We start from the raw sequence: 72,089 nt of genomic DNA, 5'->3' as shown, positions 1-72,089 counted from the left end.
AGTATTAGTTGCAATTAAAGGCTTCTTAAAATTTAGCGGTGGCCAGTTGGCTGAATTTTTTAATAATTCACAATTCATGCAATGATTAATTAAAGAAAATTGATTAATTTGACAATAAAATAATTCTAAAGAAGGCTATGGGATACTGATTAAAACTGAAGTAATTTAATCTACTCATCACTTACAAGCAAAAGTGATATTACTGTGAGCTGCAGCCATAGGCTGTGAATCATTTCAATTATTCACAACAGAGATAACAAAGCTGTCACCTCACAAGTGACTATTTTATGACTTCATAAGAATTATGGTCAACTCATCGACGGTTCAACTCACTAATGCTAACTCGTCGATGTATAAAATTGAGTAGAAACGTCAGCGAGTTGGTCTTCAATCCAGTACAACTTATTAGAAGTTAAACATATAGAAAAGTAAAAGATCTTTAGTAAAAGAAAAAATTTTTCTTCCAACAAAGTTTATAAGAACCTCATGGTGAACAAAGAAGGTGAACATCACCAATGACTATAACAGCTTCAGACACGAACAAGTTATGTGTGACAACATCACCGGAAAGACTCATCATGTCAATCAGTCTTATTTATTAAAGAAAACTTGGCTTTTTAGACAATATCTCTAGTAAAATGCAATTATTTTTATTTGCAACAGGCTGTACCTAATAACATACGAGTCTTCTCTTGATTCTCATGGCAACTTCCTAGGTTGTTAGGATGTCAATCACTTAAGACTGTTTTCCCTGGTGATGGAGTCACCAATCATAGGTGGAGTTGTAAGAGTGCTTCTTATCCAGCATAAATATAAAATTGGAGTCAGGAGTTTGATGGAATCAGGGTTGGAAGAATCAGAATGTTATGATTTAATTTTTTTCCATTTCCACTTATGAATCCAAAGTTAACTAGATTGTTAGAGTTGCAAGCAGAAGTAGGCCTGGCCATCAGATGGCTCTGATAATCCAGTTCTCCCTGTATATCATAGCTGAAAGAGTCATAAGCTGCATTAATATTTTTCTCCCAAATCTGTCAGTTTGATTTTCACTGGATCGTATTGCTCTGCACTTCTGATTATGACTGGAACTCTATTGCAAATGAAAATCAGCCGTAAGAGATGAATGACACAGTAGTGAAACTCTTCCAGTGTATGGTTTTTAAATGCATGTTTCACTGTCAAAATGATTTATCTGTAGGTGTCCTTCAAAACTCAGTTGTGATATCACTTGTCTATGTATGCAACATTAGAGTCTCTTTGTGATGTCAAGTCTAGCAGAGGTATGTACTGTTACATTTATGCTACCTTTCTTTAAATGTAACTTCAGAAGTTAATATCTACATCAGATTTACTCTTTTGATAGTCATTTTTATGTCTTTCTCAAATGTAGTAAAGCTGTGATATGTTTAAAGAGTATGTACCTCTCTATGAGTTTACCTATAATAATTACAATTGGAAAAAATGGGGGTGGAGAATATTAACATTTTCTCTGGTAGAACGTGTGATTATCTATAGAATCATAATAGTCAAAGGTGGGACAGAAAAATCTGATTTGTTGATGGGTTTTTAATCCTCATAGAAAGAATGAAAAGGGGAAGGAGTTGTGACAGACATTTTCTGTAATTACACAAACTTTTTAACAAATGTCAATTGAAACCTCATAGCTTATGACATGACTGCAAAAAACAGGTTACCAAATTAGGAACTTTCAATGCGAAGTTATTTGACACAGTTTTCTGAAACAGTCCTAGATTGGAGTGTTGTCTTAAAGTTAGAGTGGGAGAGTGGGTAAAATTTTGAGCCCTGTTGTCAATTCACCAATAATATTTTGTCACATATCACTTTATATGAGGTTTAGAAACTGTTAACTCAGCTACTGCAATAATAACTTGCTAGAGCTGCTTCTGCAGATTGAGGTTAAGTCTCTCACCCTTAATCCTTTAACTGTCAGAAGTGATTAACAAGTAACTTATCTGTATAATATCCATACATTATCCATCAAACAGGTCACAAGAACACTCAAACTTTTGACATAAGAGTTATTCCAATACCAAATTCTAGAGGGAGAATTACATGTAGTAATCAGATCTTGGGAGTCAAAGGGTTAAATGTTTCATTCATTTTAGGAGTCATCTTCTTGTAATGAAGCCCCTGTGGTGCAGAGTTACCCAGATGACCAAACCAAATCATCCTCCAACCCGTTGAGAGTCACTATACTTAGTGATAAATGGGGTTCATCAAAAGGGGGTCTCTCAATCATCAGCAAAGAGCTGGCAATACAATTAGCCAAACATCCCAACATGGTCATCAGTGTGTATCTTCCCCAGTGCAGTGAGGAGGACAAGGGTGATGCAAGTGATCATAACATTCAGCTGCTTGAAGCAGAAGAAATTCCAGGACTTGATCCAATTGATTGGCTGTCTGTTATACCAAAAAATCATGTCATTGATTTTATCATAGGTCATGGAGTATGTCTTGGTAGACAAGTATCTATCATAAAGAAACAGCATGCCTGTGGTTGGATACAAATGGTCCACACAACCCCAGAAGAGCTTGGCAAGTATAAAACCTATGCCGATGCAATTTCAAAAGGTGAGAAGAAGCATCAAAGGGAATTAAGACTGTGTGAGAGGGCTAATCAAGTTCTCGCAGTTGGGCCAAAGTTGGCAGAAGCCTACAGGTGTTACTTGCATGCTAGCCATAAAGATCAAGCTGTTATGGCTCTCACGCCTAGTACTTTCTCTCAATTCTCCCAAGTCAAACAAACCAGTAAAGGTGGGGATACATTTGGTGTTCTAGTTTTTGGGTGCAGAGACAGTGAAGATTTTTGTCTGAAAGGCTGTGACATTGCAGTTCAAGCAGTTACAAGGTTGGAGGAATTGTCATACCATCTCACATTTGTTGGTGCTCCTGCTGGAAAAGAGGATGAAGTTAAAGAAAAGTTAGAGAGATGGGGAATTTCCTGCAGGCAACTAACTGTTCGGTGCTTTAATGAAAGTAGAGAATTCCTTGCCAATTTATTTCGTGAGATCGATTTGGTCCTAATGCCTTCGAGAACAGAGGGATTTGGATTGACCTCCCTAGAGGCCATGTCTGGTGGTCTGCCAGTACTTGTAAGTGGGAACTCTGGATTTGGGGAAGCACTCAAGCAAGTACCATTTGGTAACCAATTCGTTGTGGATTCAGAGGATCCTTATGAGTGGGCAGAGGCAATCAGTGCTGTTCAAGGGAAGACTAGGAACTTAAGAGTGAAAGAGGTCAGATACCTTCAGAAAATGTATGCCTGCAAGTTTAGCTGGAAGGAACAGTGTGATTCACTTTACGAAGCAATGTGTACTATCATGTCAAGTAAGATTTATGTATTTCTCTCTTAACTTTGTTTCTGTCTAATTGTACATTTCCTAATTTCAAGGTGTGGAAACTATTCTGTCAGTAATATCAAGATTTTACTTGTCCAGATATATTTCCACCCACCAATTCCCATATGTAGGGTAGGACAAGTACACTACAAGTTTGCTTACATCTTCATCATACAATGCATCAATCAATTTGAAGCTTCAACACCACCATTTTTACTTTTGAAGAATGGTCCATTCAAATGCCCCACCTAAATGCCACTTTGGATCTTCCATGCACTTGCAAGTGAACATTTTACATGTATCTTTAAATAACCCTGTATTAAAAGATAAAACACATTTATTCCACTCCTTAGACTTGACAGGTCTGGTTCAAATTACCTATCCCACCCAGGCCTAGTTCAAATTCCCCATCCCCTGTACATAGATGACAGTTAATGCTGGGGAGAGGGGATGTTGAAGCTTCAATTGATAGTTGCATAATGGAATTGTAACAAATTACTCCTCTCTTTCCCTGGGGATAAGGTTTCACTTGCCAGACTGTGGGAATGATTCAGAATAATTCTATTAAGTTTTCCCAACTGGGCTGGTGTAAAGGAGAAGGCAAGTGCTAATTTTGAAGTCTGGGTTTGTAGTACATGTACTGTCAGTAAATGTAGTTTTTGTTACTGTAATGACTGGTTAGTTTGTATATTTTTTCAGTGGAATAAATTTCTGTGCCTGTTCTTCATTGATTCCTTTCTAACCTTTTTATATTTCTTTCCGACATTAATAGAGTATATTTTTTTGGCAGGTTCCACTGCTGATTTAGATTCTATCACAATCCCAAGGAGTCAGTTAACATTGGTAAACCCTAATCAGGCTGATCAGAGTGCTAGACTTGTGGCTAGTGGTCCTGAAAGTATGCACTTCTTAAAATGTGTCAACTGTAGCTATGAAGCATAGTTCTTCAATCAGAACTAACTAACAATTTAATTGGCGACTTCTGAATTCTTGTGGTTCAGTGACCTGGTTCTGAAATTAGGGTATAAGGACAAGGCTAAGTGCAAAGTTGCTCTCATCGGTTAAAGAATAAACAGATGTGGTAGAGAAAATTAGTGAAAATTTCTCCAAATTCAATGTGGGAGAGTGAAAAACTGTTTCAGGGAGACATAAAGTGAAGTGATGGCAGCAAAGGAAAAACAAAGTACAGGACTGTTTGATTATTGCAAGAAGGCTGTAGTAATGAAGCAGATAAAAATTGTCTCTAGCCAAAGACTGCCAAAAAAAAACTGTTGAAGGAGAAATTACAAACAAGTGAGAGAAAATTTCTAGAAACATTCTCTAATTCAGTGTCCGCATACAGCCTTGTCTTACTTGTTTTGATGTTAACATTCAGTGGTTGTTTCACTTCTTGTAGAAGTGAAGGGAGGGATTACTGTAGTTTGCGAAAGGAAAGGAAATGAAATTGAAAATTGTTAATTGTGGAATGAACCCAAAATCTGTTATTCTTGAGATGGAAATCTGTAATTTGGGAAGTGGAAAATCTGTTGTTTGGGAAATGCAAACACCATATGTGCAGAAAACGTATGGCCACCAGCTGGAAGGATGAATCGGTTAGTTCACCACTAGCATGGAAAACAGCACATAGGTAACCTTGTAAATAATAACAACTAGGGAAAGTGTGAAAGGAAAATCTTTGTGGTGTACTTTGCAAAATATTCACTAGAACATTTACAATGAATAATTTGAATGTATGACATGACACTTTCTTGAACTAGAAGTGTCACCTATTCCTCCTCAGCAGGAAAACATAGTAGTTATCTGGGGTCATTGCCCTTTGTTATGACAACATATTCAAAGATGGAACAAAATCTGAAAAAAGTTTTGCTTGGGGTTCAAATGTTATTCATAGTCAATATTATATGCAAAATTATATTTGCAGTCTATGCCAGTGATGAACTCATCCTTCCAGCTGGTGGAGTTTACCGCATGGATTCTCATTTCGAAAATTACAGATGTTCACTTTGTAATTAGCAGCTCTCCATTTTGCTAATAACAGATTTTGAGTACATTTCACAAGTTAAAGACTTCTAATTCATTTTCTTTAGATCATTTCACAAATTATAGTAAGGCTCGGCTACAAATCAGCAAGGAAAAAAAAACTATTTTAATTTGGAACTCTGGAAAGTTACAGAAGTTTTGCATCAAAATTTTAGGTATTAGAAATTTGCCCTAACTTAGGTCACTTCAACAGCTTTTGCAGTCTTCAGCAGAGGTGGCTAGTTGGATCTGATTCAATGCTGCAGCTTTCTTGCAGAAATTGAACAGTTCTGCTTTTTTTCTTTCCTTTGGTGCCATCACTTAGCTGGATGCCTCTTTCTTACAAATAATTTTTCACTCTCCTTCAGTGAATTTAAAGAAATTTTCTCTCATTTTCACCACCATGGCACTTCATTCTTTATGCCAGTGAGAATGACTTTGCATGTAGCCTTGATCTTGCATAAAAAGCCTTTAGTGCCAATGTATCAGTTGCTATCCCATATTTTCCCATATATGTTCTCAAAAGTAACTGATAAAATGAAGAGATTTTAATAAGTAAACTATTGAGTATTTCCATTAGGAATGCAATTTATCTTTTGATTGAAACATCAAATCATGATCTGAAGAAATAACTTTTGGTAACTGAGTCACATAAACCAGAGTTGTTTGGTTGTAAGGTGCACCATTTTTACGAGAAAAATCTCTTATCTCATGGAAAATAAATGCCAAACTTGAGGTGCATCTTGTATTTGAGTATTTTCAATTCTGTTCCAAAAGCATGAAAATGCATCCCTGTAACTGAAGAATTTGAAACTTTTTGTGAGAAGCACATTTGAATGATACAGTAGATCTGCCTTTTCCTACTTGTTTCCAACTATCCAAATGCTTATACTTATTCAATCTCAAAATTGCAGATTCATCAATGAAGCAGCCTTCTAAAAGGCGCAAACAATCCATTTCTCCTGGTGTTCAAGCTCCTAAGCAATGTAGATTGGTAGAAGGTGACAAAGAAGGTAAGATTTGAAATAAAGATATATTTTTGTTCTTGATGTTGTTTTGAGAATAAAAGCATTTTCCATCCATCTCCTCTTGTCACTTTTTATTGTGAATTTACTCTTTTTTTTTTTCTTTTTCGGGGAGGGAGGTTGTCCTCAGAAACTTGTGTTTGGTAATATCTGTTACATACAAAAACTTCTAAACCACAGTACCACTCAGATATATGCTAATGAAAAAACATATGAAATTGCACATGAGTGTAGATAAATAAAAATAGGCATGAATAAATTTTATGCATGGGTATAAGCTTGATTTGTCTGCCTCAGTATGTCTAAGCTTGGCCTTTTGTTTTCCATTGTTGATGGTTAATTGTTTGGGGTGAGGGTTAATTTAACTGAGAAAACTGGCTCTTACAATGATTTCCAGAATTTTGAAAGTTCGTACTTTGTCTAAAAGTTTTACATTTTTTTGACACAGATCAGTTTACCTTGGTGGTTAAAGCACTCCAAGCTGAATACAAAAGGAGGTCTTTGGTGAAGCCACTACCCTGGACCGATTCCCTTCGACTGTCGCTTGATGACACCTACACTAGATTGAAACTTCTCTCTCAAAGAAAATGTGACTTCATATTGGAAACACTTCCCAGCAACACACATGACATTTTTATGTTCAACAAAGGGGAGGATAGCATGGTTTTAATTGAGGGCAGTCCAGGAATCGGGAAAACAACATTTTGTCTTAAACTTGCAAACGACTGGGCCAGTAAAAGATATGCAGAAAACAGTCAATTGAATTTCAACTTTGAGTTAGTTCTTCTTTTAAATTGCCAGGATTTTGAAGGAGATGTCATGGAAGCCATCTGTAATCAACTTCTTCCTGAAGATTGTGATGAAAAAATTAGAAATGATCTTGTGGATTTCCTGAAAGACGTCCACAACCAAGAAAAAGTTCTGCTGATTTTGGATGGTTTGGATGAGTTGCCCACAAGGTCTAAATGCCACGTAGATAAATTACTTAACAGAAGGATTCTCCCGTTTTGTTTTCTGTTGGTGACATGCCGACAAGAAAGAGGAATTTCAGCTCGAAATGAGTTTGAATTTGGAAATCACTTGCAAATTGAAGGGTTCACAGACAGAGATGCCTCTGAGTTTGTCATGAGGTATTTTGGAAACATTTCCCCTACAAGTGGCCAGAAACTTACATCAGAAATTGAGGAAAATACTCTCCTCCAAGCCCTTTTAAATAACCCTTTAAATTTGCTTCTTTTGTGTGTTGTGTTTGAGGACTTTGAAGGTGAACTTCCTTCTTCCGGGACTGAACTTTATCAGATGATAGTCCATTGTCTCTTAAGGAGATATTGTGCTAAGCACAAGTTGAGGTTTCAGCCTGATGACAAAATACTGCAGAAGCAGTTTGAAGAGAGCCTGCTTGCTTTGGGAGAGCTAGCATGGAACTGCCTTCGCCTAGATCGCCACAGTTTCTCAGAAGAAGAGTTAGCAACCCTGGAAAAAAGAACTGATGGTCTAGTTGCCCGTTACATCGGTCTTGTATTCAAGGATGCAAGTCTGAAGAAGATTGATTCCAGTCATGAATATTGTTTTCTTCATAAAACTTTTCAAGAGTATTTAGCAGCATTATATCTTGCACATAGGGTCCAGAAAGATGACATTAACATCTTCAGAGACTTTGCATTGGGGTTCCATGACATTGTAACAAAGTACCGGCAGGTGTTTTTGTTTGCAGTTGGGATAATAGAGCAAAATGATGTTTTGTTCAGACAAGTTGGTGAAGAACTTTTACAAGACTATGGTGAGTGGAACTGGCTTCAGTGCTCAGAAGAAGAAGCAGCATTCTTCACTGCATGCTTTAAGGAAAGTGGAAACTCCAAGGACATGGCATATACTCTCTTTTCTTTAATTCCACTCCCACAAGATATAGAGATCATTCACAATGTTCATCATCATCCAGAGAACTTTGTGCCTATTTTGAAAGTTTGCCAAGCATTTCCCCAACTAAAACATCCAGTTAACCTTTTCATAACCAATGCCAATTTTCTTGAGGATTGTGAAGTGAAGACTATTACAGATGTCCTTGAATCTTCTTGTCACCTTGAGAACCTTGATTTTTCTGCTGGTGAAATGACAAAGGCATTAGCAGATGCTTTATTAAAAGGACTGTCCTCCAGCCCATCCCTAAAGCATCTTTCTCTCACTGTATTGCGTAGCATGGCTTCAGATCAAGCTTACATTATTGGCAAGGCATTGGCTGCCAGCAAGAATTTGAGAACAGTAGCGATGGTAATTGGCAATGATTGGGATGAGACTTGGGCGAATGCTCTTGAACAAGGATTAACAGCAGAAACACAGTTAAGAGGTGTCATCCTCACCATCTGTGGAACAATGAGTCAAACCACCTTAAGAGCTCTAACACACCTGTTTGCCAACAAATCTTTGATCTCTCTCTCCATTATCGTAGCAGGAGATATGGATGATTCTGTAGATTCTGCTATTAATGAAGGTCTGACTACAGCCAACTGTTTGGAATCATTTCAGCTTCTTATTCTTGGAAATTTGAGTTACTCTGGTGCAATTTCCCTTGAGAAGGCATGTTTTCAAAATCAGTCCTTGAAGACAATGGAAGTGATTGTTCGTGGAGAGGTCCCTGAGAACTGGTCTACTGTTGTCTGCAGATTAATGCCATCTGAGACAGCATCACTGTCTTGTGATTTTCAACCTAGTATCTGCCACAAGGTAACAGAGGCACAGATAAATCTTCTTAATGGTCACATTTTTCCAAGTGGTAGATTCTTGTCTGGACAGTCCTTAACTTTGACCCTCTGGGGTGGACTCACTTCCAGTGGAGCAAAAGCCCTTGGTAACGTAATCAGAAGTTCTCAAATATCCAGTTTGACTCTTAATGTCCATGGCAAATTGGAAAATGATGTTGTGCACTGTCTTAGTGAACATAAGAAACATGCAAACGCACTATCCTCCCTCAACGTCAACTTTTGTTGTTATCTCTCTGAAGAGGAAAAGTCTGTTTTTCATGATTTATCAAGTAATAGTCAAGAATTTCATTTTGCCTTTAATTTCCTCCAAGAGGAATCCACATGTATTTCTGAATCCTCTGACACCAACCAAGTGAAATCAAGATCTGAAACCTGCAAGGTTAATCTAACATCCAGCAGCACAAGTGAAGACTCGGCACTCTTGAGAAGACTGCAGGATGGTTTGCAAAACACTGTGCCATTGACGACACTGAGTATCAGCATCACTACTGATGCTGGCCTTAGTGAAAACTTGGCTACTGGCTTGACTACTGCCTTGGCTACCAGCTTGGCTGTGAACACTTCAGTCACAACTTTCAGCCTTACCATAAATAACTATGATGATATGGAGGGTGACTGGGGATGTTGCTGGGGTGAAGCCATAGAAAGAAACAATTCAGTGACCACATTAAAGCTCACACTCAACAACTATGCTGATATGAGTGGTGACTGGGCCCAAGGTCTTGGTTATGGCTTAGCCAGGAACACATCAGTAACTACTCACCATCTTGCAATCAATGATTTTGGCAATGCAAGTGGAGGGTGGGCATACACCCTTGGTGATGCTTATGCCATAAACTCAAACTTGAATTCACTTCATCTGAAGATCAACAACCAGAGTGTGGACAGTGACGACTGGCTTGAAGGTTTGTGTAGTGGTTTGTCAAGGAGTAATTCCATATCTGAGTTTCATTTCTACTTGAATGGTCAAGATGTGTTTCTAAAGAATGGAAGCTTGAGAGAAAATCTTGGCAAATGGCTGGCAAAAACTAGACTCAAAGCATCAATTGAAATGATGATAACCTTGTTTGGAGAATGTTTAGATTTCTCAAAGTAGCAGTTCCCTGAATCAGAAGTGCAGCAGTGGACATAGGACATCCATTAATCTTGGGTGCTCCTCTCAGAACTAAACTTTCCCAGCTGAGAAGAACATTGCTCAGAGTTGATCAGTATACTAATAGAAACTAGTGATAAACATTAATTTTACTATAAATAGGGTAAAACTCTTGGGCAGCTTCGGCTGTAAATAATGATCTAAAATGTGTATCCACAAGTTAAGTTTCACAATCAGAGTTAAAGAATTTGGTTGCCCTTTTTTTTGCCCAATTCTGCCCAACCCCACCTGCAGACAGTGTTGAATGAACAGATTTTTAGATTTCTCAAAGTAGCAGTTCCCTGAATCAGAAGTGCAGCAGTGGACATAGGACATCCATTAATCTTGGGTGCTCCTCTCAGAACTAAACTTTCCCAGCTGAGAAGAACATTGCTCAGAGTTGATCAGTATACTAATAGAAACTAGTGATAAACATTAATTTTACTATAAATAGGGTAAAACTCTTGGGCAGCTTCGGCTGTAAATAATGATCTAAAATGTGTATCCACAAGTTAAGTTTCACAATCAGAGTTAAAGAATTTGGTTGCCCTTTTTTTTGCCCAATTCTGCCCAACCCCACCTGCAGACAGTGTTGAATGAACAAGTTTGCTATGCAAGTTTGCAGTCTAAAAACATCCATTGACAAAAGGGGGATGCAGGAATTTTTTAGGTGTCATGTTCAAGTTATTTTCTTGAGCAAAATTTAGAAAAATGTGAAGCCAAATTGTTACTTGCTAGCCAGACACAAAAGTTGGCTTTTTTGGTTTTTGTAGTGTAAAAAAACAAGCAGGGTAAAGGGTAACCTATGGTTATTAGTTTTCCTCTTTTCGGTAAAGGTTAGGATTATATCAAAAGTATATATGTGACTTCATCCACAGATGCCTCTTAGTCATATCAAATTCCTGCAGTTTCCATAGCTACCTGTTCTTTAAGACAACAAATTATGTGAAGTGTAGTGTTCAATATTACAGCTGGCTGCCGGAACTTTTAGCATACTAGCCAGCAATTTTTCACCAAAGAACTAGAATTTTATTAAAAAAAAACATGGTGCTTATTGATTGTTCAACTGAAGTAAAAGTCACTGTCATGTTATGGTGAACATTTTATATCAGGCAATGAAGCAGCCAAGAAATGTTTAAAAGCTTTTTGGAAATGTAAACGGGTATAAGTATACTATAGGTACCCCATTTCAAATAAATTTTTTAAAATTAAAAAAGGTTTCTCAAGGAAAAGAGAAATATATGTGCTGACTGCTCATTTATTATTGACAGCTGGGAAAAGCCTACAAATTCCTGCTGAAAGCTCAAAAATTATTTTGAACCCTGAAAGTGTAACATAACCACATGTTATGTCCAAACTCAAATGGAAGCTAAGCAATTGAATTTACACAAATTATCATTACAGCTGTAGGTGTACACCTTTTTCTTACTGTAGAAACCCCCCCCCCAGTCATATTAAATTCTTTCAGTTTCCATAGCTACCTGTCCTTTAAGACAACAAAGGGTGTAAAGTGTGACATAACCACTTGGTGTTGTGTCCAAACTCAACTAGAAGATAGGCAAGCTACTGCTGTGCTTAATATGTAGACTGTGTATTGGAAACATTTGCACCTGGTCCAAGAAGCAGTCAAACCCCTCTCCCCCTGTTGGAAAAAAAAATCCTGTTAGGTTTACATACTCATTTAAGCTGGAAAAAGGAGCATCCTCCACCCTCCATCTCTAGATCACAACTTCCCCTGTATAGGATTCTACTCCTAACAGTTGAATTGAAACTATGCTCTTGCATGGTGTTTAGAACAAAATGACAGCCTGAATTTCTCAAGCTGGAGTCATGCCTAGAACAATGAGCCACTACCTACTGATATTCTGCTTACCACTACCCCCCTCCCCCATTTGTCTGACAACCGATGTGTGTTTGAGATTAACCCTTTAACTCCCATGAGTGACCAAGACAGAATTTATCTTTACAATATCAATACAAAATCAAGAAGACAAGTGATGAGAACCTAGAAAAGTATCAACTAGGCGATTATAAGTTGATCCAATACCAAATTCTCTCAAGTGACATCAGAAGAATTATACAGCAGACAGTAAGGAGAATTACTTACAAGATCTTGGGAGTTAGAGGGCTATCAAGACATGTTCACCATGTAATAAAAGAGTTAAGTAGTGTGAGGAACATGTGAGTACAGAAGTGCCAGGAATTACTGCACGTAACATGCTCATCCAACCTTTATGATGAATTGGCTCTAAAATAAAGAAGCAGCAGTGTAATCCCATGTTCTTGACATTTAACTCTTTTTTTTAAGGCACATTGAACTACTTTCTCAAAAGAGCAAAAAAGCAAATTTTGGAGACATTGAGCAAAGTTTGTTGACAATAAACTTAATAGCTAATTTCTCTTAGACTAGGTTGACATAGCAGCATAGTGTATGTGTGTGCTCTGCGGATTCGGTGCGACCAAGAAGCAATCTGTTTCAGCTTGAATGAATGTTCTCCCCCAGGTGGAGAGGGGGGGGGGGTGTTAAAATGTTGCTATATATGTAAGGGAAAATCGCTGCTACCCCTTCTCACCCCACCCCCCCTCAAAGATTAGGCTGATTTGGATAATCTATGTCTTAGAGAAATTCGCATAAAAGCTCACTTTACCTCAGTTGTCCGGATTAAAAAGTGATTGATGCAGCTAGTCGCCTGTGCACCTCTGTGCTTGGGGTTTTTGACGTTTTCACATCTGAGTAATTGCGATCAGTTTATACAGGAGAGTCATTTTGGTACGAGAGGGACTGTAAAGTACTGCATGAAACGCGTCCTACAACACTCGTAACATCACGATGGCTCTCAAATTGAGGAAGCAGTAGTGTAAAACTATAGTCTGAAAGAGGATGGATTTAAGAATAAGAACGAAATTTGAAGATATGAACCCATTCCTGAGGCCACGTCCACTATCAAATGCCCTTCCCCCAATCCGCCTCCGCAATCAAAATAGCCGTGACAAGCGAATTTATATTTAGACTGGATCGACTACTCAAGTAACGCTTGCGCAGTAACCACAACGTAAACCAAGATGGCCGACCCTTTCCCCTAATATGATGAGGGACGTGATCACGTTCCTTCCTGGCTAGGATTTACTTAGATTCAACTGAAACCCAAGCTAAGGATGGCTACAGTCTGGGGGAACGAGGACGTAGCCTGCTACTTCACCACGAAGCATTCGTGGCGCGGAAAGTAAGTTAACACTTTTGCTCATTAGATCGATCGCCGCTGGCATGGAGGCTTGCTTATCGCGCGTTTCAACATTTCATATCCAGTTTTCTGACTCTTTTGCAAACCTATGTTCTCGTTATCACTTGCAGATACAAGAGGATCTTCTCCATTGGAACGAAAGGAATTACAACGTACAATCCGTCTAACCTCGAGGTCACAAATCAGGTATCCTCAAACCCCCATCTCCTTACCCCTGTTTGTAACAGTGTACCTCTTTTTCCGCAATGAGGTCATTTTGTTCCGGAGAAGCACTACAACGCAAATGGTAGAGAGTTAATTTTTTTTCAGCGTTAAGTCTCATAGACTGTCTCAAGATCTTTTCAGTTTCATTTACTACAAAAGTTAATAATCGCGGCGTCATCAAAATGTGAAATAGAAAGTCACTTTATTTTTTACAATGTTACTAATAAATCGGCTGATCATTTAAAAAATCGCGTTATTTTCCTATATTAATTATTCCATTGCACAGAAGAAAATTTTCAAAGATCAAAACTTTTTAATCAGTTTTGTTTTATGGCAATCAGTATTAGCAAATACGACGTACATGTAGAGTAAACTTCAGTCTTTGTATCCAGTATACAGTAGTTCTCATACATTATCACATCTTACAACAATGCCTCTTACAGCTTATAGAAAGTGAAACTGTTCTATTATTTCAATTTCAATTTCAAGTAACTCCATCCCAACATGATATGACCCAAGTTAATCTGGTGCAGCTTGATCAGGTCTTGGTGCAATTCACATGTAACGTAAGCCCTTTCAATTCCAGCAGTGATCACTGGGTAGTTTCTCTTTACAATAATGATACATTTTCTGGCAGAATGATGACGAGAAGTAAGAAAAACAATCAGGGAAAACTGTTAGTAAAAGTGGTGTGATCACTTGCCTCCCTTTATTGTGCCTCAGGTCTGATTCCCAGCCTGGTGTCAATGTGGGTAGAGGTTGTTGTTGGTTCTCATCCTTGTTCTAAGAGTTTTTGACTGGGTCCTTCAATTTTCCTCCATCCACAAAAATCAACCTTTCAAATTCCAATTCAACCAGTAACAGTGGACAAGAGGAGCTACCTCATGGAATGTTCACTGTGAAATCTCATCTCAATAACTTCAGTTTCTTTTAATCAGAAACTTACCCTTCTTTATTCATGTGCGCAATATGAGTCCTTCTTTTGACCAGCTACCTGTTTTTTTTTCAGTGGGCATACAATGACTTCTGTAGAATTGCACCAAGTGCAAAGGCTCCTAGTGAGCTGATCATAACTATGAAGAAAAGTAAGTTGCAGAGAAATGAACATGCTAAGTGTATTATCCTGTGTAGAGTAAAAATTTTGCGGGTTATTAAATTTCAGGGAAAAAGAGTTCAAACTCTGCTAAAATTTCTACATGCAAGTCAAGCACTGATTTGTGTGGTATTCAGCTTCACTTGAATTTTCTCAAAAGTGCATGTTTGACTCATTTCATTATGAAAGTGGAAATGAATGTTTTTGGTTTATGTTCATGTTAAGTTCAGTCTTTAGACACGTTTACAAGAAGTACTGCACGTTTACATTGCCAAAATTTCAGCAATTTTAAATGTAACACTCTTTTCTACTACTGAAAAGGTCAATCTATAAAGTGTAGGTGTTATTTTGAGATGAGATTTACTTTGCACAGTGTAGTTAGAAGTAATAGTAAATAAAATTTTGTTCATTGTGTTTATTTTCAGCTGGTGCAAGTAAAAAGATCCAGAGTATGACATTCTCCACAGAGCACAGGGCTGATCTTTTGACAGAGGCTCTTGTAAGTTAAATGTAAAGTAGTTCACTCTGATTTGGCTGTAATACTTTCAAAGTGTAAACAATTTGTCTTATCGTAAGTAAATTTGAAATTGTCTGAATCATTTTTACAGAGATTTCGTAAAGAGTTCTCAGACTTCAAAGCAGGAAGTGAAGTGGTAAGTTTTAAGTCAAATATGTTCTAGAATCAAATTTTTCTTTTTGGAGCTGTGAGTGTCCAGAACCCTTTGTTAAGTGTTGGGTTTGGGTTGTCAAGAAGGGGGAGGGGAGGAGGGGGAGGGGAGGTAGAGTAGAAGGAAGGAGAGAGAAGGGAGGGAGGGTTACCAATGTGCAAAACAAATTGGCCATGTTATTGGGGTGACCATGTTACAGTTACATTTAATTTAAAGACAAAGGGCGGTAATTAGAAATATATGGCATTCTCACTTCCTGAACTGTTCTCTTCAGTAAACAACCAGAATGTAGATATATGTGTAGTAACTGTAAAAAATTATTAAAACTTAGACTGCTAGCTTATCCTTTCAAATTGTCTCGTATTCCTTTTATAAGAAACAGAGAGAAGTTAGGCTGTATGAAAAACCACTTGAGTGTTTTAGAGAGCTCCCAGGTTGTAAATAATTTTCTGAAAATTATGTGAAGTTATGTTGTGTGCAAGATTGTTTTAATTCATTTGTAATTTCAGCGTTTCAATGGATACAAGTATCATTGGAGTGACACAAGGCTGCCAATAGTGTTAGAGGTAAAAGAAACACATTAGTTAATACTTGACTTCAACCTCTTGCAGCTACACATTTTCTTTTAAATTAGTCATGAGAATTAGGTGCTAGATCAAGATAACATCTGCTAGATAGGTTTAAGTATTCTCATTACCTGTTAATTGGATAATGTATGGAGATTAGAGGGAGAAGTTACATGTTAATCAGTTCTGGGATTTAAACTGTTAACCCTTTCACTCCCATAAGTGACCAAGACAAAATTTCTCCTTACAATATCAATACAATATCAAGCAGGTAGGTGATGAGAATAGAGAAGAATATCAATTATGGGATTATTGGCTGATCCAATACCAAATTCTCTGAGCTAACATCATAAGAATTGTATGGCAGACAGTAAGGAGAATTACTAATTAGATCTTGGGAGTGAAAGGGTTAAACATGATTTATTGACATAATGTTGCTTCCTCTTACTACCTGTAGGTTACGCCTTGTTCTTTGGACCAAATTGATCCTACAACAAGAGAAAAGCTGTGTTCATATGATTACAAGGATTTGGAAGGTGTTGTGCAGGTCAGTGTAATGTAAAACAAACTTTTCGTTGATATAATGTACATGTACCACTCCTGTACTTCAGTAGGGGTTTATGCTCAATTTAACCCTTTAACACCCAGATCAAATTTGTAATTCTCCTTACTGTCAACCACACAGTTCTTATAATGTTATTTCTGAGAATTTAGTATTGGATCAACTAATTATCCCCAAATTGATATATTTCTTTGTTCTCACCACTTGTCTGCTTGATACTGTATTGATACTGTAAGGAGAAATTCTGTTTTGGTCACTCATGGGTGTTAAAGGGTTAAGGATTTAGGTGCCAGGAAAAAAAACACAAAAAACAAAAGCAAACAAAAAATAAATTTTCTGTTCACAATCATTTATGCTTTCCTCAATGTAAGATTTAACCCAAAGCACTATCAATTAAAATGTAATAGCTTGCCAGATGAACACCCAACACAGGCCACCAAATTACTGAATTTTACAGAAAATTTTCTGGACAAATCTTCTGGCCAAATTTTGTCTTCCTCCCTCAGCAACCAAAAAGTTTTGGGTTGCAGCTTGAAGCACATTCAGACTGAGGCGTAGAATATGTCAAATTTGTTCACTAAAGATCCCTTCTTTTATTTTTCTCTAGGTGTCAGACTATCCTGGTGGAATTGCCATTGTTTATGGTGGTTTCAGTAGACTTGTAAGTTGCATAGTATCTTAATAGTGACAATAATAGATTTTGCAGATTTTTATTGCTATGAGAATCTCTCCTGTAGTCTATTCTACAAGTTCAGTGGACAAGAAAGCTTTTCTCCATCTTTTTGATATTTTTGTTATTTTTCAGCATCTCTTTGCACTGGAACAGAGAGAAGAGTTAATGAAGAAAATGTCAGAATATGCAATGGCACATGTTGGAGTTGCAATCAAGTGCGTAGAGTTGATTTACATGTTATTGGTAGCAAATTGGAAATTATGATTAATTATAACTAATCTTTGATGTCTCCCAAGAGTTGACAGAATTTAAACACCAAAGACAACCCTTTGTATTTTCCTGTAACAATCATGAATTCTTCCTGCTACTGTTTTTCACTATGCACCACACTGTATTTTTCCAATGGATTGAATCTTGTTTAACAATTATTTCAGTATATGAATAAGTTTCTTTTAACACAAGTTGAAACTCTTTTACTGAAAGTAGGAGAAACCATAGCAGTAACATACTTGTCTATCTTTGTCCTTTCTACAGACAAAAAAGTAAGCCCATAACATTTGAGCAGTTTCAAAGCCACAAATTTGGAAAATTCAGGTAAGTTGAATGTTACATTTTTAGTTAAGTTTATTACCACTTGCAAATGTTTGATTGAAAGTTTCACACACACCCTGCAAAGTGATGTGGAAATCCAAACTTTTTTCCACCCACTTTTCAGGCATTTTGATGAGATAGTATAATTACATTATGTACTAGTAAGATTATATCAGCACAGTGTTTTTACAAGATATTGGGATAGTGTGGGAGAAGTATTGGCACAATACTTCATAACATGTTGGACTTCTATACAATGCAGTTCTAAAGTTTATGTTTGACCCCCAGTCTGGGTTATTGTGTTGTGTTCTTGGGAAAGACACTTATTAACCTTCTCAGTATTGGGGAATAACCTTGGGAAGGACTGGTATCTCATCCAGGTAAAAGGTAAAGTCTGTACTCAACCTATTGGCGCACCCAGTCACAGTTTATCCCCATTTCAATGTAGCATGAAGTGAGTTTTACTACTCCCTCCTGGATGGAATGCTATTCCATGACAAGATTACCCCCCAGCATTTCATCAGGCTTCCCTGACAATTCACCAGTACCCATTTATACTCCTGGGTTGAGAGAGGCATGGTGAGAGTCAATTATTTTTCCCAAGAACACAGCACATTGACCTGACCAGGTCTTGTACCCAGACCTCTTGACCAGGAGCCCAGTGCACTGAGTGGCAGGCTAGTGCATCTTCCAGAGGTGAGAGGTAAGACTCCTTCATGCCATGGAAACCTCAAAAAGCTGTGGCTGCATGGCCTACTTGGCCTGAATTAAGACTTTACCATTGTCACTTTTAATACATATTTTTTCCACAGTGAAGATGAGCACATCACATCCATAGCTGAGTTCAAAGTTCAGAAAATTTCACCCAGACATCATGTAAGTTTTCAATGATAATGACCAAAAATTAAACCTTTGAATGACATTATGTGACTTGTCCACATTTAAATTAATTAATTGTGTTAACTCTCTAACAATTTCAATTATGCTGAGTTCTTTTCTTTTGTTTACAAAATGACTTCAGGTACAATTTTACTAAGTTTGAACAATTGTGGTGACCATTTCATTTGATAGATGATTTTTATGGTTAAGATTTAATTTATTCATAGTTTTTTTTTTATCAATTCTTTACACCCTAATATCAGTATCCACATTCTCCATACTCTTCTCTATACATTTCCTTTGGTACTGACAAGGAGAATTGTTTAACCCTTTAACTCCCATGAGTGACCAAGACAGAATTTCTCCTTACTATATCCACACAATATCAACCAGATAAGTGATGAGAATAAAGAAAAATATCAATTGGGGTATAATTAGTTGATCCAAGACTAAATTCTCTGAACTAACATTGAAAGAATTGTATGGTTGACAGTAAGGAGAATTAGAAATTTGAACTGGGAGTTAAAGGGTTAACAATCAAAATTTTCTGCATGTAAGTTGGTGATCATTTCCCTTATGCAACATGATCTCAATTAATGATTCAGCAGTGTAACTGTAAGGAGAAATTAAATGCTGGTCACTCAGGGTATAATGGGTTAACCAAATCAATTTAATTTTTTGACAATGATATTAAAGGTAATATATGATGTGACTTTTTTTTAAAGGATCCTGTTGTTCGCACATTGTGTCTATCAGAGACATGCATGATAGAAAGAGACCCTGCAACATACATTATTGTGAGCTGTCATCCCCTCTCTGATGTAAGTTTTAAATGTGAAGTTTCTTGTCCCTTCTGTGATCTGGGCACAAATTCTCCCAACTGTTGAGCATATATTTTGTTGTTTGCCAGTAGGAGAATTTGGTTTTATATCCAGCCAGTATCCTTTGTTCACATTATTTCTCTATTCCCAATATGTAGCTGATCGTGGTTGTTTTGAAGGGTGGATAATGCTACTCACAGGATAAATCTCTATCTAGTGGATAGAGCAGTACATTTTCTTAACTTTTAACTCCCAGAAGTGATGAAAATGTAAATTCTCCCTATAATATCCATACATTATCCAACAAAAAGGTGACGAGAATACTCAAATTTATCAGTTAGAAGTTGTTACCTATATCTAATACCAAATTCTCCTAACTGATTCACAAGGAAAAGTGTAGCATTTAGAGGGAAGAATGAGCAGTCAGATCTTGGGAGTTAAAGGGTTAACACTTATCAGCTGGATGGCAATTTATCTGTAGGATAGCATTATCCACCTTTTGAACAACTGGACACTGCTCAACATCATATGAAGATGGTTTGGAAGATCTACAAGTGATGTACATGTATAATTGTCAATTTTTCTTTTATTTTCAGGTATTTGCCATCATCCGTTCAAATGATAATCCTCAAATGTTCACCATAGAGTTTGTGCGTGGAGCAACAAAGAGGTTCATGTCAACTGAAAGGTAACCAGTCAAGAATATGTACAGTTGTACATGTATGTAACTCTTTACTTCTAAGATCTTAACACTCCTTATCATTATTATTGGAAACTAGAATGAAAGAATTTGAACTTGTTAAATTTTCTTGCAGGGACTCACTGTTGGCCAGTCTGCTTGATGGAGTTCGTGCCAGCGGCAACAGGGATGTCTGTGTCAAAATGAAACCTACCATTAGAGGTTTGCCACCATTCATAACATACATGTATAACTTGTACCTAAATTGTTCTCATGTGTAATGGTCCACTTGTGTGTTTTGGTGTGTAAATGTCTTTATGGTGGTGTGTAAATGCATGCATGTGTGTAATCAAACAAAAACATTAGCTTCAGAAGGTGTCTGCAATTCCTACTGACTACAGATGCAAAACATGCATTCTGCACATCAGCACATGCAAATACTTGTAACAAAAAGTGTACACAAGAGAGGATAAATTGTGTGCACATTTATATGACACAGATTCAATCTTTTGGAACTCTTGAATTTTGCACTGAGATAAAGTGCACATGGAAGGAAGACTTCCAACACTCCAAATTCCAATTTGATCTGGAAGCAGAAGACAAGAAGAGCCATCTAGAGGAAGTCCATCGTTAAATTCCATTCATTTATTTTTTACTCATTTCTTTATTCTAAATTAATAATAAATACATGAAAATTTGTAGAATATTTATTATGAACTCTTCTGTTGTTCTTCTGTTGTGCAGGTTTTAGATTTGCACCAGTCATTTCAACCGTGGATGAGGAAGTTGAAAGTCAACATCTCAGATTTCTTGCAGTTCCTCCAGGTACATGCTGTCTTGTTTGCGAGCAAAAAAGTTATCCAAAACTGACTCAATATCATTCAATACCACTGATTTTAGATCAACTGCTGCCTAGAAAGTAAAAAAATAGCCTTGGTACAAAACAAGCACTTATGAATTTAATTGGAGCTAACTATTAATTTTATCCCTAAATAATTATTTTATGACTTGTACATATGGAATCATGTAAGGCTGCCCAACAGGAAAGCCATCACTTTTTCCATGTACTGTTCAGTGTATTTTCCTGTGAATGTAACCTGACTTCCTCTCCTGACAAAATGTCTTTTTAATTTTTACTGATATTTTATCATGATAATCTTTTGTTAGCAAAATCTGTAATTAGTTTCAACTTCCCTCTTTTCTTCCATACAGCCACATTTGCAGAAGCAGTAGAAAGATTTAACAGCAATATTCCTTACAATGGATTGCTCCATGCAGTCACACAAGATGTAAGTACAGTGGGTCACTCAGTGTCACCTTTTGTCTCAGTCTCCTGTTTTGTGACCAACTCCTTTTTTTTTCCTAGTCTTAGACTTACAATATTATTGTTCGTATTCTCTGCAGGGGCTGTTTGCTGAAAACAAGGAAAAGCTCATAACAGGAGCAATCACTGCTCTTTTAGCAATGGAAGGTGAGACACCCTCCCATATGATGTGTATATTGTATTAAAAAAATTTTTTTCAATGAATACTTATTATTTACTTAATCAAAATATAAAAAATTCCACTCAGTCCTTTCACCATTACATACCTTCTAAAGGTTACACTGTTTCAATGAACATGTTTTTACTAGGTGATCAGAACACCATCTCTGTAGAAGATTTAGAAGGACAGTTTCAAGCCATTCGCAGACTTGTTGCTTCAAAAGCAGGATTTGAAGCCTTCACAACTCTACCCAAGTAAGATTATCTTATCAACTTGTTTTGATATATTTTGGAACTTCTGAAACATATGTATTTTCTGAGAAATGAAGGGGCTAAAGAACCCTCACATGTACCGCAGCATTACATGCACTTGATGCAAGTGCAAATCCCAAGCACTGCGCACCTGCAATGTACTAACTTACATGTCACTACATGCGCATAAGTGTGAGAAAAATGCTTGCATGTTAGTATAAAATGGATGCAAAAAAACATGAAATCAATCAACTCGAGCATTAAATTGCATGCACTGAGACAAAAGTGGGTGTAACATGACACAGAGATTGGATTCAAAATTCTTTGTACTGTACAAAGCTGAGTTGTTTGACTTTCTGTGCAGAAGTAGGGAAGAAACAATGATTTCAAACTGCATCAATTATGCTCCTATTTAAAATTTAGGATCAACTTTGTATGATTTTAAAGACAATGCATGTAGTAACTGCTATTCATGCACAGATAAATTCCAGTTATTATGATGATTGTACTTTATGGCATTTAATGTGTTACAGGTTCAGAGACAAGCTTGGAGTGAAGGTTGTAAAAGCTCTGAAAAGGAATGATGATGGAGTCACACATGCTGCTATTGATATGCTCTGTGCTTTGATGCAGGTAAGAGCAGATTAAGTTGTTATTTCCTACTGGCTGGGTTAAAAAAATAAGAGGAAAATGTCTGGGTCATGTGAATTTTTTGCAGGAAAATGTTTTTGTTCCATCTGCAATAACTATATAATTCTTTGAATTTATATTTTTCAGCCCATGCACGACAATTATGACCTCAGACAGGAACAGATGAATAAGTCTTCACTTGTGTCATCCAGGAAATTCCTTGGCACATTGTTAGATATCTTCACTACACATGTAGTAAGTGCCATGAACTTTTCATCAGCCTCTACATGGGAATGCTATGAATTTCTGCCAATTGCCAGTTGGTCAAGCTGCTACTATGTCCAACCTCTATCCCTTATTTCCCCTTCTACAGTTCTCTTTCAAGTTTCTTTGGGGTAGACTCTCTTTCATTGGCCATCAGGAGTCCATTGCAGGGTGACTCTGGGCATTTCTGATGGCAGCATTCGGAGCACATGCCCTCTCATCCGTCAGACTCTGCATGAACTTTTATCACTAAGCTGTGATTTAACATTGAATTCTGTCCACGATAAACAGTTGCTCTTCAAATTTCAGTGCATTAAAAACCTTCCCCCAATGTATTTGTCTTGACAAAGCCTCCATATTGTCAGAAATGGTAACATTCTGACTCTTATTGTGTTATTTCTTTTTCAGAATAGAAGCACAGGGGCTCTTGTTGTTAGTTCACTTCTGGACTTCCTAACATTTGCATTGTGTCCACCATACAGGTACATCTAACATTTTTCAATCAGTTGCTACAAGCAGTATTTCTGCCCATAATCACATAACCATTACATTTTTCTCAAATATGATTGATGCCTCAGTTGGTTTTTTTCCCCTAATAATTCTGTAAAGTTGTAATTGGACAGTTAGCTGTAATTGAACACCTGTAATCAGACAATTAAAGCAGCCAATCAGACAGTGGCCACCTAGCTAAATCCACTAATCACAAAATTTATTACAATAATCATGGCAACAGCCACTTCCCTACAAAACTGGGAAATTTTTAAAATGGTGAAATTATTAATTTTACTCTAGGCAATGTTTTGGATATTAATGAATACTGAAAGCCCTTTCTCAAAGGAATGTTATTGTTTGTTTTCAGATATTGTTAGTAGTGGTTTTGATTAATTGGCAGCAGGACTTAATGTTGTCCAATTCAGTCTGTACTCATACTCTTTATTAACAAATCCGACTCCTGCTTCACAGTTTTCACATTTTGTAATCACTGGTACAGTGTATGATTTCAGAGCAAATTGAACTCCTCTCAGTCCTATTACCATTACTACTGTAGTCATTTAAGGACTCTTGTCTTGATTAATTCCCAACTATTTTTACTTGTCCTTTTTAGCGAAACCACGGAAGGAACACAGTTTGACACTTTGCTGGAAATGGTTGCAGACCTTGGGCGAAATATTTTTAGGCTTTTTCAGGTATATTCATGCAGAGTGTAATTCATTCAATATTGGGGGAGATTATCACAATGATAATCTTGTCTCATGGCTAAAATAGAGAGTTTTGGACTGTGGTATACACATACATGTACCTCACAAATTTTGATCAGTGAACAATGATGGTGCTATCTCAGACCAACCAAATGCTCTTAACACTATTTCAATCCTTTAGCATCCATCCATGGCAATTGTCAAAGGAGCTGGCATGGTTATGAAAGCTGTCATCGAGGTTAGTGTTAAAACTTTTGAGTATAAGATTGATTTGAAGATTCTGTTCCTCTAAATGTAGCCTTGCTCACATTTTACATCTGAAAAGAACTTTGTTTTACAAATTTGTTGTTTAAGATGGAAACATGTAGAAAATATCACCCAGTCTGTGACTGTAAGAACTTATTGGCAAGTAAATTATTACAGTATGATTTAAATGGAGTTAATTGTTCAGAAAGTTATTAAGAAGGATGGGGTAAGACTGTCCCCTTCAACTATTTAAGTTTAAAGTTTTTGTAACATGTCTGCTACAGGAAGGAGATTCAGAGATTGCAGCGAAAATGCAGGATCTTGCTTTGGCGGAGGGAGCCCTTCCTAGGCATCTTCACACAGCCATGTACACACAAAGTACAGACAGTAGGCTACTCACAAACAGGTGAGATATGCAAAGAAAAATGTGATTTATTTGTCTCAAGAGTTTGACAATGATGAAACCTGGGTCCTCTGCAAAAAAATCTGACTTCTAACTTTCCATTCCCATGGTGAGATGCTCTTCTACTGAGCTAGCTTAAGAGAACTCCTTGTTGAGCCTGGCCATGTTAGTACATACACCACAGGTTTATATGTGACAAGTATCCCACAAATAGTTAAGATTGGCAATTTGGCAGTTTATGGCCTACAATAGTGCACCAATGAATTTTCTGTAGCACTGCGACAGTGCTTCAGAGGGAAAAATTGGAAGGTCTGATGCTTAGATCCTTTGAAGGAACTCAGAATAAGACTAAGTATAAAGTTAATTATCACTGTGTTTGAATTTTAGAAACAACTTATGCTCAATGTTACCTTTGTTGCAAACAGTGCAAACCTGTAATATTTGACAGGGCAATCTTGCGCATGATTCTTCTGTTGAAACTGCAGGGATATCAGAACAGGTGTTTTCGTGCTGGAATTCTTTAACCAATAGATATACTAGCCCCGTGCTCCTGTAACATTTGCACATACATTTGCCTGTTCATGCTGTTTGTGTTTAAAATAAAATTTCACTTTCAAAAATTCTTGATAATAAAATTTTGTTGAATCATTTGAAAGTTCTTAGAAAACTAAACTACCACATGTTGTTTCCAAAATATTGTGTTAAATTTGACAAAAAAACTATTTCTATCAAAACAAACTTACTATAACTTAATTTGAAGATGTATGTAAGTGTATATCACATATAACAGATATAACATTGTTTAAATAAAATTACTTGTCATAAATATATGTTTGTCCTTCTAAAGACACTCACCTTGTATGCCTTCAGAAGTAAGTTGGGTAGGAAGTACTTGTATAATTATCTACTGTGCATGTGATATGGATTTTGCTTTGCAGTTTTTGCAAGTGAAAGTTTGTAGTTTGCAGTTTTGTTTTTCATTTGGTAATCTTAGAATTGGATCTTTCCTTTACTGTGCATTTTGAAATTTAAACCAGTATAGTTATAATGCATGAAAAACGCAGTTTTAGATCAAATGTACTGTTTATGTCTTATGAGTCTTAAGCTCAATGATTAGCATTCATTAACCTATAAGGAGAATTTTTTCTCCTAGAAAAGAAGTTAGTTCAGTGTAGGTAACTCCCCAACATATAATATACTTTTACTCTTGGGAAGAGAATGAGATTGTGAGAGTGATTTACATGTATCTTGTCCAAGAAAGTAACTCAGCTGTCATTATCAGAAACTGCACCCAGTTCTCTAAACATGACTCAGAGGCAGAGGCATCTCATGCAAAAAATTAACTCAATGATAACAATGATGCTATATAATTTTTATCCAGCACCAATGTTATTGTTAAGTTGATTTTTATTTTGTTGAGAATTTCCTCCTGTTGAAGTGGCTTGAAAAAAAAAATGTAGTTTCAACTCCTTTTTCTAATCCCATGACCCCATAGATTGAAATTATTTTTAAACTAGTTATAGTTCTCACTAGAGCTGCCCCCGCCCTACAGTACCATTTTCTTTTTTTTTTTTTTGAGTTGGGCTTGTTGTTTACAGTTGTGTAGTTATGACCATTTGCGGGAAAAACGTTGATACCTTGCGGCCGTGCAAGCGATCAAATCGAGATTCTTTTTGGTTACGATCAACCGAAAACACCTACATTCTCTCTTCTCCAGTCTTCCTCTATACTAGGACAAATCTCGTGTCAAAGACGCCGATCCTAAAAGTCCTCGCGCGCGTGTCTTTTTACTGGCAACCCATGACCATTTGCGGGAAAAACGTTGATACCTTGCGGCCGTGCAAGCGATCAAATCGAGATTTTTTCTGGTTATGATCTACCGAAAATACCCACATTCCCTCTTCTCCAGTCTTCCTCTATATTACGCAGGGAGTCCTAAGGTGCCTCCTCGGGTTTTTGGCCCTCTGGGGCCAAAAACCCTGCGGGGGCAAATAATAAAACAGGAATGCCGTAAGGAACTGCGCTCAAGCAATTCAATTAGATTAGTGGTCCCGACCGAAAACAGCACTTTCCAAGATAAGGCGGCGAAGCTATTTAACAATTTACCGGAATCTACTAGAAACTGTAAAGATTATAGAACCTTTTTAAGAATTTCAAGGAATTTTTTATGTAATAGAGTACAGAGCGATTAGTTAGTTTTACTTTAATTTCTATTCTGTTAATCCTACTTCTACTTTTAATTGCATATTGCATAATTTGTGAAATAACCTAATTTGATTTTTTTTTTTTTTAATTTGATTTTTTTATTTTGATTGTAATTGACGCATTTTAACAGGGAAGAGCCACCTGGTGGATCTGTTAATTAACCATTATTATTATTATTATTATTATTATTATTATTATTATTATTATTATTATTATTAGTGTCCAATTCGTCCATATGCAATGTAATATCAACCCTGAATCAGATGATAAGGTCACAAGAATAAAGTAAATAATCATAAACCGAAGAAGCTCTTGATTGTTAGACAAATTCTCCTTGTCAGCACCTTAGGAAATGTATAGAGAACAGTATGGAGAATATGCATACTGATGTTAGGGTGTAAAGATATCAAACATTACCAGTATTACTCATATTAGTTTATCCTGTGCTATGCTCTTCTTTTGATGATGTATTGGGGTTTTTTCACCTACAGGCAGCTCAGCAGACACTTGGTAACCCTGTGGGTGACTGGCCATCCCACTGCGATGGGTCTTCTGAAGAGGATCATGGTAAGAGTTTTCTTATAGTGTAAATAGTCTGGGAACAGTATCTCATTAGCCATATGGCAAAAGCTGGGACTAACCCGCAGAGCATGCGTGAAGTTTGAGGAGTGAGTGCACAGTATTTTCCTGGTGAAAATTATAGCTGGCATCATCTTTGATTTTTACAGCAGTGGAAGGCTGGGGAAAGTAATAATTTTGTACCAAGTGGCTGAGCGACGGTCTAAAGGAAGGAGAGGGGATGGGTGGGGTAATAGGAATCGTCTTTCCCCTACCCCCATCGTCCACTCCAACTATAAATCAAACATGGCTAACCGTATAAACGATCATGAACTAGTGACGCTAACTTGCCCGAACAAGACGCAGGCTTTAACAGGGTCATCTGTCCGCATGCGTAAATTATCTTTAAGTCTCGTTTCTGCCAAGATTAGTCTTAGTCCACGAGTAACTGTACACTGTATGTGAACTGTACTTCATGTACAGAGAGCCTTAGTGACGAGCTTCTAATGTGATTTTACTTATGTCCATTTCAGCCTGCGGGTCTAATGAACTACCTTGAATCAGAGGAGAAGGTTAGATTTCTTTTGTTGAATATTGTATATGTTTAGTTTTAGATATTTGTTGTGTATGTAAATCATCATTGAAGATGTTGTGGTATGAGTTCTTTTTCCACCCCTTCAACTCCAAACCCTCGTCAATATTGTTTGTAATTCCCCTCACTCTCTGCTATACAATTATTATGATATGGGTTTGAAGAATTTGGCATTGAATCAACTAATAATCCCCCAGTTTGATATGTTTTTAAATCTCATCACTTGTTTACTTGACGCTGTGCTAATAGTGTGATGAGAGATCCTGTCTTGGTCACTCAAAGAATTGAAAGGGTTAAGAGAGGGAGTGGGAATGAATGAAATTTGCAACTTAATATCGCCATCATCTTTTTAAATACAGGTCCCAGAAGTGGAGTTAGATAAACTGCATGTCAGAGACAATGTCAAACTTGCTGAGGTAAACATAAAAATGTTTTTATACCAGGACAGTATACCTATGTTTGAGATCTGACTTTGTTTGAGCTCTGATGTGAAGGCAAAAAGATGTCATTATTTTTTCATAAGTGTGCAACAAAGCAAAGAACAGCAAAGGAAAGAAAGTCTGAGACAGTCAAAATTGATGTTCTGCTACTGTGTTACTGATTTTTTTGCTGTGTGCTCAGCCATATACTACAGTAGGTTTATGTGACATTTTCGTGCGTTTGAAATTTTTTTGTTTGGAATTGCTGTTCAAGGATTCTTCCAAACCCAAGAAACATCAGTACCTTGTGCAACTGGATGTTGTGCTCACTCACTGGAGGACGAAAATGGGACTGAAATCAAAAGAAGTAAGGTTTAAATTCCGATTTCTTATGGAACTTTCCTAAGTACTAACAGTTACTGTTGTCTGGTTAGATCCTTGTGATTAAATATAAAGAGCTTAGGTGAAAGAGTGAAGGGGAATGGTTATAAAAGCCTGTTAAAAGGCTCCTTTCTGGGTTTCACCTTACGGCACAGCCTCCTATTACAACATTAGGAGCCACCCATGGTAAAAGTTATCAAAACCCCTGCAATGAAGTGGGTGCTTGATGGCAGCAGAAGGGTGGAGTGGCTGACAAAATTGCCTATAACAAGAGTGGTGGAGATGTACTCCACTGCACTGCAAGGGAAGGAGATGGTAGCCAGAGATGTATCAGCATCTGTAACCGCAACAATTTTTGCAGTCATCCACAATTTACCAAGGCCATCCTAGCGTGTGTAGCTAGCGGCAAGGCAACAGAAGGAATGTGTACTTAAAGACCTACTAAATTCTTGTTTCCACCTATTTGCCAATTTTCGTCAAGAACCTAACAACTGCCACCTGCACAGGCCAAGGCCATCTTTATTCTCACCTCTTTTCTCTACATCTCAGTCTTCATAACTGAATACAGCAATGTGGAACTTGTGCTGTTCTTATGACATAGTTCTACTCTACAAGCTTGAGTAATATTTACATAACATTTCTCTGTAGACAAACCAGAAACCTGTCATTTTAAGGAAAAGAAGGCAAAGAATCAAGAGTGATGCAAACTGGGAACTTTTCTATTACAAGTAAGTGAGGAGGACCTTAACACTTTAACTCCTAAGATCTCATTGGTAACTCTCCTTACTGTCTCCCATACAGTTCTTGTGATGTTAGTTTGGAGAATTTGGTATTGGATCAACTCATAATCCCCTAATTAATATATTTTTTTTTATTCTCATCACTTGCCTGCTTGATATTATATTGATATTGTTAGGAGAAATTCTGTCTTGGTCACTCATGGGAGTGAAAGGGTTGATAGGTTTTCTCTAAGTCCAACATTGACTGTGTTAAGAACAATAAGGAAAACCATGCAAACTGCTTCTAAGTAACGACACAAAGGTCGCAATAATTCAAGTCAACAGTTACATTACAGGGCGTTGTTTTTCCTTCGCATTGTGAAAACAAGCTGGAAATGAAAGATGGCTAATACTGGAAAGCTCACAAGTGGAATATTTGTTACGAAACACAGAATATGACACCTAGCACACATAAGAGTGTTTTCTTCGTTGGCTTAGAAAAGATAGATGTGATAGTGATCGTAGTCATGTAACCTTTTCAAAATACGCAAATGAGACTGTGAAAAAAGCACAGACAACACATACATTATGAACCCTGCATTTCTTTTCATAGGTTCAATCAAGATCATTCCATGCCTAATCTTATCTGGAACTACAAGGTAAGTTCTAAAAGAATTTGTAGTTGCTGCAACGGATTAGTTCGTTTTTCTGGAAGTTTGTCTGACTGAATTGTAATTGTTGTTGTTTCAAAATGTTTCTTTTAGACGAGAGAAGAGTTGAGGGAAGCCTTAGAGGCAGAGATGAGGGCATTTGCTGTGGACAAGGTGCAGCATCCATTTTTTTGTTCTTGATCATCTCTTGTATGTGTCAAATATGTTAAATCCAGATACCACAGAAATTAGAAAAGGTGAACTCTATGATGCAGTTACATAAGGAATTTTTCTAGGAGTCTTTTTTTGCACAGTGGTTGAGTATTTAATCCGTTGGGAGTGGTGGTCGAAGGATCACATGAAAGTACTTTTGTACATGCAGCTCAAATGTGAGCGGCTTACGAAGTGATCATCTTGTTTTCATGAACGGCTACCTGTAATATTTGACGGTGTATGCCTCTGATGGTTGTACCGTTGAAACTACAGGGAAATTAAAACAGGAGTTTTTCGTGCGGGAAATCTGTACGCAATAGATCAATTCGCCCCGTGCTCCTGGGACACGTTAGAATAAAACTAGAGACACCTTATACAACATCGTAAACATTACTGCATGAAAGTACTTCCCAGTAGCTTTCATTTGAATAGTCACTTGGAAACTATTAACAGGCTCAATAGCCACATGTAGAAACCACCTTGTTGGTTAGTTATGCTCTTTGCTTCTCCTTGAGCTTGGGCCATCAACGATTTCCTTTCTCCACCTCGTCCTGTTCTGGGCTAATCTTTCGAATGTAGTCGAGGTGTGGCCCCAATTCTTCATCTCAGCCTGAACGTCCCGCTGCCAAGTGTTTTTTGGGCCCTCTTTTTTCCGTTTGCCCTGGTGATTCCATTTCAAGGCTTGCCTAGTAACACCACCGCCTTGAAGTACATGATGAAAGGTCCCACCTGAAAGGAGTACCTAGTCGCTTTCACTTGAATGGTCACTCTCACTTGGATTGTGTTCACAGACTGAAGAGTTAGAGCCATCTTGTGCCGCATGATAAACATTACCAAATGAAAGAACTGCGCAGTAATTTCCAATTGATTAGTCACACACTTGGATTTCATCCGCCAACCCCACCCCCCCCGCCCCCCTCCATACAACAAATTAAACAGTGCGTCTTGAAAATACTGCTAACTAAAAATAACTTTCATCTAAATCATATTGTATCATTAAGGTCATATTTTCTAATCTCTCAATAACCCAGGATCTTGGTTCAAATCACGTCATCTCTTGGAATCACCAAGAATTTGAAGTGAGATACGAGTGTCTTAGTGAAGAGATAAAAATTGGAGACTACTACCTCAGACTGCTTCTCGAAGAAGAGGAAGGAAAAACTATGATCCACAATTCGTAAGTAACACACTGATACTTGATTAAACCCTAAAAGTACAGTTGCTCTTGACTGCCAGGAATTCTTTCTGTTTCTGTAACATGGAGTTAAAAAAGTAGTTTTTTAGGGTACCCCCGTAAGTGTTCGTGACGTTTTTCGGCTTGAAAATTCGCTGTTACCTAGTTGTACTCTTGACTGGAGACAGGTACTCTGAGGGTAAAGTGTTTTACTCAAGAATACAAAGTAATTGTCCAGCCAGAGCGCAAATGTGGAACTTTCAAACTAGATTCCGTTCCATTGACAACTAGGCTACTCGCCTGCACCTTAACATAGTGTTTATATAGTACATTGTTTGCTTTAAGCTAAAGCATGTCCTCTTGTCCTCTTTGTTGTTTTCAGGTTGGAGTTCTTCAATGATCTTTACCACAGATTTCTTCTCACTCTGAAGCCTGCCATGAAAGCCATGTGCTTACAGGTAAGTAACAATTATTCTGGTGAAAGGAACACTTCTCGCCGGTGTAATCGACTCATTTATTAGCTTTGCTTCCTTAACGTGTTTAAAAATACAAGAGGTCAAGTTACGACAGTTTTATTGGTTTTTTTTTTTTTCTGGCTGAGTCTAACTATGATCTGCGCACACGTGTGAGACGGCAGGAAAATTGAAGAAGAGCCAACGAGAAGACGATTTCGAGATTTTTAGTTGCACTATCTTATCTTTGCTACAACGTTGTGTTCCGGAACAAAATTGTAACTTATCATAAATTAATGTCTACAGTCAATTGAAATAACAATGAAAATGAACGTTACACTATTGTATGTTTGCTAATTCGATGACAAAATGTTATACTTACAATTTGTCTTCCAATCCCTTGTCCCTGCCAAATTTTGTTTCGATTCAGACTTGCTTCCGTAATTCAGTCTTTCTGATCTCCTTTTAGAAGGTTTCTAGCGTCATATCTCCAAGACGAGGCAAATATTTTTGTAACTACGCAAAACAATGCAAATTATACGCACGAAGTGCAGATTAAAGTGGTTGAGACTTAAGTAAGAGTTGTCGTCTCTTAGATAACTACAACTAGACAAAAACAATGCGCAGTAAAGCAAAAGCAGTCCAATAGTAGATTACATTGGAAGCTGAGTTGATTCTCGTTAAAAAGTTTTGTGACCATGGGTAAAACGATTTGTCCTCTTTATTCCTTTCGTCAGGCCATGACCAAGGTATACAGCAAATGCTACGATGAAATTGGTGCCTTCAATGACACGCGATACATCGTTGGAATGCTTGAGAAGGTAGTTTCATTTGCTCTCACGTTAAGGGACTATAAAACTGTTTTCTTTGTAGCATTATTGCGGTCATGTAATTTTACTTCACTTGAACGATACTGAGGTACGTCGACAAGTCTCAATGATATTTTACACTAGTGAAAGCTTTTAATTTTTTTAAAAAATATGTATTTCGAGGTGCTGACGTTGGCGAATGGTGTTTCTTTTACAGACAACAGACAGATTGGAGAGAGATCGCCTTATACTCTTTTTGAATGCACTGATCAAAAACAAGGTAATCTAAATTAAGAGAGATGAAATATTTCAATTGCTGCGAGCGTCAAATCGCTACAGTACACGTTGATAGTGGAAAAAATGATGACTCGAACTAAAATCTCAGTGCTTTTTCAAAGAATTCTCAAGCCATGAAGAGTCTTTCTTCTTTATCCAGTGTCTCTGTTACGTTGTGCGTCACTGATTTAAAACGATGTTTGTTTCTTGATGCAGAAAAATGTGAAAGAGATGATGGATGTGAATGGAATCAGAGTTCTTGTGGATCTTCTTACACTGGCCCATCTTCACACTTCAAGAGCTGTAGTGCCACTGCAGGTAATGTCACTAGAGCACTGGTCGCAAATGATGATCCTAAAATGAAGTAGCTAAGTTAGGCCGGGAACACCTCTGTTATCACTGCGTGATGTGTATCGTCCTCTTGCTAATTATAATTTTCTGTTTGTATTAAAGAGTAATCTGCTTGAGGCATCTCCCGAAATGATGCAGCGTGACAGTGAGAAAGAGTGGTACTATGGCAATAAGGAGAAAGAGAGGCTGGGGCCATTCAGCTTTAAAGAGGTAAGTTTTAAGGCTTGATTTTTGAGGTAGGTGTTACAATAACAGACAGACTGACTGACTGACTGACTGACAAATTGACAAACAGAGAGTGACCGACTGACTGACAGACTGATTGGGTAATTAAGTATTATCAACTGAGTCGATAACTTAAATGAATTGACCATCGTTCTGACGAAGGGCTAACGCTCGAAACGTCAGATAGACTACCTGTACAACTAGATGGGTGCGGATTAGCGAACAATTCGGTAAACGGATCTAAGAACATCAGACAGAGACAACAAGTAAATACCTGTTAATCAGAAGTTGTCTCCCTCTGAAACTTTTCTTCCTCAAGTGGTACGTACTAACCTGTCCCTGCTAACTCGTCAGTGTGTTTAGGAAGGAGAATGTTATGGTTTTTTTCGTTAAGACGTACGCTGAACGTACGAGCAGACAGAACCGGACGGATTTACGGTCATGACGTCATAACAAGGTCATGTTGGGCTCATGTAGCGCCCTTGCCATGTTAGAATGCTACCAATATTACTACTTTCTATTTTCCCAGATGAAGGATATGTCAGCTGAAGGAATTCTCCGTCCTGAAACAAAGTGCTGGGCTCAGGGTATGGATGGATGGAGACCACTGCAGAGTATTCCGCAGCTCAAGTGGTATCTACTGGCAACAGGCAGTGCAGTAATGAATGAAACAGATCTGGCTGTCTTGATCTTGAACATGCTGATCAAGATTTGTGAATTTTACCCCAACAGGTACAAAATGATAGTGAAATCTCTATTCAGGGAACTTCCCATCACTAGAAAAAGTGTCCCTATGAACAGAGGTGTCCCTTCTGGACATCAGTGCCTTTTACTTGATACAACCAAGATAAAGCTTACATTTTGTGAAACAATTCAAAGAGTACTCCAACATGGTGTTACGGAGTGTGTTTGTAAAGTGAAATTTCGCACTAGTGGGAGGTAAAGATGCCACATCATTCATTTGTTCATCTCTTTTTTTTTTACCAGAGATGTTGATGGTGCCATAGTGCGGCCTCTCCCAAGAGCGAAGAGAATGTTGTCAGAAGCAACATGTTTACCCCATTTAGTTCAGGTATTGTGTCTTCTACAAGGGAAAAATACTTGACAAATAGTCAAAGAAAGTCCATGTTGGTATTCGTCTGTTAACAGCCGAAATAAATTTTAACGTGTTTTGCGGGTTATTAGGAAAAATTTAAGCCGTTTGTAGCAAAACAGCGTTCCAACCATCTTTGAGGTAGAGCGAATGGACGAAGGACTAACGCTCGAAACGTTAGCTTAAAAAACTCTTTACAGTGGCCAATTTACACTATCAACTCAGTTGATGAAACCAAATTTCCTTCTGATACTCTCCACTGACGCAGCACCACAGTTTCTTGACGTAGTTACCGCCTTTATTCACCTTTGATTTTGCTAAACATTAAATTTAAACCTTTTCCTTTTAGCTATCACCAGTAAACATTCGTTCATAGAAGAGACTTACATAGAAATATCGAGGTCCACGAAGTATACGTTCCTCGGGATAACACTTTTGGATTTATGCTGGTCCATAAATTTATTTTTCTTGTTACCTTCTTTCTACAGCTTTTGTTGACCTTTGATCCTATCATTGTGGAAAAAGTGGCCATTCTTCTTCTAAATATGATGGTGGTAAGTATCCTTGGTAAGGCAGCTTTTTTGAATGGTGGCACAGTTGTTTTAATTGTTGTAGCTATGCAAGGCTCATCGCCATAACCTGAGAATTCACATCATGCAAAATTGAAAAATTGCACAGTTGGTAACGTTTGTGGATGGACTAGCGACTTTACAGTACAACTTGAAATCCTCTCGGTGGGTCACTACTCACTAGAAGTCGTAGAACTCATTCCCAGTCGTATAACTCATTCCCAGGTCCCAGCAGTGTGTGAGAAAAAACATATTCTACTTATTCCGTTTCACTCAGCCAATGGATGAAAACAGTTGGCACAACACGAGACAACAATGAATTGTTATATACTTGTTTCAATCCTTTACTTTCTGTTGCTTTAGGACAACCCCATCCTTCCACGATTGTATCTTACTGGAGTGTTCTTCTTTATAATGATGTACACTGGGTCAAATGTTCTCCCCATTGGAAGGTAATTTTTTTGTACAGCAAGCTATGGTAGAGTTTCCAAAGGAAAAACCTTCACTATATCAATATTCATTTGAAACAATCAGTTGCATTGTGGTTAACTGGCGTTAAAGACTTCTTCGGTGCAAGGGCTGTTATCCTCGAGGGGTGGCGGTTTCTTTCCATCGGGCTTTTCTAACAGCTGAGGAATTTTATCGTTACCGCAACAAAAAGCTTTCGCCGTCTAGCCTCTTTTTGAAGTGTTGCAGTTTTCGTAACTTAACAGAAGAAATGTTTCCAGAAAAATAAACAATTTAAGAGAGTAAATTGTTGCAAATGAAACGTTGGTGATTGTAGATGCATAATCGCAACACAGGAAAGTTTCTGTATCCAGGCAATGTGCTTAACTTACCATTTTTCTTTGTTGCTTCTTAGATTTTTGAAAGAAGTACACACTAAACAGGCCTTCAGATCTGAAGAGGTAAGGAGGAAAACTGAAATATGGGAAGCTTTTTAACGGGAGAAGCCATATACGTAGTTCCAATCTCGCCTTATAATTCACAGTTTTCAAGCAGTTGTTATTTTCGTGGTCCGATTCTTAGTCTCATGAGTCATTTAATTCTTCTTGTAGAGTCAACAGTCAGATTTGTTCCAGAGGAGCATAATCGGGCCCATTCTCCCAGAGGCCATGGTCTGTTATCTGGAAAATCATGGTGGGTTGCAGTTTCTTGTGACATACACTAGAATCGAATCAACCAATGCCGATTTTTAACTGGAATAACAGCTAAAGGTTTTTAGAGAAAGATCAAAAACGCCAATAATGAACAGAGCTTAATTGGATTGCGTTTTGTAAAAGCAAAGTAATCCTAAAGGCATTGAAATTAGGGGGAAATATGACAGAAGTCAATGATAGGTTAATGAGTAAAAAGGCGGGAAAATGTGAATAGCCAAGTCGTGGTTGGTTAAGCTTCGCATCTGATTGGTCGAGAAGACGGCTTAAGATTTGTGAACCAATCACAGAACGAAACCAGCGCCATCCCGAATTCCTACAACACTCAATCGAGAAAAATATCAGAGAAAAATAGTAAAAAAACTTCAAAAGTTTGACAACATGATAAATATTCAAGTGTTGGGAAGGATCAGGGACTTGAATTATGGTTATCCACGACTGAAACTGCGTCAGATAGATTTATAGACGCTCTATTGACATTCAGGTCCTGACAAGTTTGCTGAGATTTTCCTTGGCGAGTTCGACACACCAGAAGCTATTTGGAACAGTGAAATGAGGTAAGAAAGAACTTGGGTTTACTGTGCGATGACCTCAATCACAACTTTATTGCATTTGTTTATGTCCGGTAAGGTTTGTGTACTGTTTATGTCATCTTCAAAATTAATTGAAATAAATAACGTTTTGACCAGTGGGAGCAAAGAACCCCTGAACTTTGCCTCCCTCCCAACAAATGGCTTCGTAGCTCAGTCGTTATTAGTACTCACTCAGTATCTGTGAGTCCCTAGCGTTCAATCAGTAGGGACCTTAATCAGTCAGGACTGTAACGCCAAGGAAGACTTCGATTAAGAAATGAACTTCTGCCTTTAATTAAATAAGGATAAATCTCTTTTAGGCGGCTGATGATAGAGAAGATTGCTACTCACTTAGCGGACTTTTCACCAAGATTACAAAGCAACACTAGGGCCTTGTACCAGGTAATTTTGCATCGTTCCTTAAAAAATAATTGCTTGCAGTCTATGTCGGTTCTTTCCTTCCGTAACCTTCCTCGTTCTCTTTTGTGTGTTACTACATCGTTGGGAGATTCTTCCATACAAAACTGTTCTACGCTGTTGCATTTGATGTGAGTGTAAAATACGTAACTGCGTTTCAAACGAATACTTGAAAATTATTATTTTTTGATTAGTCGTCGAAACTTTGAAAAGTTGTATCAGAAAGCTTTATTAATATAGAAAGTGAAAAACTTTCTTAACGCTTTCAATGGATTTAGTGCGTTTTTTTGCACCAGTGGAGACTTGATTAACGGACAAGAAAAAAAAAAGATACCTGAAAAGTCAAAATCTATCCACGGAGATGATTTAATCCCAAGTATAAAACAATTTCTTGTTTGTTTGGACAAGACCTGTGGGTAGCCTACTTCTTCTTCTACTTGTTTACCTTATGTCGTTTTTATCCGCAGTATTGTCCTATCCCAGTCATATCCTATCCTCAACTGGAGAATGAACTGTTCTGTAATATCTTCTATCTGAGGCATCTGTGCGACACAGAAAAGTTTCCTGATTGGCCAATCAGAGAACCGGTAAGATACTGTACTTTTCAAACCAACTTCCAATTGGCTTTGCTTTGTAACTGGTTCAAAAGCGCTTGCGCCACCGTCTAAGCCAATGAAACGTGTAGACGGAACAGATTGTCACGTGATTGCATCTTGTTTCCGCGCTTCGCCGCTGGTCACGCTTGTTTACCTCGAGTTGTCATAACTCATACTATCGCTCAGTTTTTATATCATTTTCTGTTTTATTCTCTCTGGATCTAACTTCAATTTTTAAATGATACTTGTACCCAACGTAAGATTCTTGTCCTATTTTGCTTTCAGTTTCTTAAATTTGCCTTATATGATGTAAACATTGTGTGGTAATAATTTTCCTTCTCTGGGACAAACTGAACGTTCTCTGTTTTTCTTTTGACACTCTTGTTTTTGTAGATTCGGCTGCTCAAGGACATTCTAGAAGCGTGGAAAAAGGAAGTGGAAAAGAAGCCTTCGACATTGACGGTAGATGAAGCATATGACGTTCTGAAAGTCAAAAGAGACCCTTCAGGGTAGGTGCAGACACTATGTGAAACATAGCGTGCAGTAGCCCATGAAAGTACCGCTAAGTAGCTTTCAGTGATTGGTCACATACTAGAGTTTTCCACTCAGGCTTAAGAGTACTGAGCTCACTAAAACTTAGAACTGCCTCTTACAGCGTAATTCAGAGCTTCCTTTGAAACACTTTTCTTAGGCTTCTATGTGAATGGTCACACATTAGAGATTTATCCACTGACTCTAACGTTAATCGTAAGTCTACCTTCTGCTGCATAATAAATAGTACCTCATGAAAGTACCACTCAGTGGCTTTACCATGAAAGGTCACATACCGCGGATTTCATACCCAGACTTAAAAATTAGAATCACCTTGTAAGGTTTAGGAAACAGCCCTTCATAAAGGGCTTCAGTGGCCTTCATTTTAATGGTCAAACTTAGGGTCTGGTAGCCAATTCAGAGATGACAGTACAGAACTTATACAGTGAAATGGAAACAGCTCTTTGTTCTTATGAGCTACAACCTGTCATATTTGACAGTGCAATCCTTCTGATGGTTGTTCTGTTGAAACCGCAGGGATACTAAGACGGGAATTTTCGTGCTAGAATTCTTTAACCAATAGATACACTAGCCCCGTGTTCCTGGTACATTTTATCTCTTCATGTGATGTGTCCATAAGGCGTGAAAACAAAATTACTATATAAAGTATCCTGTAACTGCATATCCCACTGCGCGTTTCGAGATTACGCGACTTATCAGATCGCCATCGTAGATTCTAATCCGGCCTTATGATTGGTCCATGCCTCATTTGCCGGCATATCAAATCCTGCCCTCTGGTTGGTTATGGGCTATAGTCCTATTACTAAAGCTACTTTATTTTCCCTACAGACTTGTCGATGAGGCGAAAGTTAGAAAAGCTTACTTTAAAATGGCGCAGAGGTACCATCCAGATAAGAATCCAGAAGGAAGGGTAAGACTTTACCGTGTGTAACATAAAAATGTCAGCTTAAAGAAAGTGGGAGTTCTTTGACCCACGTGGGTGTCAAAACGAAGATCATCCTTTTTTTATTTAAAAAAGAGCAAAAGAAAAAAAAAGAAGAAAGAAAGTAGTTATGTAGCGATGTTTTGTATCATCTTCAGGGCATGAAAGAATTAGGATGAAATAAAAAAAAGTATTGAATAATAGTGCGCCAATGTCGTGGAAGCCACAATGGCCCATCGGTTAGCGCGCAGGTCTGTGAATTCAGAGGTTTGGGTAAGAAACCTGGTTTGGGGCATTATGTTGTGTTCCTTGGAAAAACACTTTCCTCTTACAGTGCCCCTCTTAACTTAAGAGTATAAATGGGTACTGATGAATTGTCAGGGAAATCTGACGAAATGGTGGGAGAAAACGTGCTATTGAATAGCATCCCATACAGGGGGGGAGTGGTGATACTCCTAGTTTGCTTTATGCCTTATTCTGTTATGAGTAAGGCAGAGAAGAAGCTGGTTGGCTAAAGATGGAGAAGAGTAACCAGGCCTCGAAGGGAAAACTCTGATAATAAAGCAAATGGTTCATTTTTTTTCAAGGGGGTAAACTTCTAACGACACTGTGGTTGCCACTTTAATGGGATGCTACTTAGTTTATCAACAAAGTTGATAATTTAAGTTGGCCACCGTATCGTTAAAAACTCTTTCCCGTGGCCAATTTACAATTTCAACTTAGTTGATAAACACCAAGTTATTTTGTAAACTCCACACCACAATTTCTTTAAAAATTAACCCCTTTTAGTTTTAGAACTCTTTACGGTGACCAATTTACGTTATCAACTCAGTTGATAAAACCAAATTATCCAGGAGAATTTCGTTGTTTAATTTCCCTTGTTCTTTTGTAGGACATCTTTGAGAAAGTGAACAAGGCTTACGAGTTCCTCTGTTCCAAATCCTCTAAACAAGTTCAAGGCCCAGATCCGCATAATATTGTACTTATTCTCAAGGCTCAGTCCATTTTATTCAAGCGACACAAAGATGGTAGGGTTTTGAACTTAGTCACGCTCTCTGTAACTGCCTCTTTTACTTGTAGTTCCTCGCAGACTAAAGAAAACATTAATTTTTGTCTCTGAAATAAGTCAAGGACAGCTAAAATTGTTATAATCTCAAGAAACTACATGCTTTGGCTCTCCAAATCGGTGTAATTTAGGAGTGGTTTTCCAAAAAAGGGGTATTTCTATTTGGCATCCGGAGATATTTTTTCGCAAGGCTCTAAGCTGCACAAAAGCTTTATTTCTTGGGGGAAATTGGAACTAATCGACAGATGGATTGGTTATTTAACGCAAATAAATAATCTTACATCTATTATATCTCAGATTTTTCCAAGTTTAGTTTTATTTTAAGGCACGAGTAAAATGAGACACTAACTTATACATCATTCTTTCGCCTGACATTTTGAAAGCAGCCGGTCAAAGTTGTGTATTTAACTGGTGCCTGGCCCCTCATGAAACCTCTATGAGACTTGAGAAAGAGGAAAACCAATTAGTTTAGATGAAATTCAATTCAACTCATAGATTACATGTTGCTATGCGTATGTTCAATAACAGAGAGTGTCACTGATGTCTTCACCACAGTTTGACGTTCACTTTTACCTTTTATCGTTCAGACCCCCGGTTTTGTTTGTGGTGACGTCATTTATGCGTCTGTCCTCCTATTGGTCAGAAGTAAGAACCAATCAAAAAACGTGCATAATTCAGTTTATCATATAAACTGGGTTATTTTCTTGCAGACCTTCAGCCATACAAATACGCCGGCTACCCGATGTTGATTAAGACCATCAGACTCGAGACCGTGGACAGCAGTTTGTTTTCAAAGTCAGCACCGCTTCTTACAGCTGCCAGTGAACTGGCTTATCACACGATCAACTGCTCTGCGCTAAATGCCGAGGAATTACGTAGAGAAAGCGGAATTGAGGTAAAAGCAGTTGTGGTAGAAGGTTAACTAGAACTTCTTTAGTCTTCTGTGCTGGTGTCCTAATAGGAAAACAGGGACAACGAGCTTTTGAAACCCGCCATTTTTATGGACGGAGATGGGAGAAGGCGGGCTCAGATAACAGACCAGCTCCTCTTCTCCCCCTCCCCCCCTTCCCCCCTCAACTGTTTTTTCCTCACCTGTCGGTTCCCCTCTCGGTACGAATTTCTCTTCACCATTCTTCCTCTGATCGAAAATCCGAGATGGTGTTAAAATGTTTCACGAGGTAATACGAAGCGTCCGTTCGCCGTTGGCAGAACTTATCTAGAATGAGTTATTAAAACAACGTGATTCCTCAAAATTGCCCATCATGAGTAAGTCGATTACTTATTATAAAAAACTTTTTTTTGCCCGACTTAACGCCTTTGACTTATTCAGCTGAGCAAACCCTTTCACTTGTAAAGAGAAAAAACATAATTATTTGTGTTAGTTGCCTTGTAAGTATTTTGTTGTAAGCTTTCGGTGAAAAAGGTCTCCTTATAGTAGAATCTAAATGCTCTTTTAAATAACTAATATTTGCTTGTATTTAATTTGTTTTTTTACCAGGCACTTCAAGAGGCTTATGACCGTTGCTTACTGGCTATTACTGGCATGACTGAACCGAACGCCATTCCAGTCCAAGTAAGTTATTTTACAATACATGTCGTTTCCTCCGCAGTAGGAAAACATTTTTCTCAGTCTTCAACCCTTTGACTCCTAAGAGTATCTAATATCTAATTTCTCCTAACAATATTACCTTCGAATCATACATAAAGGTCACGAGAATATAGATAATGATCACCAACTAAAGTAGCTCTTGATTGTTAAAAAAATTCTCCTTGACAGCATTGTAGGAAATGTACAGAGAACAGTATGGAGAATATGCATACTGATGTTAGGTTATAACAAATATCGTAGTAGATTGTGCGAAAACCCATCTTTTAAACGACTTTGTAGAAACACTTTCTAGTTTGCGTTAAACTAATTTTCATTGCTAATCAGAAAGTTAGCTACTGCTGTGCGTTATTTTGTAAAGTAAGGATAAGATGTCACCCTTTGTTGTTTTTATTTTCTTTTTTAGGTTTGCACTCACATCACGAGGTGCTACACAGTGGCAGCCCAGTTTGAAGAGTGCCGAGAGAAGATCACTGAGATGCCAGATGTTATTAAAGATCTTTGTCGCGTCCTTTATTACAGGGTATGAAAAAATACTGCGTTCAAAGATCGTGGCTCGTTGTCTGTAGTAGTGTTTACTTTATAGTGAATTGCTTACCAATTAGAGCGCTTTTTGATGGAGTGTTGTTAAATCAAAATCAAAGTAATCACAACCCATCAGGCAAAAGGAAAATGTCTTTCAGAGCCAAAGAAACCTTGAAGTAAAATCGACCAATTTGCCAATTTGCGACTAAGCACTAGTTTTGCATTTGAATAATTGAGAAAGTGGCGCGAATTTTCTGGACCAATCACAGAACGAATTAATGCAAAAGCAAAGCAATCCCGGGTTCTTTTCAACGCTCAATTTAAAATTATCCTAAGACATGATTCAGGTTTGTTAAACCACCGTAGCAAACTTTGAAAGCTGATCTTTGGAGCGTAAGCGCTTCGTCGTAAAGCAAAAACAAAGTAATCACAACAGCCAATCATATCAAATGTTTACGTCATCATTAGCTAATGAGGACTTAAAGTAAAAACAGGCACACTACCAAAGGCGCGAGAAAACGCGGACGACCAAGTTACAAGCGGTTTTCGTTTGGCGTCTGATTGGATTAGAGAATGGCATGAGTTTTGTATACTTATCACAGGCCGAAGTGAAGGGAAATCAAAGCAATCCCGGAATACTTTCAACACTCAATTGAAGACTACTCTAAACTTGATAACCAACTTACAGTAATAGCTTTTTTCATGGGGCGAATTTGATGTAGGTGTTTTGACCAAAAGTGATAGGGTATTTTGATATTTCACAACGACTAACAGCTGTCATCTTTTCTTTTAGAATCTTCCAGCGCTCAATTCTGTTGCAGCAGAATGTGTCAGTGCTTTCTCTGTGGATTTCTGGCTTCAAACCCAACTATTACAGGTGAAAAACAAAATATGAGAGATGTGAAAGGGATGCGCATGGAGCAGTTCAAAACTGCGGCTATAAAAATATTTTAACGTCTTTGTTATCCTCTCATGTTGCTGTCAAACTTTTTTTTGTATGTGTTTCTTGTGCTTAGCGCCTTACTTGATTAAATTTTGTGGAGTTTCGTGTACCTGACCCGTGGTTTCTCGTTGTAGGCTGGTGTACTGTGGCATCTACTCTTGTTTGTGTTCAGTTACGATTACACACTGGATGAAAGTGGAGTGGAGAAAAGTGCAGAAACCAACCAGCAGGTTTGGAGAGCAGATAAACGCGTTCTGTAATGGGCTTTATTCAAAAATCAACGAATAATTGAATGATTGAACGAAGGATTGTTCAATTAAAAGTGCAAACGAGAAAGCAGAGGGATAGATGGACGCATATTCGCACGCACACAGGCTCGTATACTCGCTCGCACGCACGCACGCACGCACGCACGCTCGGTCGTAAGCACGCATGATATCGTAGAACGAAGAAGCAATCTTTTGAGTCTATGCCGACGAACGAACAACACGATCATTTCTTTTGTTTACAGGAAACTCTGAACAGTCTTGCTCGTCTGAGCATCGATGCTCTGGCTCGACTGGGAGGATATTTGAGTAAGTAAAACATTCTTCCTCGTTCAGCTAGTTTCTTTCTTTAACAATACACTGCTTTGCGAAAAAAAAAAAAAGGCAGAGATGATCATTGAGTTACTGTACCAGAGGGGAGATCCCTCATGTAGATGTTTTAAATGTCATAGTCGAGTTTCCACTCTACGCTGTCCTACACGGAAAGCTTTCTTTTTTCTTTTACTTTTTTTTTCTTTTCTTTATTTTCATCCTCTTTTACGCAGAGATTAAAGTAATCGATTCTCCAAGCAGCGTCTGGCAAATGCATAATTTTATTTTCTCTGTTCACTCGCATTCCCTTTTTCTTTATTTTTATCTTTTTTTATTTCTAGTAAACTGCGTGAGAAAGCAGTTCGTATCGAATGAGAAATCAAACAACGAAGTAAACCTTATCTGTTGTATTCTACATTTTTCAGCTGACGAAAATAAAACCCCTGAGAATCCAGCCATAAGAAAGTCTTTGTCCAGTATGTTCACACCGTATATCGCCAAACAACTCAGCAATGATAACCCAAAGGAGGTTAGTAATTTAATTATTTCCTCTTATTTGCGATCAGACGTTCTTAGGCACTTCCCCGAGAAAAGGAAGGTGCGATCAAAGGTTAACCTCTCCCAAGATGGCGACGAACTAGTGCATGTTATTCCTCAAATGCAGCTAATTTGATCCGCGTCTGATTTACTAATTTAGCCATTGATTAAAGCGGGCTCACCTGACGATTCTGCACAAACCTGATCGAGGGCATTTTCCATCACGAAAACATCGTCATTAATGAGCGTCAAAAATCGAAGTGACGGGCACTCTCGGCTACACTCACCATATTTTGCCGGTCCTGGCGTCATCGTTACCTCCGACATACTAGGCAATAGTCGCTGATCGCTGCGCTATAAGAGTCTGTTATGAATACAAAGTTTAGGTGTGCTACATTGTTCATATTTCCCCATCTCACCGAACACGCTTGCTGTGAATTACAGGTGTAAAACTCTAAATTGTGTGTAAGTAGTAAAGTTAAATTTTTTGTTTGTCTTTTTGTTTGTTTTGTTTTTGCATAGATCTTAAAGTTGCTGAACAGTAATACAGAAAATCCTTATCTCATTTGGGATAATGCTACACGTGCAGAACTGACTGAGTTTCTCGAAGCCCAACAACTACGAAAGATCAAGACGGTAACTGACTGATTAAACATCGTAACAGAAACTTGACAATTTGTGCCAAGTACAGCTATCGCTATTAAGCTGTATGAGTTTCATGGAATACTTTCTGCTTGTCGTAAAATTGTCAAAAGTTAGAGGAATACTTCTATAAAGATTCACTAAATCGAAAGAGGCTACATCGCCGTTGGGTTAATTTGAAAAAAAGTAGCCTAAATTTGTCAAGTGCGTTTTTTTTTAGTCCATTTCGATTCTTTCCATCCTTAACCTCGTTCCCAGAGTCCTCCCTCTTCCTCCCACGAGAGAAGAGGGTGGACCTTTGGAATGAGTTTACTCTATCCTTAGCCATCCTTGTACGTTTTTGGTTTATTTGTGCCTATTTCATGTTTGTCTACACAAACTACTACTGATCTTGAGGTTGAATTATGAAAAGGCGATTCTCTATCACGCTAACATGACGCAAAACACAATGACGTATCTTCGCCAAGATTTTCAAGCTCGTAGTTTGCAATTCGTGTCAATATCCTCCATCCTTTGGCATCCTTATTGGCTGATACTGACGTTTTGTACCTTAGCAAATCAAGTCATTCTTTTTTTCGCTGAGCGTTTATAGGTTTAGTTATATTTGAAAGCTATTTTTCTGCATCATGACAATCACTCGAAAACACGCCAAGCTGGAGACACACCTGACGATTTTCGCCGATCGCCGCAATTGGCGTATGAAATCGCGTGGTGTGTCATCGGCTTCACATATCTACTGTAGACATGACGTTTTGTCTCATCTCAACCTTATTTTTTGTTTGTTTTGTTTTTTAAGGGCGACTGTGATACTTCGTTTGGGGCACGCTTCACCTTCTCAGTTTTCAGTGAAGAACTTATTGTTGGCGAAATCTTTGTTCGTATTTACAACGAGCAGCCTCTGTTTCCACTTGAGGTACGTTCCACACCCCAGAGAGTGTCCACTCAGCCTTTTAACTCCCAATATCCCGTTAGTAATTCTCTTCACTGGCTGCCATCCATTCCCACGTAATATAGTCAGAAGAGTTTAGTTTTACATCAAGGTGACACCATCTGGCTGATAAGCTTTTCTGTTCTCGTAACCCGTTTGTAAGATAACATATTGGAATGGCAATGAGAAGTTGCATGTTAATCACCTCTATGCAGGGTTGCGTCGCGTTGAATATGGTTCTTAAAGGCCACATGTAAATGCCGCTTGGTGTAAAAGTTCAGTTTCCTCGTATTCTAGCTCTTCATGATAAAGGTTTTACGGTAGGAACTCAATGGCTTCTAAGAATTTAAGGATTTAACTTTTGTTTTGTTTTGTTCGTTCGTTAATTTTTTTCTTCTGTGTTGCCTTCAGGCCCCATTAAAATTCGCAGCAGATCTGATCGACTTTCTTGGTTCGGAAGCACAGGTAGGGAAACAGCAGAGGAAGAAAAAGTTTCTATGCATGATATCAGATTATGAATCGAAGTTACAGCTAAAACCAAAAAGTATTTTGTGTTCTCTCTTTGTTTCAATGGATGAGCTTTGTAAAAATAGGTACAGCTTCCTATTGGCAAAGGGTAGAGGCGTGTTAAGATTGATACCAAATTTTCAATGGTTACGTGGTGTGAGAAAAGGACCATGGTAAAGGTGATATGGCCTGGGGCATATCCTGTCTGATTTGGTATCTTTTTCTAAAGAAGTCGGAGAGGGAAAATTGGTTAGAAATGTCGATACAGACGATGCTTTTTTTTCTGTAAATAAAAAATAAGTTCTTTTCTATTGGCTGGTTATTCAAACGATGTCCAACTTAGGTCGTGGTTGGGAACAGTAAATGGACCTCAATAGTTGTTAATGAGTGGGTTGTTTGGAGTGTAATCATGTAAATGTTTATCTAATGGTCGACATTGTTTCCAAAAATCAATCTTTAGTCAAAAGTTTAGATAAATTAGAGATGGTTTGGATTGATGTTTTGCCATTGAAAAGTTAAACATTGGGTGTACCACTCGTCCCAAATGTATTTAAATTTGATTTCATTCAAAATGTTCCAGTTGTTACTTTTCTCAATGTCTCTCGAATAATGATTTATAATTAACTCTTTTCTTTTTTCATCTCAGTACCTTCATTCAGTTATGGCGTTGACGGCTTCGGAACTGGATCTCAAGAAGAACCAAAAAAGACTGGACGCTAGTGTTATGGCCCTGGAGGCACTACGAAACGTTATCAAGAATAACGCAGGTATAACAGGAGAAAGCGTTACTTGGACGTCACGCAATCGCTCTTAGATGCAAAAAAACGAGTAATACGATTGAAGATGTGACCTGGGTGTGCGTATAACTCAGCGACGCTTGCGTGACTAGTTAAAAGTGACGGTTGCGATGTAAAATTTTAATGCCTTTAGTTCGCAACTTCGTATTTCTTTTTACAGGCACCGAAGCTCAATGCATAGGACATTTTAGACTGATTTTCTCATTACTTCGAATGACTAAAGCAACAAAACTCCAGAAGTTTGCTCTTGAGGTAAGGCTGTAAATATTATGTATCTACCCTGAATGTGTACAACATTCGCTTGTTAATATCGAGCGCTATACACGGTGTAAGTGTATTGTTTATCAACCATTTTCATTGCCGATGTCAAGTTCTCATTATTTACACGTTTTGGTAGTTCCAGTCATACTACCGTTGTAGCTTTGAGAATCATTGGGAAATTCAGACAGTTTTTCTTAAGGGATGAATTTCTATGGTCTCTCCGGTTTAGAGAAAATTAAGTTTTTATTTTTTTGTTTTCGTATAGGTCATTTCGTGCACAACAGCCAACAAGAACTGTGTTTCCAGTATTGCTGATTCAGACATTCTTGGCTTCTTATTCCTTACGCTCCACACGCTTCCTTCAGGTTATTAGAAAATCATTCTTACTCTCTTTTCTCTGCGCTATACGAAACAAACTTGTTATCGAAGGACAACATCGACATATTAGTGATAAACGACAGAAAAGCACCGTTGCTGTGGAGAGTCACTGAAAGAACGAAAATAATTCAGGATGGAGAAGTTCAAAGCAATTCTCAAATAAGTGTCGAAAGTCATCTGGGATTGCATTGGTTTCGCTTTACTCCTCTGTGATTGGTCTAGTAAAAACTCGCGCCATTCTCTCAACCAATCAGATTCAAAACAGAAAGCAGTTACGACCTGGTTGCCCGCGTTTTCCCGCGCTTTAGGCATGTTTCTTGTTTTTACTTTGGGTTCTCATTGGCTCGATAGGGTATTTTCCTTTCTTCTCATTGGCCGTCGTGATAACTTTGGTTTTGTTTTTTACGACACATAATCAAAAAGCTCAATTATTGGAAGACACGTCTATAACAAAGTTAAGAAATAGTAACCATGTCCTATTTGGACTATCTTGGACAAGTTTAAACTCACAGGGAGTAGGCTGAGTAGGCTAGTTCATCTCCAAAAGTTCAGTCATTTTGCGTCAAGTTTATCACTTGAAATCCGTGTCAACCTTTTCAATCCTTTGCAATCCTCGTTCGTTCTCGGGTCATTGTTTTCTTTTAAGTGTTTTTCTGTCTTCCACGATAATATTTGTCTTCCCTTACGTTCAAATTTTGCACTTCGCTAGAAAGGACTCAAATTTTCCGTGGTATGACACCTATACTAAGAAGTTAGAATGAAGCTATAGGTGTCTAAAAATGTCTTCCTATGCGCCAGAGTCTGGAACAATTACCATCGAAACAATTCTCATCGATTTGCTTATTTTTTTTCTTTTGTTGTTGTTGTTGTCCTCATTTAGATCGGTTGTTGACTGTTGATACCATGCATGCACTTTGCTCCAACACGAAGATTGTCAAGGAGACAATGCACAAAGGTGAGTAGAATTTCAGCGCTCCAAACTGCGACCGTTTTGGTTTGGTGACAAGTGAAAAGAAGACAGCGAAACTTCAAATTTTGGGTAAATTGCCGGTCACAAAGTTCATTATAAAAGCAAGGGCATTGCTGAGCAGTAGAAAATGTCTTAACTTTTTTTCTGTCAAAAAATGTTTTGACTACTTCGTGATTCTACGTCAAAACAAATGAAGAGGATAAATTTCTACAGAAAATATGATGCTGCGTTGGAGGGGGATATAACTAGAGAATTTGGTTTTATCCACTTAGTTGATGAATCAACTGGCCACTGTAGAGAGTTTCTGAAGGTGATGTGTCGAGCGTCAGCCTTCCGTTAAAAAATATAGAATGAATTCGGACAGAATCCAATTCGCTCTTTCGAAGTGTTGGTGGCCAGTTTAGATTATCAACTCAGTTGATGAAACCAAATTACTTTGGAAACTGTTGAGCTTGGAGGTCTGAGGTTAGATATGGCTTCGTGGATGGGGAAGTCATGACCCCCTCATGCTTTGTATATGACAAACTTTAACCATTAATTTCTCTCTTAGGTGGTCTTATCTATCTACTTGACCTGTATACTAATGGTACAAACCCAGTGGTGCGGGAAAGGTCAGCGGAGTTGTTTGCGAAGATGATGTCGGACAAGCTTATTGGACCAAAAGTCAAGATCGTGTTGTCCAAATTCCTGCCCGCCATCTTTATGGACGCCATGAGAGATAGCGCACAAGCCAGTGTGCACATGTTTGAAGGTAAGAAATTACTTGTAGTCCCTAGACAGAGCAGATGCGCTCTCGCCACACCCTCATATTGCGATTAGTCATTTTTTAACTGCTCTTCATACGGTTATCTCGCCCCTCGTGCAAAGAATGCAAACAAACTGTACTGCAGGGCTAAGTAACGAACTCCATTATTCTCTTTGTGTTTGTCTGTTTGTTGTTCAGCAAATCAGGAGAATCCGGAGTTGATATGGAATACAGAAGCCAGAGAGAAAGTCTGTTCGGTGGTGAAAGAGCTGAAAGACAGGTAAACCTAACTGAGTTTTATTCTCGAACCTTAATGAACCTTAATGAACCTTACATCGCATATTCCTTAGACTTGCATTAACAAGAACAACAGAAGCAACCTTTATTCGTATGAAACTGTTTTTCTGGAAGACAGGACAATGTGCTTTAAAAGCGACATACTCAAAACAAAGGCAGTTCTAAGCTGTCATTCCTTTGTACATGGAAACTGAAGAGACAAGCCAGTCGGGTTCCCCCGTTTAAAAATGAATGTGATGATTATTAAGGTGACATTCCGAAAAGCAGACCCATTCCCTATCCACCTTGGTCGGAAGTCACTGGAAGTAAGTTGCGTAGTCCAACTTTCCAAACATGATTCGGAGAAAAGATTGCGTGACAAGGCTTTAACTCAGCCTTGACATATAGCTTTAGTGCCATGTTGATTGCGTTACTTTTCGTCTTGCAGACATTATCAGGAGCAGAAAGACAATCCCGACATCCAGTGGAAGGTGAGTATTGAGCCAACCTTCGTTTTACATTTAATCACTGGTATGTAGAAATTCTAGAAAGTTTGTTCCGCTTCAGAATTTTACATAGTTTCTCTTTCCTTCCACTTTAGCTTCCTGACAACTTCGAAGTGATGTTTGACGAAGCTGCTGGAGAATTAATCGTGGGTGGAATTTACCTCCGATTGTTCATACAGCAACCGGCTTGGGTAAGACGTTTGAATCACGTTCGGTTTGTTGACATGAAAGTCATTTTTTGGGCAAATTACTTTTAAAGGAAGCCGAACTTTGGTTGGTTTACAGTAATCTGACGGGTGAAATTCGTTGAAACTCCCTCTGAATTGTAGTTGGCAGAACTCATGAATTAGGAAAAAAATTGAAGTTTAAAATTACAGTGAAGTGGCATCTAACGTCCAAATCACAATGTATTGTATTTTACGTTAAGAAAGTGTCTTTCTTTCGTTTAGCTCGATGTTGAGTACATTTTGACTTTTACCTCAGGTTCTGCGGAAGCCAAAAGAATTCCTTGTTGCTCTTCTACAGAAGTTTATTGAACTACTCTCAAAATCTTCTCATGTAAGTGTTTCCTGTACCTTCAAATTTTATTTTTAACCTCTTCTCTGATGTGATTCATTTATCTTTTTTTCTTTTTCGTACCTTTATTGTCCTTAATGTGAACCTGTCTGACCACTTGTACATGTATCTTGTTTAACTTGTCTGACTGGTTGAATCTTGCTTAACCTGTTTCAGGGTGAGACTCTGGAGACTGTTACCCAGGCCACTCTATGTCTTTTCACTGCGCAACCACAACTCGGAGACCAGGTATTTCCTAAAAGATTGACAGAAAAGATAACAATTAAGCTCTGGGATATTTTCGATGTTTAGATCTATAAATTCGCATCGTACTCCTGTTTTGTTGATATGTTCGATATTTAGCCATCCACCATCATGGATTTGCTTTTCAGCATGGCAACTTTACGATTAGTCTGAAAAAATGCGCAAACTGTGAGCGAGTGTAAAGAAGTATTGTTATCTTTAGGTTCCAGGTCTCGGTCACATTCCTAATTTAGTCAAGGGTATGAGCTCCAGTAATGATGCAGTCATCAAGTCCGCTGTACAAGTGGTTCATTTACTCTCAGCTAATGAGGTGAGGCAGGTTGTTAAGGGTGAAATATCATTTCCCTTAAAATAATCACGATTAGGTACAGAAAAATCGTACCAGATAGTTCACGTGAATCCTGGGAGGATGGCAGGTAGCTGAAACTGGGTTTGGCAATCGTCAGTAAAGCAATTCAATGACCGTGTGGATACTGTTCAACTTTGAGGGGATGTTCTTCGCAAAATTCTAGCAGATGAAAAATTTCGCCCTGTTATAGAAGATCCTGAGATTTCGTAAGGGGGGAAGGAGCTTGTTAGATAAGCTGGGGTTATTAGAGAGATCTACGTAGAAGTATGGTAACAATAAAGTGTTAAACCGAGAACTATGGGTGGGAATAATGGATTGCAAAAAAATTCTCCAATTGCAGATTTGTGTTCGAAGCATGGCCCAGGTGACTGATTGCATCAGTCACGTGATCAAAGGAATGGACGCGAGACCAGATGTAGTGGGTTTGGCTTGTGAAGCGCTTCACAGAATGTTCGAAAAGAATCACACAGAGCTTGTTGCGCAGGTAACGAAACTGAGAAATAACTTCCATGTCGCACAAGAGGTGTTATGACATATTGTGTAGATCTGATTTCAAAATCAGTGGATTAAACTCCAACCTCATTCCGAGGGTCATCTCTCTTCTTTCCTCGAGCAGGAACCCTGGTTACGGCTAGTTACGTGCCTATAAAGACCAAAGAACGCTGTTGAGAGGGTGGGTCCAATCAGCGGAAGGGACCAAGCGCGATTGCTTTTTAAGCTGTTTCCCCCAACTCTTATTTTAATTATGGATAAAAATTTTACGAAGGAGCACCTCCTTCGATTTGGATTTTTTGTTATCTCGCAAATTCTGGGACACACGTGACCAGCAACAATTAAAATCCTCTCTCTTCCGCGAGAAAGAGAAGAGGATTCTGGGAAAGAGGTTAGATTTGACTCTAATGGTTGACCATTGACAAGAAAGCTTCTGTAGGGTAATTTCAAGTGGCCCTGTTTATCATGCAGTGCAAAGGGGCTAAAATGTTACGTTTGTGGCTAAAACCCTAGTGTTCAACCATTTAATTTAAAGCCACTAAGACGTGCTTTCAAGTGGTACTGTTTATTAATCCTCTACGCCTTAACATCAGTATGCATATTCTCCTTACTTTCCTTTATACGTTTCATAAGTTGCTGACAAGTAGAATTTGTTTTATTCAATTAACAACCAACAGTTTTAGCTGGTGATCATTTCCTTTATTCTCATGACCTCAATGTTTGACTCATGGGTGATATTATAAGGAGAAATTAGATGCTGGTCACTCGTAGGGGTTAAATGGTTAGGCTATTTAAGCTGTTTTAGCTTTATATGTAGTCCTCGGGTGAAACCCTCATGTGACCGTTGAAACGAAAGCTCCGGAGCAGCGGTTTCTCTGAGTGAAACCATGGTATGCGGCGTCGAATGAAGGTTTTAAGGGGAGTATCTCTCTCTGCCTGAGATTAAAACTAATTTGTTCTCCTTGTTGTTTACTATATTTTCCTGTTTAGGCGCTCAAATTTGAGTTAGTCCAGTATCTTTTAAACCTTCTGAACGGAGCGCTCAAAACTGTAGAGAATCCTGCAGCCACCAAAGCTCAAATTGTCAAGGCTCTGAAGGCGATGATACGTGACTTGACCCACGGCGAGGAGGTAATATCCGATAAGAAAATCTTTCTTTTTGTAGGGTGAATTTTTTTTATTACATAACCAGTTAATGTTACTGTGTTATTCGTGATAACTTAGTAGTGTCAGGTGAGTTAGAACTATGTCTGAGAAATGCCAAATACTGCTTTGCTATTGGAGAAAGAAGAGGCTGTGTAGGGATTAGCGAATTCATTGTTTCAGTTTAAGTTTGATTTTATTCTTCTTTTTTTTTGTCCTATTACAGATCAACAAGATTCTGGAAGCTTCCACAGTGTGGGCCTCGTACAGAGACCAGAAACACGATCTCTTCATATCGGACAAACCTGTGGCTGGCTACCTGACAGGGGGCGCTGGAGTTGCTGGCTACCTGACAATGGGCTCTGGCAATGCGAGCACCATGTCCAGCGTGCCCCCGCCTGTGGACCGAGTGGAGAATGGTAGCTGATGTCACGTGACATTGGATGGTGCCAGTCAATAGTTAATTAGGCAGGCTGTGTTTACTCGAGCGTGACAGAGGATACTTTGTACTTCCTACATCACCAAAACTATTACAAATGTCAAAGTTTTTTCATGAATTATTTATTATATTAATTTTTGTTCATGTTGCGAATTCTTATCCAGATGATTACAAACTTTTTCCGAATGGAAGGCTGTTCGCAGTTTTCGTAACTGATACATTCATCTAGCGGATTTGACAAAATTTTGCAACAGAGTTTCGTCCAAGGAATCGTGTGTTTACTGCGTTTTTCAGCGGTTAGCACAACTGAATTTTTTTTCCTTTTTCATATGTAAACCTTCGCCGCAATTCTGAAAATTCTCTTCCTTTTTAACTTTCACATATACTTGTAATTATATTTTAGGCAACTCGCTATAGAATTCCCGTAAACCTTCTCTACTTTGGTGATTGTATGAAGGTCTAAAGGACACATTGCGTGACTCACGGTATGAAACTTTTGTGCGTCACGCCGCATTCTTGCACGCTCATTCGAACACAGCCTTTTATTAAGAATTGACGCAAATATTCTTTGGTGATAAACATTGCAATTCTGCACAAATCCAATCGGGTTTGTCGAAGCCAGTTTCCAAATTTAGATTCATTCGAAAAATCCATGTTTCGTGATATTTTATTTTAACTGAAAATGTCGCAAAGAAGGCTTAAAAACATGTTATTCAAGTCGAAGTAGATCATCTGTGGCGTCGATTTGCGTTTCATGTTGTTGAAATATTTACGGGTAGCCAGAAATAAGTACAAATTAAGAAACAAATAATTTATTTTAATTTTCATAGAAAATAAGTGGTTATAGTTCTCTCTCATTTGGTAAGGTCACGAAACAAGGTCACGTTTAGCTCATTAACCCACAGGATCGTTTAAAAATTCCCTTTTCCAACAGCCACACATTTTCCCGGAAATGGGCGAGGAGAATTAAATATGTTATCACAGCTGATCAGTGTGTTAATTCTTATCACCTGTTTTCTGGGTAAGAAATTGACCTTGCTAGCAGAAGCTATCTGTATCACTTCGACTAGTTTAAGCGATCACTCAGAGTAAACCACAAGGTGACTAATTCAAGAAATTAAGATTTAGGTACATTCTGTGGTAATGTTTTCCACTTCGCCCTGTATTTGGAAAATCGAAAAATTGCCCCTTTTTTTAAAAAAACTTTGATATTTTCAATGTGATTAGAGAGATTTGAAATTGCCAGCCAGTTCTTTTAATTGTAGCATGCGAGATTTGTGACTTATAGCAAAATCTCAAACCAGGAGAGAACATAGGCAACGAAATTTAAAGGTTTTCTAAAATGTTTGCAAAGTTGCTGCGAATCCAGTCATCCTAAAAATAAGACATTAGATCTATCATTATTCAGTTGAATAAATGACCAGTTAAAACGCTCGTAAGCGCGGGAAAGTGCATAATAAGTTGAAGTAGATCTGCGAGAGAAGCAAATTTTCTGTGGAAAATGATTCACCAGTAAAAAACAGTGTTCTTTTGTTTTACCGACACTAATTAAATTGGACGTTAATTCGGTAAAATTATTAGGTCAATGTATTATAACAGAAAAGTAGAACTGTCTTTTTATTCTAAATAGATCAAAGTCGAGAAATATATTTTAAAAAAATTGCATGATTGTTTGAATAAACCATATTTGGAAAATTTTCTTTTGTTGTTCATTCGCTACGTAGGCTCTTCGAACTACCTTTTTGCAGCAGCAATTAGTGGCCAATTTTGGGTTTTAAGCATGAAGCAATAGTACCTACAGTTCTGATGGGGAGGGGTATCGAATCTCGAATCCCCCGAACCTCGCAGTTGTAGAGCATCGGAGCGTGAAATCCAAATATTTGACGATTGAAACTTCATGGGGTCTCAGAACTTTTTTTCTTTAATTTGTCCCCTGCTCGAAGCGAGACGAATGAACATCTTCCTCCACAACCTTCGCATCCATTTTGTTTCTTTTATTGTTACCTATTATCAGTCGTAACTCTTTGGAATACTGTACCTCGATACGCCTTTGGGCTGGTCACTTTGTCGATAAAAAGTAACTCAGTGCCCATGTTGCTCTATCCATGTGCGATTTTGATTCATTTTGCGTACTTTTAATCCTATTTTTCCTTCATGGGAGAGTAACAATGCTTCAATTTCTTCTTATTTTTCCTTCACCGGTGTATTGCAGTGTGTCATCATCATCTTTATGTTCTTTTTGTTACCCTTCCTTCGTAAGAGCGTAACAAACAATTATTCGTTTATTCACGCAATTTCAAATTGAGGCCTTCAATATTTCTTAATTCCTTAATGAGATCTTATGCTTTTTATGATATCAGTCTTGCAATTTAGCTCTTTTCGAATGTCAGAGTAATTTCCTGGTCCTATAGCAGTTCCTAACATCCGATTTCTGTGATCTTTTTCCCCTCTTTTTGTATGCTAATCAGTCTCTCACAATGCCTTTCACTGAATAGCTGGCTGAGCGTGCAAACAGAACTCCGTGCCAAATCTGTGACGCAGCGGCCGTTTATTGGCTGCAGTTGTTGTAATCCATATTCATTAGAAGTTGTACAATTTTCAGCAAACAACGCTGCTCCTCGTACAGTGAAGACGTGCTTAAATTTTGGTTATGCAAAGACACTGGACCGGTAAAGAAGAGAAATGAAAGCACTCTTATGTTACTACAACAGCAGGTGAGCATTGTCTTTGGAAAATGTCGCCTTGAGCTCATTAAGAGATGTAAACCAGTCGTATTATCTTAGTTCAGCACGAATCAGTTGCCCGGTCTGAGTGGCTCTTCGACTCGAAATTCGACCGAAATAGGGTATTGACAGAAACATAATTGTAAAATATTGTTGGTGAAACGCTCATATAAAAATGTTTTGCTTACTAAATCTATTGGGGACTTAACATGATCATTTTGTATTTGAATGCAGCCACGTGGAAGTGTGAAGACTCTTCTACTCAGTGTCCTTTGCTTTAACTATAAATAACATTTAAAAAAAGTTTTAGATGTTTTCCCTTTGTTATAATTGTGGCAAATAGCAAAACAATTTTGCAGAATTTTGTTTTTTAGTTTTCTTCCTCAAAGAAAGTAGGCATTCCCTGATCACATTCATATTTTCTTCTTTCACAGGAAGAGCAATGTTGTCAGAAGGATGGAAGAACGAAGATTCTAGCCAAGAGATGACACTGGAATCAAAGACTTTTTCGTGGATACTGCAAAGATAAGAACTTTTAAATTATTCAGTAATACTAGCAAAAATGGAGGCTCTATGTGTTTAACTATTTTACTAAATCTACGTTCTTTCACCAATTGTCCTAGAATCATGAATAAATGTTTAGTGAATAGCTCTCAATTAGCTACCATTTTTGGGGCAGTTTATCTACCATGCAGACCCTGAGCGATCATTTGATTTATGTGAACTGCCAGCTATAATTTGGTGTAATTTCGCTCCAAAAATCTGAAACAATCTTCGAATTTAAGACAGAAACAACTAGAAACCGATATAATCCTGGCCACGGAAAACTGACATTTGAATTCTTATTTCAAGGCTCTGATCGCTCATTGTTTCTGGTTTGTCTAACAGTCAGTATCACACTTACACCCAAGTTAAAATCACACAGAGAAGGTATTAAGGTGGCACTGTAACAAAATTCTTCGGCCGAACAAAGACCAACTGGAATTCAAAATTACAATTTTAAGATGAGTTTGATTGATTTTGCGTATTTTCTTTGCCTCAAAAATCACATTGCTGAACACCATCAGATTACAAGTTCCTCAAAGACTGACTTTGAGAAAGCTCGTTATTAGGTTAGAAAGGACACTTCGCAACAGATACATGAATCGTCGGCACCTTACAAACCACTTAAAAGAAACGCGGTCACCAACGCACCAAACAGAACAAACTAACCTATCTAGCTTTGCAAACCAGAGTCATAATGTTGGAATTATAAACAATTTTTCACTCGACTTATTTCGACCACAAACCTCTCACCCGGACGATCGTACTTTACGACTGGCAACTGTGTGACACCAAAATAAAAAGTTGGCTAAAAACATATCAATTCAACAGCGAATTCATTTTTGGCATGAACTGTATTTAACAGAAAATTTTGGAACTTTATTAAAAAAAAAGTAAGGATTTTTTTCCAAACACGAAGAATTTAGCACAGTGCCACCTTAAATTACATCCGTTACTTTGTGACATCAACTAAGTTTGGTGAACGTTTGGAAGTTATATGTATTTTAAGACACTAATGCCTGGTCACGAGTACTTTCAAGAAGCTGATTAAGCTGAAATTCAGCTTTATATGAACCAGTTGAAATTAACTCCTTTTCAAGACGGAGAAATATAAATTTTCATATTTCGAGAATAGTTTATTCAATATAAATTAAGATGCTGTATTGTTTCGCAAATCGTTAAGAAATAGTTTATAGATTGGATGAAAATAAACGTGAACATACAAGCCAATCGTTTGACCAGTAAACAATAACTAAGGAAATCACAATCGTATTTACTCATCACGATTTCAAACTTTTATAAAACACAATAATTTTCCAGATAAACGTTGGAATCAGAAATGCAAATCAAACAAAATAAGAGAATTTGATAGTTAACCAAATCAAAATGCTTTCATAAATAAATGACGATTTTAATGGAAACTCAAGGAGTTATAAAAATATATATTTTTTATTTTCAAATTGAAATTTTCACAGAAAACAGTTTGATTTTACGAAAACGAAGCGTGAGCCAAAATGCAAAGAGATCGTTGCCATTTTGCTGTTTATATAAAGTTTCTTCTTTGGTACAAATTTTTTACGTAGTCCACGTTTACAAAACTTGTGAATTAAAGACTCGTTCAAAGATAGGATCACTTACTACCCTTTGGACCAGGCACTTGGTTTTAAAATATATCATAGTTTATTTACTTCTCATTGTAAGTGGAAAGAAGACCGTTTGTGCAGTTATTCGGTGTAACACAGGAATACATAAAAGAAAACTGATCAACAAAACTATGATATTTTGATCGTCAAATTCAGTTTACAATTACAATAAAACAGGAATTGAACGTTTAAAAGGACTAAATCTCCGAGGAAAATTAACCCCAGGAATTCATCAAAAATAGCTTGGGGCCTAAATTTAATTCTGGCCAAATAGAACTCGAAGAGTCTGCTCCAATAATTACATTTCTCAAATCACTTGTCGAATCTCGGAACATAATTATTAAAATGTCCTAGCCTATAGGGCTAAAACCAAATTTAAAGAGTACGCTCCAACTTCATAACTTGATGTTATATTTTTCAAAATTTCTTTGCCACCTAAATTTGAGAAAATTTGAGCTTAATTTTGAAATTATTTGGTTATTGCGAACTAAATGAGAGTTTGTTCCAAAAATTGCCGACTATCTTGAACTTTACATGTTCCGAGAAGTTAGTGTAGGAAATTTGCAGCCTAATTGTGAAATGTCTCGCCTTCAAAGAATGTATATCCTTCAACAATTAAAATTTTTTTTTCATCACAATCAAATCAAAATAGGAATGTTTTCAAAGTCCTTAATAAATATTTTCGGTGCTTTTCAACCTGTCCTGTGTTACATTCGAAAACTGGCAAAAATCTATCTTTTGAAAAAAATCTATCTTTTGCAGCGAAAAAGAAGCTCCTGGCAAGCTATACGCTTAAAAATGATAATTGGATTTGTAAACAAGCTGTGAATTAAGAAATCTATCACAATTTTGGAGATAACGAAAATATTTCTTATCAGACGCTCTATAGCTTGCCATGATGCTTTTTCGCTTGGAACTGCTACACATCATCTCGTGCAAAGAATTGAAGTCTAAACAAAAATGGCTTTGAGGTAGACAGGGTCTTATCAGAGCTTCTTTGAAAGAAACGAAAGAGGAATTGTTTTTAAGAGAGATTGGTGATTAATCTCAAATTTTTTTGCACGAGAAGCTGTTTCATTTAATTTTTTAATTGTCATTTTTATAGGTAGTTTTGTTAAAATTTTTGCCGAAAAAGTTGTCAGGGAAAGCTCTGTGCAAATTGGTCCAAATTTTCCCGCCAAAAGTCTTTCATTGGAGTATATACACGTATAATTTTTCTTGACACCTTTTATCAAAGAGAATTTAAAACAAATAAAAGACTTCGTTGAACAATGAAACTTTTGTGGTTTATTGAGTATTTAGACTGTAAGACAACACAAAAACTCATCACTTCATCTGCTAATAATAGACTTTAATAAAAGAAGAAAACAGGTAAATAAATATTCACTTTATTGGCAATGTAGTTTGTATGTAACTTAAATTTTTAAACAAAGTGGCGCATGCGTATTTTGATGGCCGTATTTTTCTAAGTCTTTTGGCGGGAAAACTCGCCACATTTGAACAGATGTTACTTACAGAACAAATGGGAAAAAATTAAAGCATGTGTACTTCAATCGCCCGCATTTTGATTTTTAAGTTTTTCGGCGGGAAAAGTTTTCATCTTAAACAGCCCATAACATCAATTAATTCGACAAAAAATCCTAGTAATAAGTTTCTGGTTCTCGACTTTTTATCGTTGGAATCTTAGCTCTGACTTGAAAGGTCTTCTCTGAATTAATCGTGTGTCTCACTTGAATCACGTGTTCTTGCTTGAAACCTCAGGGATACTCGCCAGTCAGTCTGCAAAAAAGAAATCAAACCATAAATTAGCAAACGATCAAACATTAAACCATGTTTTCTCAAACGATAATAGAACAATGTCGGTTTGTTGCAGAAACACGCACTTTGTTAGTGTTAGACGAGTAAAATTCAGTATTAAAATCTCTAAGTATGCGTGACTACACAAACTTGATGAGCGTGAACATAACCTGGATTTAACGATAAATTCAAAACGATTGTAGACGAATATATTAATGAAATCAAAGAATTTTGTTGTAGCAATGGCTCCAAGTTAGAGTTAAAGAATTCAAATTTTCGTTTACTTGTTTTCAGGAATCAAACCATTTCACTTTTAGCCGGCAGCAACACAAAACAGTCAATCTATGCTCGCCAGCCGTTGCTATGAGACCACGTTACAATCGAATAAATGGCAATTCTAAGGGCACGTGAGGTACTAAAGCAACAGTGGAATCAAAGACAATCTCAAAAATATGCATATCTATCGAATGAAACATAATCCTATAAGTGGGCTAGGTAATACCGTAACAATCTAATGAAAGACAATCTTAAAGTGTGCGAAAGATTAATTAAAAGCACGAAAGACTAACGTTACAAATGAATGAAAGGGTTTGCCAAACATGCGTAAACATCTATCGTAACAAACTAATGAAGGAGAATCCTTCAGTTCCACGAGATACCAACGAGTCAGTCCAATGAAAGAGGAAAAGAAAGCACGCGAGATGCAAAAAATAACAATCGAATGAAAGCGATTCCTAAAAGTGCGCGAGATGCTAACGTAACAATCTTATGAAAGAGAATCCTAAAAGTGCGCAAGATACTAACGTAACAATCCAATAAAAGAGAATCCGAAAAGTGCGCAAGATAGTAACTTGACAATTTAATGAAAGAAAAGAGTAAGGGTGCGCGAGATACTAACGTAGCAATCAAATGAGAGAGAATCCTAAAAGTGCGTGAGATACTAACGTAACAATCCAATGAAAGAAAATCCTAAAAGTGCGTGAGATACTAACGTAACAATTTAATGAAAGAGAATCCTAAAAGTGCGCGAGATACCAACGTAACAATCTAATGAAAGAGAATCCTAAAAGTGCGCGAGATACTACCGTGACAATTCAATAAAAGAGAATCCTAAAAGTGCACAAGATACAAATGAACAATTTAATAAAAGAAAAAAAGAAAAAGTAAGCGAGATACTAAATTAACAATCCAATGAAAGAGAATCCTAAAAGTGCACGTGAAACTAACGTAACAATCTAAAGAAAAAGATTCCTAAAAGTGCGCAAGATACTCACGTAACAATCTAAAAAAAAGAGTCTTAAAAGTGCACGAGATACTAACGTAACAATTCAATAAAAAAGGATCCTTAAAGTACGTGAGATACTAACGTAATTCTCTAATGAAAGAGAATCCTTAAAGTGCGCGAGATACTAACGCAACACTCTAATCAAAGAGAATCCTAAAAGTGCGCCAGATACTTACGTAAAAATCCGACCAAAGAGAATCCTAAAAGTGCGCGAGTAACTAATGTAACAATCCAATGAAAGAGAATCCTAAAAGTGCAAGTGATACTAACGTAACAATCTAAAGAAAAAGATTCCTAAAAGTGCGCAAGATACTAACGTAACAATCTAAAAAAAAGAATCTTAAAAGTGCACGAGATACTAACGTAACAATTCAATAAAAGAGGATCCTTAAAGTACGTCAGATACAAACGTAATACTCTAATGAAAGAGAATCCTAAAAGTGCACGACATACTAACGCAACATTCTAATCAAAGAGAATCCTAAAAGTGTGCGAGATACTTACGTAAAAATCCAATGAAAGAGAATCCTAAAAGTGCGCGAGATACTTACGTAACAATCCAATGAAAGAGAATCCTAAAAGTGCGCGAGATACTAACGTAACAATCCAATGAGAGAGAATCCTAAAAGTACGCGAGTAACTAATGTAACAATCCAATGAAAGAGAATCCTAAAAGTGCGCGAGATACTAACGTAATAATCCAATGAAAGAGAATCCTAAAAGTGCGCGAGATACTAACGTAACAATCCAATGAGAGAGAATCCTAAAAGTGCGCGAGTACCTAATGTAACAATCCAATGAAAGAGAATCCTAAAAGTGCGCGAGATACTAACGTAACAATCCAATGAAAGAGAATCCTAAAAGTGCACGCGATACTAACGTAACAATCTAAAGAAAAAGAATCCTAAAAGTGCGCGAGCTACTAACGCAACAATCTAATCAAAGAGAATCCTAAAAGTGTGCGAGATACTTACGTAACAATCCAATGAAGGAGAACCCTAAAAGTGCGCGAGATACTAACGTAACAATCCAATGAGAGAGAATCCTAAAAGTGCGCGAGTAACTAATGTAACAATCCAATGAAAGAGAATCCTAAAAGTGCGCGAGATACTAACGTAACAATCCAATGAGAGAGAATCTTACAAGTACGCGAGCAACTAATGTAACAATCCAATGAAAGAGAATCCTAAAAGTGCATGAGATACTAACGTAACAATCCAATGAGAGAGAATCCTAAAAGTGCGCGAGTAACTAATGTAACAATCCGGTGAAAGAGAATCCTAAAAGTGCGTGAGAAACTAACGTAACAATCCAATGAAAGAGGATCCTAAAAGTGCACGAGATACTAACGTAACAATCCAATGAAAGAGAATCCTAAAAGTGCACGAGATACTAACGTAACAATCCAATGAAAGAGAATCCTAAAAGTGCACGTGATACTAACGTAACAGTCTAAAGAAAAAGATTCCTAAAAGTGCGAAAGATACAGACGCAACAATCTAAAAAAAGAGAATCTTAAAAGTGCACAAGATACTAACGTAACAATCTAAAAAAAAAAGATTCCTAAAAGTGCGTGAGATACTAACGTAACAATCAAATGAAGGAGAATCCTAAAATTGCACGAGTAACTAATGTAACAATCTAAAGAAAAAGATTCCTAAAAGTGCGAAAGATACAGACGCAACAATCTAAAAAAAGAGAATCTTAAAAGTGCGCAAGATACTAACGTAACAATCTCAAAAAAAGAATCTTTAAAGTGCACGAGATACTAATGCAACAATCTAATCAAAGAGAATCCTAAAAGTGCGCGAGATACTTACGTAACAATCCGACGAAAGAGAATCCTAAAAGTGCACGTGATACTAACGTCACAATCTAAAGAAAAAGATTCTTAAAAGTGCGCAAGATACTGACGTAAAAATCTAAAAAAAGAGAATCCTAAAAGTGCGCGAGATACTTACGTAACAATCTGATGAAAGAGAATCCTAAAAGTGCAAGTGATACTAACGTAACAATTCAATAAAAGAGGATCCTTAAAGTACGTGAGATACTAACGTAATACTCTAATGAAAGAGAATCCTAAAGGTAGGCGAGATACTAACGCACCAATCTAATCAAAGAAAATCCTAAAAGTGTGCGAGATACTTACGTAACAATCCAATGAAAGAGAATCCTAAAAGTGCGCGAGATACTAACGTAACAATCCAATGAGAGAGAATCCTAAAAGTGCGCGAGTAACTAATGTAACAATCCAATGAAAGAGAATCCTAAAAGTGCGCGAGATACTAACGTAACACTCCAATGAGAGAGAATCCTAAAAAGTGCACGCGATACTAACGTAGCAATCTTAAGAAAAAGAATCCTAAAAGTGTGCGAGCTACTAACGCAACAATCTAATCAAAGAGAATCCTAAAAGTGCGCGAGATACTTACGTAACAATCCAATGAAAGAGAACCCTAAAAGTGTACGAGATACTAACGTAACAATCCAATGAGAGAGAATCCTAAAAGTGCGCGAGATACAAACGTAACAATCCAATCAAAAAGAATCCTAAATGTGCACGCGATACTAACGTAACAATCTAAAGAAAAAGAATCCTAAACGTGCGCAAGATACTAACATAACAATCTAAAAAAGGAGAATCTTAAAAATGCACGAGATACTGACGTAACAATTCAATGAAAGGGGATCCTAAAAGTGTGCGAGATACTAACGTAATACTCTAATGAAGGAAAATCCTAAAGGAGCGCAAATACTAACATAACAATCCAATGAGAGAGAATCCTAAAAGTGCACGTGATACTAACGTAACAGTCTAAAAAAAAAGATTCCTAAAAGTGCGCAAGGTACTGACGCAATAATCAAAAAAAAGATAATCTTAAAAGTGCACAAGATGCTAACGTAACAATCTAGAGAAAAAGATTCCTAAAAGTGCGCGAGATACTAACGTAACAATCCAATGAAAGAGAATCCTAAAAGTGCGCAAGTAACTAATGTAACAATCCAGTGAAAGAGAATCCTAAAAGTGCGCGAGATACTAACGTAAAATCCAATGAAAGAGAATCCTAAAAGTACACGAGATACTAACGTAACAATCCAATGAAATAGAAACCTAAAACTGCACGAGATACTAACGTAACAATCCGATGAAAGAGAATCCTAAAAGTGCCAGTGATACTAACGTAACAATCTAAAGAAAGAGAATCCTAAAAGTGCGCGAGTAACTAATGAAACAATCCAATGAAAGAGAATCCTAAAAGTGCGTGAGGAACTAACGTAACAATCCAATGAAAGGGAATCCTAAAAGTGCGCGAGTAACTAATGAAACAATCCAATGAAAGAGAATCCTAAAAGTGCGTGAGGAACTAACGTAACAATCCAATGAAAGGGAATCCTAAAAGTGTGCAAGTAACTAATGAAACAATCCGATGAAAGAGAATCCTAAAAGTGCAAGTGATACTAACGTAACAATCTAAAAAAAGAATCCTAAAAGTGCACGAGATACTAACGTAACAATTCAATGGAAGAGGATCCTAAAGTGCGTGAGATACTAACGTAATACTCTAATGAAAGAGAATCCTAAAAGTGCATTAGATACTAATGTAACAATTCAATGAGAGAGAATCCTAAAAGTGCGCGAGTAACTAATGTAACAATCCAATGAAAGAGAATCCTAAAAGTGCGCGAGATACTAACGTAACAATCCAATGAGAGAGAATCTTACAAGTACGCGAGCAACTAATGTAACAATCCAATGAAAGAGAATCCTAAAAGTGCATGAGATACTAACGTAACAATCCAATGAGAGAGAATCCTAAAAGTGCGCGAGTAACTAATGTAACAATCCGGTGAAAGAGAATCCTAAAAGTGCGTGAGAAACTAACGTAACAATCCAATGAAAGAGGATCCTAAAAGTGCACGAGATACTAACGTAACAATCCAATGAAAGAGAATCCCAAAGCTACGCGAGATACTCACGTAACAATCCAATGACAGAGAATCCTAAAAGTGAACGAGATATTAACGTAACAATCCAATGAAAGAGAATCTTAAAAGTGCACGAGATACTAACGTAACAATCAAATAAAAGAGAGTCATAAAAGTGCGCAAGTAACTAATGCAACAATCCAATCAAAGAGAATCCTAAAACTACGTGGGATACCAACGTAACATTCTTGTGAAAGAGAATCCTAAAAGTGCGCAAGAAACTAATGTAACAACCCAATGAAGGAGAATCCTGAAGGTGCGCGAGTAACTAATGTAACAACCCAATCAAAGAGAATCCTAAAAGTACGTGAGATACTAACACAACAATCTTATGAAGGAGAATCTTAAAAGTACGCGAGATACTAACGTAACAATCTTATGAAAGAGAATCTTAAAAGTACGCGAGATACTAACGTAACAATCTTATGAAAGAGAATCCTAAAAGCACGCGAGATACTAACTTAACAGTCTTATGAAAGAGAATCCTAAAAGTACGCGAGATACTAACGTAACAATCTTATGAAAGAGAATCTTAAAAGTACGCGAGATACTAACGTAACAATCTTATGAAAGAGAATCTTTAAAGTACGCGAGATACTAACGTAACAATCTTATGAAAGAGAATCCTAAAAGTACGCGAGATACTAACTTAACAATCTTATTAAAGAGAATCCTAAAAGTACGCGAGATACTAACGTAACAATCTTATGAAAGAGAATCTTAAAAGTACGCGAGATACTAACTTAACAATCTTATGAAAGAGAATCTTAAAAGTACAGGAGATACTAACTTAAAAATCTTATGAAAGACAATCTTAAAAGTACGCGAGATACTAACTGAACAATCTTATGAAAGAGAATCTTAAAAGTACGCGAGATACTAACGTAACAATCTTATGAAAGAGAATCCTAAAAGTGCGCGAGATACTAACGTAACAATCTTATGAAAGAGAATCTTAAAAGTACGCGAGATACTACCGTAACAATCTTATGAAAGAGAATCTTAAAAGTACAAGAGATACTAACTTAATAATCTTATGAAAGAGAATCCTAAAAGTACGCGAGATACTAACGAAACAATCTTATGAAAGAGAATCTTAAAAGTACGCGAGATACTAACGTAACAATCTTATGAAAGAGAATCCTAAACGTACGCGAGATACTAACGTAACAATCTTTTGAAAGAGAATCCTAAAAGTGCGCGAGATACTAACGTAACAATCTTATGAAAGAGAATCTTAAAAGTACCCTTGATACTAACGTAACAATCTTATGAAAGAGAATCCTAAAAGTGCGCGAGATACTAACGTAACAATCTTATGAAAGAAAATCTTAAAAGTACGCGAGATACTAACGTAACAATCTTATGAAAGAGAATCCTAAAAGTACGCGAGAAACTAACGTAACAATCAGCTGAAACAGAATTCTAAGAGTGTGCAGGATACTAACGTAACAATCCAATTAAAGAGAATCCTAAAAGTGTGCAGGATACTAACGTAACAACCCAATAGAAGAAAATCCCAAAGGTGCGCGAGATACAAACGTGACAATCTGATAAAAGAGAATCCTATAAGTGCCCGAGATACTAACGTAACAATTCAGTGATAGACAATCCTTAAAGTGTGCGAGATACCAACGTAACAACCTTATGAAAGAAAATCCTAAAAGTACGCGAGATACTAACTTAACAATCTTATTAAAGAGAGTCCTAAAAGTACGCGAGATACTAACTTAACAATCTTATGAAAGAGAATCCTAAAAGTACGCGAGATACTAACTTAACAATCTTATGAAAGAGAATCCTAAAAGTGCCCGAGATACTAACGTAACAATCCAGTGATAGACAATCCTTAAAGTGTGCGAGATACCAACGTAACAACCTTATGAAAGAAAATCCTAAAAGTACGCGAGATACTAACTTAACAATCTTATTAAAGAGAATCCTAAAAGTACGCGAGATACTAACGTAACAATCTTATGAAAGAGAATCTTAAAAGTACGCGAGATACTAACGTAACAATCTTATGAAAGAGAATCTAAAAAGTACGAGAAATACTAACGTAACAATCTTATGAAAGAGAATCTTAAAAGTACGCGAGATACTAACGTAACAATGAAATAAAAGAGAATCCTAAAAGTACGCGAGATATTAACGTAACAATCTAATGAAAGAGAATCTAAAAAGTACGAGAAATACTAACGTAGCAATCTTATGAAAGAGAATCTTAAAAGTACGCGAGATACTAACGTAACAATCTTATAAAAGAGGATCTTAAAAGTACGCAAGATACTAACGTAACAATCTTATAAAAGAGGATCTTAAAAGTACGCGAGATACTAACGTAACAATCTTATGAAAGAGAATCCTAAAAGTACGCAAGATACTAACGTAACAATCTTATGAAAGAGAATCTTAAAAGTACGCGTGATACTAACTGAACAATCTTATGAAAGAGAATCTTAAAAGTACGCGAGATACTAACGTAACAATCTTATGAAAGAGAATCCTAAAAGTGCGCGAGATACTAACGTAACAATCTTATGAAAGAGAATCTTAAAAGTACGCGAGATACTACCGTAACAATCTTATGAAAGAGAATCTTAAAAGTACAAGAGATACTAACTTAATAATCTTATGAAAGAGAATCCTAAAAGTACGCAAGATACTAACGAAACAATCTTATGAAAGAGAATCTTAAAAGTACGCGAGATACTAACGTAACAATCTTATGAAAGAGAATCCTAAAAGTACGCGAGATACTAACGTAACAATCTTATGAAAGAGAATCTTAAAAGTACCCTTGATACTAACGTAACAATCTTATGAAAGAGAATCCTAAAAGTGCGCGAGATACTAACGTAACAATCTTATGAAAGAGAATCTTAAAAGTACGCGAGATACTAACGTAACAATCTTATGAAAGAGAATCCTAAAAGTACGCGAGAAACTAACGTAACAATCAGCTGAAACAGAATTCTAAGAGTGTGCAGGATACTAACGTAACAATCCAATTAAAGAGAATCCTAAAAGTGTGCAGGATACTAACGTAACAACCCAATAGAAGAAAATCCCAAAGGTGCGCGAGATACAAACGTGACAAACTGATAAAAGAGAATCCTAAAAGTGCCCGAGATACTAACGTAACAATCCAGTGATAGACAATCCTTAAAGTGTGCGAGATACCAACATAACAACCTTATGAAAGAAAATCCCAAAAGTACGCGAGATACTAACGTAACAATCTTATGAAAGAGAATCTTAAAAGTACGCGAGATACTAACGTAACAATCTTATGAAAGAGAATCCTAAAAGTACGCGAGATACTAACTTAACAATCTTATGAAAGAGAATCCTAAAAGTGCCCGAGATACTAACGTAACAATCCAGTGATAGACAATCCTTAAAGTGTGCGAGATACCAACGTAACAACCTTATGAAAGAAAATCCCAAAAGTACGCGAGATACTAACGTAACAATCTTATGAAAGAGAATCTTAAAAGTACGCGAGATACTAACGTAACAATCTTATGAAAGAGAATCCTAAAAGTACGCGAGATACTAACTTAACAATCTTATGAAAGAGAATCCTAAAAGTACGCCAGATACTAACGTAACAATCTTATGAAAGAGAATCTTAAAAGTACGCGAGATACTAACGTAACAATCTTATGAAAGAGAATCCTAAAAGTACGCGAGATACTAACTTAACAATCTTATTAAAGAGAATCCTAAAAGTACGCGAGATACTAACGTAACAATCTTATGAAAGAGAATCTTAAAAGTACGCGAGATACTAACGTAACAATCTTATGAAAGAGAATCTTAAAAATACAGGAGATACTAACTTAATAATCTTATGAAAGAGAATCTTAAAAGTACGCAAGATACTAACGAAACAATCTTACGAAAGAGAATCCTAAAAGTACGCGAGATACTAACTGAACAATCTTATTAAAGAGAATCTTAAAAGTACGCGAGATACTAACGTAATAATCTTATGAAAGAGAATCCTAAAAGTGCGCGAGATACTAACGTAACAATCTTATGAAAGAGAATCTTAAAAGTACGCGAGATACTACCGTAACAATCTTATGAAAGAGAATCTTAAAAGTACAAGAGATACTAACTTAATAATCTTATGAAAGAGAATTCTAAAAGTACGCGAGATACTAACGAAACAATCTTATGAAAGAGAATCTTAAAAGTACGCGAGATACTAACGTAACAATCTTATGAAAGAGAATCCTAAAAGTACGCGATATACTAACGTAACAATCTTTTGAAAGAGAATCCTAAAAGTGCGCGAGATACTAACGTAACAATCTTATGGAAGAGAATCTTAAAAGTACCCTTGATACTAACGTAACAATCGTATGAAAGAGAATCCTAAAAGTGCGCGAGATACTAACGTAACAATCTTATGAAAGAGAATCTTAAAGGTACGGGAGATACTAACGTAACAATCTTATGAAAGAGAATCCTAAAAGTACGCGAGAAACTAACGTAACAATCAGCTGAAACAGAATTCTAAGAGTGCGCAGGATACTAACGTAACAATCCAATTAAAGAGAATCCTAAAAGTGTGCAGGATACTAACGTAACAACCCAATAGAAGAAAATCCCAAAGGTGCGCGAGATACAAACGTGACAATCTGATAAAAGAGAATCCTAAAAGTGCCCGAGATACTAACGTAACAATCCAGTGATAGACAATCCTTAAAGTGTGCGAATACCAACGTAACAACCTTATGAAAGAGAATCCTAAAAGTACGTGATATACTTACATAACAATCTTATGAAAGTGGATCTTAAAAGTACGCGAGATACTAACGCAACAATCTTATGAAAGAGAATCTTAAAAGTACGCGAGATACTAACGTAACAATCTTATGAAAGAGAATCCTAAAAGTACGCGAGATACTAACGTAACAATCTTATGAAAGAGAATCTTAAAAGTACGCGAGATACTAACTTAACAATCTAATGAAAGAGAATCTTAAAAGTGCCCGAGATACTAATGTAACAATCTTATGAAGAGAATCTTAAAAGTACACGAGATACTAACGTAACAATCTTATGAAAGAGAATCTTAAAAGTACGCGAGATACTAACTTAACAATCTTATTAAAGAGAATCCTAAAAGTACGCGAGATACTAACGTAACAATCTTATGAAAGAGAATCTTAAAAGTACGCGAGATACTAACGTAACAATCTTATGAAAGAGAATCTTAAAAATACAGGAGATACTAACTTAATAATCTTATGAAAGAGAATCTTAAAAGTACGCAAGATACTAACGAAACAATCTTACGAAAGAGAATCCTAAAAGTACGCGAGATACTAACTGATCAATCTTATTAAAGAGAATCTTAAAAGTACGCGAGATACTAACGTAATAATCTTATGAAAGAGAATCCTAAAAGTGCGCGAGATACTAACGTAACAATCTTATGAAAGAGAATCTTAAAAGTACGCGAGATACTACCGTAACAATCTTATGAAAGAGAATCTTAAAAGTACAAGAGATACTAACTTAATAATCTTATGAAAGAGAATTCTAAAAGTACGCGAGATACTAACGAAACAATCTTATGAAAGAGAATCTTAAAAGTACGCGAGATACTAACGTAACAATCTTATGAAAGAGAATCCTAAAAGTACGCGATATACTAACGTAACAATCTTTTGAAAGAGAATCCTAAAAGTGCGCGAGATACTAACGTAACAATCTTATGGAAGAGAATCTTAAAAGTACCCTTGATACTAACGTAACAATCGTATGAAAGAGAATCCTAAAAGTACGCGAGATACTAACGTAACAATCTTATGAAAGAGAATCCTAAAAGTACGCGAGAAACTAACGTAACAATCAGCTGAAACAGAATTCTAAGAGTGTGCAGGATACTAACGTAACAATCCAATTAAAGAGAATCCTAAAAGTGTGCAGGATA

General features: G+C 37.2%; 2 protein-coding genes across 2 annotated transcripts in view; both read left to right on the top strand.

Annotated features, from left to right (window-relative positions):
* The window catches only part of LOC131792596 (uncharacterized), an 18,050-nt gene extending 6,702 nt beyond the window's left edge, over positions 1 to 11,348 (top strand). Inside the window, exons 3-7 of the mRNA XM_066160352.1 lie at positions 1,199 to 1,280; positions 2,127 to 3,348; positions 4,150 to 4,257; positions 6,293 to 6,391; positions 6,852 to 11,348. Coding sequence (XP_066016449.1) covers positions 1,263 to 1,280; positions 2,127 to 3,348; positions 4,150 to 4,257; positions 6,293 to 6,391; positions 6,852 to 10,258 — 4,854 coding nt within the window. The 5' untranslated portion in view covers positions 1,199 to 1,262 and the 3' untranslated portion in view covers positions 10,259 to 11,348. The remainder of the gene's footprint in view (positions 1 to 1,198; positions 1,281 to 2,126; positions 3,349 to 4,149; positions 4,258 to 6,292; positions 6,392 to 6,851) is intronic.
* Positions 11,349 to 13,347: 1,999 nt separating this feature from the next.
* Positions 13,348 to 55,835, top strand: LOC131792580 (dnaJ homolog subfamily C member 13-like). Its single transcript, XM_066160148.1, has 73 exons — positions 13,348 to 13,518; positions 13,647 to 13,722; positions 14,750 to 14,825; positions 15,259 to 15,332; positions 15,442 to 15,486; positions 16,011 to 16,067; positions 16,525 to 16,614; positions 17,237 to 17,290; positions 17,435 to 17,517; positions 17,837 to 17,896; positions 18,706 to 18,769; positions 19,498 to 19,593; positions 20,190 to 20,281; positions 20,409 to 20,494; positions 21,017 to 21,097; positions 21,485 to 21,561; positions 21,677 to 21,743; positions 21,905 to 22,010; positions 22,541 to 22,640; positions 22,785 to 22,892; positions 23,310 to 23,383; positions 24,007 to 24,088; positions 24,282 to 24,338; positions 24,631 to 24,752; positions 27,446 to 27,521; positions 28,046 to 28,084; positions 28,464 to 28,520; positions 28,798 to 28,890; positions 29,553 to 29,632; positions 30,237 to 30,282; positions 30,388 to 30,447; positions 31,518 to 31,663; positions 32,043 to 32,118; positions 32,850 to 32,933; positions 33,139 to 33,201; positions 33,414 to 33,515; positions 33,651 to 33,758; positions 34,303 to 34,505; positions 34,761 to 34,845; positions 35,355 to 35,420; positions 35,799 to 35,887; positions 36,298 to 36,343; positions 36,494 to 36,575; positions 37,077 to 37,149; positions 37,485 to 37,566; positions 38,049 to 38,168; positions 38,571 to 38,686; positions 39,558 to 39,639; positions 40,544 to 40,679; positions 41,428 to 41,612; positions 42,216 to 42,290; positions 42,730 to 42,846; positions 43,642 to 43,725; positions 43,926 to 44,021; positions 44,303 to 44,366; positions 44,795 to 44,898; positions 45,429 to 45,542; positions 46,345 to 46,461; positions 46,888 to 46,941; positions 47,630 to 47,750; positions 47,941 to 48,032; positions 48,307 to 48,406; positions 49,300 to 49,374; positions 49,940 to 50,140; positions 50,333 to 50,414; positions 50,859 to 50,901; positions 51,012 to 51,107; positions 51,400 to 51,474; positions 51,649 to 51,720; positions 51,938 to 52,045; positions 52,425 to 52,568; positions 53,567 to 53,707; positions 53,946 to 55,835. Exons 1-73 carry the CDS (start codon positions 13,451 to 13,453, stop codon positions 54,144 to 54,146), a joined length of 6,666 nt encoding a protein of 2,221 aa, XP_066016245.1. The 5' UTR covers positions 13,348 to 13,450; the 3' UTR covers positions 54,147 to 55,835.
* Positions 55,836 to 72,089: the final 16,254 nt, after the last annotated feature.

This window comes from Pocillopora verrucosa, chromosome 13 (genome assembly GCF_036669915.1).
Source record: "Pocillopora verrucosa isolate sample1 chromosome 13, ASM3666991v2, whole genome shotgun sequence".
NCBI classification, from domain to species: Eukaryota; Metazoa; Cnidaria; class Anthozoa; order Scleractinia; family Pocilloporidae; genus Pocillopora; species Pocillopora verrucosa.
The sequence above is the reverse complement of the archived record's forward strand: the minus strand, read 5'-3'. Positions and strand labels throughout refer to the sequence as shown.

Bases quoted from the DNA above. Each gene is read 5' to 3' on its own strand.
- LOC131792580 (XM_066160148.1), top strand. From the start codon at position 13,451: ATGGCTACAGTCTGGGGGAACGAGGACGTAGCCTGCTACTTCACCACG. The intron at 13,519-13,646 runs GTAAGTTAACAC...TATCACTTGCAG, and splicing joins AAGCATTCGTGGCGCGGAAA to ATACAAGAGGATCTTCTCCA. The intron at 33,516-33,650 runs GTAATGTCACTA...TTTGTATTAAAG, and splicing joins GAGCTGTAGTGCCACTGCAG to AGTAATCTGCTTGAGGCATC.